Genomic DNA, 55660 nt, shown 5'->3' with positions numbered 1-55660 from the left:
TACGTTCTTCCTTGCCGTGTTATTGTTTGTGGGAAGGCTCGCGCTGTGCGATGTAAGATGAGAAGGTGCTAAAGGTAACATGAGAGACAACAAGCATCTTCATTTTTCAACCACGGGCAATTATGAATATAATGCTCATAGTTTGAGTTACATGTTTTGAATCTTCGTCCAAGCCCGAAGCCTGACCCTTACCTCGCCTTGCCCTGTCATATCAAGTTAGGCCTTATACTGGAGCTGGGACGTGACAGCTGGAAATGGTTTGAGGCTCTCCGGATAGTTTGTTTTCAGAGCAGACTGCGGGACTGGATGAGAGACACGTGTAGGTTAGCCTTTCCTTGTAGTTCTTTTGTATCTCAGAGATAGTGTTGCTGCAAAAAACCCGCATTGTAGCATATTTGGTTGCTAGGGGGCATATGATAAACTGATTTGCGCTGTCCCAGCATCCCAGTAACATGTCACTATAGTTAAATGACCTCTTCTGTGTTTTTTGAGCTCTTTGACCTGTTGGGGATTCATTTCCTGGTCTGTTGTTCTTCTCAGTCTGCAACTGGGGTTCTGGCATAATTTGCGTTCTCACCTCCCAATCCTTCTCAGATGGTGGGGTGCTTTTCCTTTCTTTATGACCAAATAAATCAGACTGGTGCCAAAGAAAAAAAAAAGGGATTAAAATTCCCCTTTTGCTGTCTTGAGAAGCCCAGCTGCACTGCACTGTTTGTTTTCCACAGCTCACAGTGCAGCTGCAGAGTTAAGCATTACAGAGAGGTGGGCCAAAGCAAAACAGAAATTACTTATTTTTATTGCCACGTACCTTTCCATTCACTGAGTGATAATTGTATGGTGGAATTAGAACGAAACAAGAGCAGCAGTCTGGTTGAGATAATTTTAATATGGTTAAAGTTGCTCTCTGTTTACAGGTAATAACTTCAAGGTGGTTTTGTTCACTCTGAGGACTTTTTTTTTTTACAGTAGGCTTTCGCTGTGCTGCTAAACCCTCTTTTCTGACCACAGTCTATTTCAGAAGACACACTGCACCAGCCACACTTAACTGTATTATGTAAAAAGCGCAAGAAGCAAAGAACACAAATAGTCACTGTCGCCAGACACAAAGAATGACAATAACCTTGACTTTATGTAAATATGATATTAACTCTTACAGTGGTCTATTCTGGAAGGACTCAGCGAACGTACAGCAGCTATTTTAACAGCTGCAGATGAGCGCCTCACCGTTCATAATGCAGAAAGATAGCGGCGCAGATGCATCAGGAGATAACTCAGGAAGAAATGTGGTGTAGCAGGTAAGACGTGTCTGTGATTCTTTGTAAATGCTGCCTGAATCTGCCAAGCATGACTGTCCAGCAGGTTTTATAGAAGCTTGCTCTCTCAGGTGTACGTGATCGCTCAATACCCACCTTGACGTCAGAGCAAGTTTTGCCCAAAAAGATATGGGGTGGTGCTCTTTACTTACCCAGCCCACTTTGTGCAATTTCTCCCTCTCAAGCTTTTTTTTTTTTTAAATAGTCCTATTTCAGAGTTCGGATGCATCTAATAAACATGACTCATTTCCCCTTAAACAGTACACTGCTAGAGCATCTGCTGCATTTACTAATAGCAAAACATAGCACCTATTTACCCTCTGTGTTCATAACAGCATTAAAGTACCTGAAAATTATATCCGTACTTTCCACAGATAGCATCTATCCTCCCGCAGCTCACAAACAAGAACATTTTATCCCAAATAACACAATTTAACTCTTTTTATGTCGAATTTGTGACATAACTTGTTGTTGGACACAGCATTTCTCTGGCTTGTGAATGCGACTTTATTAATTAATGTAAAATGCAAAAATTCACATCTACAAGATCCAGCAGAGGGTTGTGCAGGAATACTGTGGAAGAGAGATTCAGATGATGGTTTCCAGATCCTGTGCATTATTCTGACTGATCTTGTCCTGGATATGGTCATCCTATAAGTAGTTGAAAAAAAGGAGCCATAGAGAATACACTAATAATGAGCAATCCATGTGAAAAACAGAACTTCACGAGGACTGGGAATAACTTATCTTCTCCTCTGGATACTTGCAGACAAAAACCAGCAAGGACGCTAAAAATATGCAAAAGACTTGTGGTGCAGTTTCCCAAGGCCAGAGAAAGGAAATAGACTGACAGTTTCTCCCTGACCCCTTTACTACCCCCGTGTAACCTCCTAACAACCCCCACGGGGGATCCTGTCTCTATGTGTAAAACAGACAGTCAAAAAAGCATCCTGGAAATTCTAGAGCCACAAAAACAAGGGGACATGAGGAAGTCCAATAAGCTTGTATGTTGAGGGCTCAGTCGGGAGATAATCTCGAGGCCACACAGAGCAGGCGCCAAGTCTATAGAGCCTAAAAGCTCCACTGCGCAGCACAGCAGCGTGGTCATTGTTGTCTTTGGAAAGTAAGCAGCTCTAGTAAAGGCCGGTGGTGTGAAAGCCACCTCTCTTCTTGAGTGTCTCCTTCAGACCCTGTTGTTGACATACAGGGCAGGTGCAGCTACTCTCTACAACTGCATCGACTAGAAGCCCCCACCACACACACACACACACACACAGCGCACACAAACACTCATGCACTCACATACACATAGGGGACTTGGTATCACAAGACAGGGTTATACGGACAAAGACAAATCTACCATTTTCTTTAATATCTCTGCAACAATCAGCAAGGGGCTGCTGAGTTAACACAGGGCCCACAGAGATGAAAACAATGGCTGGATTCTTCTGGCTTGAAGATGGCTATGGGAAATGGCAGGGATGCCAAGGCTGATAAGTGACCGAGGGGCTCAAGTTACTTCCAGCTGTCTGCTGCCATGCATGCCTCTGTGGAACGTATGGTTCACACATAATGCAGACCATTTCATTTGCGTAATGCTCATAAAAATCTGGCGGATGTATTAAATAAAGTCAACAGGCTTTTACTCAGGCAGGGCTTACATCACGGGAACTATTCCCCATTCCCCCCCGAGGAGCCGTGCAGTGTGTCCCAAGCTAAGAAAACAGCGGCCTTGCATGCAGCAATGTTAACTGAATCAATAAAAGGAGGGAATATCAAGCAACCTGAATGCAGCATCTGGAAAGAATCTGACTCAGATTATAGTAGCTAGATTGTAGGACTGTACACGTAAACAGTGTATCTGTAGGCATTGTTGGATATGCGTTTGTGTAGACTAAGCAAAAAATACATAAATGTGTATCTGTCTTCAAGCTGTTAAAATTTATATATAATCAGTCGTGTAAAACAATATTATTATTTTAAATATGGGGCTATATTTTTGTGTTACACTTAAAAAAAAAGCAAAGAAGAAAAAAAAAACTAGAGCCACACTGCATTAGCATCACCTCAATACCAGTGAGGGTCTCTTCCTGTCCATTTGGAAAATATAAGTACATTTTCAAGCTGCTGCACACTCCAAAAGGAGAGTGCTTTTGGCAGGCTTTGAAGTTCTCAGAAATAATGCTCCTTAAAAGCATCCTCCACAATACAGAAAAACATGAACATGGATTTTCAGACAAGAGGTGCGAGCCAGCACTTCTTAGCGACCATGTAAATCTCAGCTGGAGGACTTGGACATGTTTGATGTTTTTTAAAGTCTGATCATCTTTTATACTTCTTGAGAATATCTCATTATAAAGTTAATTTAGTCGCACGTTTATTATCTTTGCTAGAAAAATATGTTAATTTGGCCTGCGCCTCATTGCCGTCATCTTTTATAGCTCGATCATATAGAAATGAACAGAGTCAGCAGTTGTTTCATTAGGGTAGGATTGATTGCTTTTTCTTTTTTCTTTTTTTTTGGCAGGAAACTCTGTCTCATCTTGAAAACAGGACTCTGCTTGAAAAGGATACTAAAAATGCAACAAAGCGCCAGAGAGAAGGAGAAGGGCAGGAATAAAACTTTGCAACACAGTCTTTTATTTTCCCCTCTCTGCACAGTTTAGTGTTTCAGTTACACCCTTTAGGCAGTAAAAACTGTCATCTAATCATATCCTCACACAGTCTTAAATGCCATATACGCCCATACCAGCCTGGAAAGGGGACCTTTCTCTGGATTAAAACGGATATGAGGTTATTTTTGTGAGATCCATGATTGCACGAGGCACTCCCATCTAGACTTAGCGTGATGACTGAGGAGGTGAGCTAATATAGCATAGTGGTGATGCAAAAGAGTTGTGCAAGTTCATCTGCTTTTGGATCCTGCCCTTTGAAAAAAAGGAGAAAAAAATCCTGAAGTGCTTAGTGTTTTTTTTTTTTTTTTTAAGTCTGTTGATCCTTCTGCAATGTGCAACTGTTGGTGCATGCTTAATTTTTGCACACTGCGGTTCGAGTGAGTGACACTCGCTGAGTGATTTGTAAGCTTTCTCTTCGTGGGTGAAAATGCTCGGCAGCAGATGGGCAGCGGCATGTTTTTACGCAGCGTAAACAAAGCATCTTCTTTGGATTTCGGAATCACAAATATTAAGATACAACATCACATCTATTATAACTGTTCCAGATTCCTGTTGGACAGTTTTCTGTGCTCCAGTTTCAATCTGTAAGAGACACACACACAGACATGGATGGAGACATTGGGGAGGGTTGAACTGATTAATGGAAGAACATGACTTGGGTACGCTTCAGAGACAATCAAATGAGCCCTAAATCTCCTGAAGTGAGATAGATAGAAGCACTGGTAGCACATTGTGTGATCTGACATGTCCTCCACACACTTTAACTGGTATTATTAAAGAACTTGACAGCGCGGGTTTGGCCTGGCAGGGCATGTTGGACACATTGCAGCAGATCAGATAGAAGACAGGGGAAATGCTTTAGCACCTCTGAAACAGTGAGGGGGGTGCGGTGGTGGTGGTGAAACAAAAACGTAATAAGGAGATGGGAATTACTGCTGAATTAAGCACCACTTTGATTGGGAACTGATTGACCGATGGTTGGCAAAACATGAAAGAATGACCTTGAATTCTCCAGCGCGAGTATGGATTGGCACACAGCATCTCTCCATCTCTCTCCCGCCTCCCCTGCTTTCCTCTCTCCACTCTCATGTCTGTCAAATACACACACACACGCACACGAACTACCACAAGTATAAGCCTACTCTGACAGAAGCGCATACATGTGTACACTACTGCTCCCTCTCGGCTTTTTCACACTCTCTTTAGTGAGAGTGGGGAGGGGGGGTTAAAAAAAATGAACACGCAGTCACGTACGACATGCCAGAGTCGAGAGAGCAACTTCAAAGTAAGGCAGATGCAGGGACAGCACCCTCTGAATAAATTTTCTGGCCACCAGTTGATCTGCCCCCGGGCTAAGATTGTGGCTGTTCGCATCTCTCCTGACCCCTCATCAGCTCTCAGTTAAAACCGATCCCGCTCCAACGAGGCAGTCGTACGGAGAAACGGGGATCCGTAGGTTAAAGTCAGAGAGATTAAATCTGCTTTCAGGTGCTGAGGGTGTGAAGAAATTAATTTTTATCAAAGCTGGATTGTTAGAATTTCGCAAAAAGGAAAAGAACAAAAAGAGAGATAGTGGTGAACAAATCAGCATGAAGGCCTTGGCACTATCACAAAACATATTAAAGATAGCTGACGTTTATCATCTTGCAAATATACTCGATGCTGTCCACAGTTTGACCGAGTGTGCTTTATTATCATGCTTGCTTCAACTATTGTGTGTGTGTGTGTGTGTGTGTGTGTGTGTGTGTGTGTGTGTGTGTGTGTGTGTGTGTGTGTGTGTGTGTGTGTGTGTAAGGTTGTCATTATTTAAGAGATACTCCTGTTGGGCAACTGCTTATGCATGTCATTATTATTTTTCTGTGTTGACTTGTTTTAATATTTGATTTCTTTATTAATCATTCATAAGGCTATGGGGCACAAGTGTTGAATTATTGTAATTACACCTGCTGGGACATGCATAGTCTATTGCATCTTTGACACGTAATATCTTTAAGGGGGAGAAATCTGTATTTTTCCTCCACTTTAGGTTTTTTTTTTTGAGAAGGGGTATAGAAATATGCACACCAGAAACAAAGGGTGTGACTAAAAGGCTGCGAAACAGACTTCGGATAAACAAAATCATCAACTAACCGAAGCACAATTTGGAAAATTCACTCATACTTTTTTTCTGCATACTGTAGCCTCCTACATTTTCCACCCCTTTAAAAAAAAGCAAGGATCTGTAGCCCTGAGGGCAAATACTCACCTGTGTGTGTGTGTGTGTGTGTGTGTGTGTGTGTGTGTGTGTGTGTGTGTGCAAGTGCACTAGGTGCAGTATGCAACTACAGTATATGTTGCTTTTAACCGAATACAAATACACACACACACTGACAAGCACATACACAAACACTCAGTAGGAATCTGGGGATCTAATGAGGCCCGTGGAGACAACACTGCTGAATTGTCAGTCAGCCTTCAGCTTGCTGACACACAGTCAACAACATCAGTGACTGCTTTTCACAAGCAAGCGAAGAATGTCGAATTGCATCAGAAGTCAGGAAAAGTCTGAGGTCCGCTGGACTTGGAATAAGAAATGCCAAGATAACGTGAGGCATAAAGAAAGAAAAAGCTCCTGAAGAATGAAACCACTTTCCTAAGTGTGTTGCACCTCTGGATAACTTTAGCAACTCTCCATACTTTGCGAGAAAAACAAAACAAACTCAGCTCATTTCATTTGTCGTGGATTTAAAATTCATCCCCGTGTTTAAGATTTGTGAGGAGGTTACTTCATATCTTTTAAAAAAATGTAACCACTTCCCTTGTTCTTCCAAAGCTTGCAAAACCAGGCTCCAGTCCTGTTCCTCAAATCAACAATGGGGCAATGTGCTTGTGAGAGAGAGAGAGAGAGAGAGAGAGAGAGAGAGAGAGAGAGAGAGAGAAGTGAGCCAGGCATGTCACAGGAGGCCTGGATGTTCAGAGCCTTGTTGCCTCACTGTCATGCCTGGTAGCTGTGCCGTAATAGGCCGTGCTTTATCCCGGGTGTTATTGCGCTTTATTGTTTCAGGGCAGCGCAGACGTGCAATTTAAATAGAAGCGTGTAATTACGAGTTTGTCACTAAAAGCTGGCCTGTTATTTCCTCCTTCCCTGATGGAGGCGGCGTGGTCTCTGCTGCTTACCTGAACAATACTGGGAATATCATCTGGTCGCGTCAAACGATAGACTGCTGCTGGTGTTTACTTAAACTATTAAAAGGCGATTAGGGTGACGCGCTGTTTGTGCTTTATTCGCATGTTTAAAACAAAGCGAGTCCACCTCGTAATTTGTCTATAATAATAATAATAATAATAATAATAATAATAATATATTGGGGTGGTGATTTATTTGTGGTCACGCAGCCCTCCAGTTAAAATGCCCCCCCTCATCACTTCATGGTCTGTATGGAGACTGCGCATTGGTGGCTTTAGGGTTAAGAATAGCTGATGTAGCCTACACGGCGGTGAATGAAGTGTCGGTTTTCAGCGCAAACTCCTCCTCTACGGACGGGCTTGCGCTTTTCTTCCACTTGAACAACCAAGTAGTTTTCAGAGCGCATTCCCCGGCAGCAATGTGGAGGGAAAGGGCGAGCACGTCCAGCTGAACCTTTTGTTTTTTTATACTTTTGCACGTCTTTTGTTATTTCTCTTTTTCTAGTTATGAACTTTGTTTACGTTGGGGGCCCACATAACAAATTGTCGGTTCTCGGGGAAAGCAAGCGAGTCCGAAGTGGAGAAAACTGCAGCCCGTGTCGTTGTTGTTTTTTTCCCCTTTTCTTTCCTCATTTTTTTCTTCTTTTTAAAAAAAAACTTGAGCAGTTCTCTTACGCATGGATATTAGGAGATGAAATCGGACGTGTTGCTCGTTCTTGAATAACCTCGCTGTCGCGCGTGCTGTAGTTTATGTGGTCTCCGGACTCTTGTAGGAGGAAAGAAAGTCCCATTCCTCAGCGGCACAAAAAGTAGAGACACACAGGGACCGTAAGTTGTCCACAACCTGCGAAGGAGACGAAACTTTGCCAAGTTTGCGGCGCATCCGGCCACCGACGCCAAGCTTTCATCGATTTTTTCTGTCGCTGTTGCAAACTTTTAATTGTGGATTATTAACTCAAGGCTCGACATGGCGCACGGGATCAAGTTCAGAGGATGAAAAAGGAGTTTTAAAATATGAACATTTTCTTGTAGTTTACTGCTCCAGTGGTTCGCTTGGACTACGCTGATCAGATAAAGAAAGAAAAAAAAGAAGAAAAGGTCAATTGTTGCGTTTGTTTTTCGTCCTCCTTGATACTCTCCACTCGTCTGCGAAAATGCCACAGTTAAACGGAGGTGGTGGGGACGATTTGGGGGCCAACGATGAAATGATATCGTTTAAAGACGAAGGGGAGCAGGAGGAAAAGATCTCCGAAAATGTGTCAGCGGAAAGGGATTTGGATGATGTGAAATCCTCCTTAGTGAACGAGTCGGAAAACAATAGCAGCTCATCAGACTCGGAGGTAAGTGCAGAGCACATTTTAAGTGCTCTCCGCGGGGCTCAGCATTAAAAGAAATGGGATTTAATAGCGCTGAAAGTTTCACTAGTTTCCCCCCTCCTCCTCCGTCTGTGTCTAATGTCCGTTGTAGCAAGCAGAGAGGCGCCCCCAAACCAGACCCGACTCAGAAAGTTATGAGAAAACAAGAGACTACTTCAGCGAAGGTAATGATAACAGTAATAATAATAATGATGATAATAATAAAAAGGAACTCTGGGTCTTTTGCATAGTGCAACTGGTAATTGTTGTGTCTTGCTTAACCATTTTCTTTATCCCTGCAGCACTGAGAAGACAGCAAGATGGTGGCTTTTTTAAGAGTCCACACTATCCTGGCTACCCGTTTCTCATGATCCCAGACCTCACCAATCCATACCTTTCTAATGGTTCGCTGTCTCCCAGTGCAAGAACAGTAAGTGTCTCTGCGGATGTGTTTCCCTCCCCTTGCTCTCTTTTCTTTGTTCCCTCTTACTCTGCAAAAAACTTTGGCCGTGCGTAAAAGTTCCTTGTGCACAACTCAGACCGCCATATTCCCTCCGAGTGGCCTCTCAAGGAGTACTAACTACTTCTTTGTTCTTTTTGGGGATATAAAATTCTCCCTACCACCCACCCCTCGCAAAGGCTCGCATATGAGAACTTCTTATTCAGATGGAAACCTCAGACACGTTGCTCAGTCTTTTTGAAAATAAGGAGCAACTTTGACAGTCCCTTACAAAAACTGTGCTGCAGCTTCACACTGGGTCTTCATTATATAGTTAATAGTGGCCTCGCCTTACTAAAGCTGATGTTATCTAAAGTGCTGTTATTCCAGGGACTTGTATTTTGCAGTGCAGAGGCTAAAATGCCATTTTAGAATCGCAAGATATTCTCGTGTTGTTTTTACTTGCACCACATTTCTTTCTAATGTTTTTAGCTTCAGTGGCATTTCTTTTGATAGGCAGGCTAACTTCTTCTGTTGGCCTGCATATTAAAAGCTACTCTGCAAAAGGGGGGAAAAGGCTGTTGGTCAGGTCATATCCTACAGTAACAACAATGTAATACCTCACTCTGACACACACGGGAGGCATTTCACTGCACTGTGTCCCCCGACAGACGCTGTCCAGAGACTTTAAATGTCCAGATAAGGTTGACAGTCTTAAGCAAGTGTTGCTGATGCAGAGTTTGGAGTGTGTCATTTAACCTGTTGCATTGAGGCATTCCCAGCTTGTGAAGTTGTAAACATTTTATAGTGTTTAATACTGATTATTGGTTTGGTTGCTGCTTTTTTGTTGTTGTTGCAATTTTTCTTTTTTTGCAGTGCTTGGCTTCAAACATGACATTTTCACACAGCAGTGGGTAGCCAGTTAGTAATGCTGTGGACACTTAAGGTCAAACAGACACACATTTTAGGTAGTTTAATATTTGGAATCGGGAGACTGTTAAATGCAATGTAATTGGTGCTGCACAAACTTCCTTGAAATAATCTCTGCTTGTGAGCTCTGTTTTTCTTGAGATTGTCCATCCCCCAAGCCATGTCACCCCCCACCCCAAAAAAAGAAGAAAAAAAACAAAACAAGTACTTTCGTTAAGGCCTGGCAGGCATCTGACTGAAAAGACCCAGCCCCCCTTCCCTCCCCCTTTATCCTTTTCACTGTTCCTTGCCCACTCCCCTTGCCTCCCTGTACCTTCCATTCAATTAGAAAGGCGTTAGTTGACCATTGTTATTCTGAGCAGTCTTGATGGCTTCATTGGAGGTCTCCATTGGGGCTCATTAACTAAATGGCTACTCTCCTCACTCCATGTGATGCACGCTATCTTGTAGTTTGTCTATGTTGTTGGTTTTGGCCACCAGACTTTCCGAGGAGTGACGTCACAACCCAAGAGATAAACGTGCTCGAATAGAAGTGCATTAGAATACGTTTATTCCCCCCAAAGGAAACTGTGGTAGATGTATTTGGTGTAATTAAGAAACAAACCTAACGGCTTCAACTCTGTTATCTCGTCCCTTGCTTTGTTTTGTCATGCGTGTCTGGTATGAATGCCTCTCTCTTCCTGGTATTTTCTCTAGGAAAACAAGAGCGGAAAATTAATACAGCTTATTGCTTGTGGCAAAGTAACAAATAATTACAGGGGATTTTAAATTCTGAGGTATAATCCTCTATATTTGAAGAAAAAAAAAGAATGGGGTCAATAGGACAAAGTGGGCTGACTGTGTCAATCATCACTGTGGCAGAAAACAAGCAGGCAGACAATAGCTGGCATACTTAGCGGTCGTCTTAAGGTCTCCATATTGTACTGGGCTTTGGACTGGCTTCGTGGCTTAAATGTCGTGAATGTGATTGGGGAAAGGCTCAACATTTTTCTTTTTTTTTCACCTCTCATCGCGAGAGTCTGATTTATTTACACCTGTGGATCAAGTTTAGTGCAGATAGGTTTACAGAATAATATTTATCACACATTTTACACACATGATGAGCTCTGCAGTAAAGCTTATCACGAATAATCATTCTGTGGAATATGCAGATAGGCTAGTGAGATTAAATTTCTTCCTACAGGGCAAATGAATTTGTTTTGTCACCTCTCCCGTCTTGACATAAAAACCATCCTGGTGCCCGCAAATACTTTTATGATCTTGTGCAGCTTGGAACGCCCTGCTGCTGGAACTGCCACATTTGTTTTACAAGCGCCCAGCAGTACGCGGTTGTACTTGTGCTGCATGAGACGCATTAAAGTTGCGTCTCTCACACAGATCGTGTGATTAGTGCCAGGCAACAAAATCCACCGTTTCCATTTCCTGGTGCAGACTAGGCAGCTTGATACCTTTGAGCGTAATGTAAATGTTTTTTTTTTTTAGTTTTGTATGTATGCAAGACATTCATTTTCACATTTGCATGAAACTATTTATAACTCCTACTTGTGCTCTCCCAACCAGCTGCTTTTGTGTAGTAATGCTGCATGTGCATTCAGTGCATATAATAGACGTGAGGTGTTGCTCAAGAGTTGTCATGCAGTAATTTTACTCTGCAGTCTTGAAGGTTTTGAGCCCCTAACTTAAAAAAAAAATAAAAAATTGGGATGTGGCAACCCTATCATGAGCAATGAGAGACAGGCCTACATGGGATCAGCACAGAGTTCCCCTGAGGGCCAAGCATAACTGATTTAAAGCCTGCTCTGAGCTGACATTCCGCTGTAATCCACTGAGAGCTGAGGAGGAGGTTTTATGTTTGCAGAGATGTTCCACCAGACCTTTGCCTGCTGTGGGGCGCAGGACCGGAGCATTTGTTTTTTTAAATTTTTGTTTTGTTTTTTTACCCCTCTTTATCAAAGTTATCAGCACAAATCCAGCTAAATGTTTGCCAATTCACTGATTTGCATTGTGATCGAAGACTGTCAGATTTAACTTGGCGAAACACGCACTCCGCTCCACGCCACCGCCCCTTGTTGCCTTCATCAGCACTTTTAGATAACTCGGCCACTACATCACCATCATCCTCGCCGACGAGCGAAATGCCTCTTGTGTGTGAGAGGTGGCGAGAGAGTGTGAGCGAGGTTAGCCGCTCAAACATATCTTCATCAAATACACGGTGGGACACTCGAACTCCCGAGCATGATTGTTGAATAGAAAATGGTTTGAGATCGAGATATGAATGGAGAGCTTGTATAAGTCTGGACATGTCAGTGGCTACGATTGCATGCCGCATTGGCTCTCACCACCACCGCCACCCCCCCTCAATTCTTTCTGGTGCTTTTGGTGCTTAAAATGTGCAGACAAAGAAAAGTCAACACAGACATTGTCCCGCTGAATAAAAGGGCCTCTCCCTGCATAAGCAAAGCCTGTTTGTGTGGAGATGTCTTTTCATCAGGTGGCTCACTTGGCATTTCACTCACCTTGCTGCATGTGTGTGTGTGTGAATGAGCAAACATGCAACCATGCGTGCTGCACGTTTGTCTGTGCAGAGCCTGTGAGCGTCAGGAGGGTTGGGGGAGTGGGGGCGTTCAGGTGATGCTGTGTGGATATTTTGCAACAGAGGGAACAGTGTACGGGGCGCTCACATTCTCACAACGCTCAGTGTTGTATTCCTGAATGTTGGCGTGCAAATATTTTTACACCCAAGCGCTGTGTCAACACAGCTAACATTTTTGACTAGGTTTATAGTTTTTAAAGGATTTTTTTCCCTTCAAAGGCAAACACATCTACATCAATTTGGTGGCACTATCCAATTAGAAGGAGATCTCGATCGCCCGCAGAAATGCCATCACTGGCTGGGAGCTCTCGCCTGGAGTCATTTTGATAATGAACCCTCTGCTCGGACTTAAAGGAATTGAAAAACAATCATGATTTAGTTGCAGAAGAAGGGGAGAGATGTTTACATTCTCAGTTTCCACATAATGTGTGAATTGGTACATATTTCACGGCTGTATTTCTCAGCAATTAGCTTTTATATTGCACAGGGGTAATCAAGGTCAGTTCTAATTAGTGCAACACAAACCAGTGCAGCTAATAATATGTTGCAAATGTTCCAATTTACACAGAAACTAACCAACAAATCAGTAGATGTTATAACTTTATACCATCTCCAGCAGTGTCACATGCAAATCTTTTTTTTTTTGGGGGGGGGATGCATGCATCTGGCATTTGATTTTCAGCCCACGGATGCTTTCTTCCTACCATCCCTCACACACAACTGTGTGAAATGGTGTCAGTCCTGGTCTCTATCCTTCTCTCTCTAATCTCTGTGGAAAGCATGAGCTGGCGTCAATTCCTCCCGCTACCCCATAGCCTGCTGGTTCACTACCTAACCCACCCACTCGCCCGCCTGACATTAGAAATTCTGTTTATAGCGTTCTCTGGCTTCTCGAGCGCGGGGCCCATCAGGAGCATCTCAGCACCCTTTGAGGAAAGGATAACCAACATCTCCCCTCTCCAGCCGCAGACTCCCCATGTTCAGTGACATCAATGAATCCCTTTGATGTGCCAAGATGAATATGTGTGCGAGTGTTTTTTTTTTTTAAAAAAAATCAATTTATGTGTTTTTCTCGTTTGCTGCGTTTGGCCAGAACTGCTGCTCAGTTTGGTACACTGCTTTTTCTCCTTTAAAAAGACCAAACAAAAAATGGGAGAACTTGTGTTTAAGTCGAGATACATTTGGCCAAACAGGTGAACACGTCTAGCGCTTCGGAGCGCACGCCGATGTCTCCGCTGTTCTAGTCTCGGAACACAAAACTCTTGTTGAAGAGTTAAATATAGGCGATAGGCGTTCCGGTGAACAAATAGAGAGTCATGTCTACACATGTCCTTACTTTGCGCTCAAACAATTGCAATGCTTAGCGGATAATCTCTGCATCATGAATCTATTGTGAGACTCAAATATAGTTTAGTTAGAAGCAATGGAAAACCAAAGCTTGCGTTCTTTGTCACTCATTTTTTTGGTTAAACTGTTACATATTAAAAAAAGCTGTTCTTAGTGCAAATTAAAGCTCGCATGAATCGTGTGCGTGTCTCTGTCCTCATAGAAACGGAGAAGGAGTTTTATTCTTAATACAGTTTGTCAGAGTTGGAGTCGGAGCAACTCTGTCGGATACCATTTTTAAATGACTAAATTACCTGTGCTAGACAAATGTCGGATGATATATCGGTCGGGCCTTAATTATGCCTGCATCTAACCATAATTATGTTTATGATCCAGCCAGTTGAATGAAGGTGGATTAACTGTGTAATCGCTTGTGTAATACGACAAAGAAAGGAGATGAACTTGTGATTTTTTTGTCTGGATTGGTTAAATTAGTCTTATCGGTTAACACCTCCAGTACACTGCTTCTCAGTGAAAACTGCAGATAAAATCATAATGATCCCTACCACAGCAGTCTAACTGGTAGATTAGGGTAGAGTGACTGTTTCTTTATATAAGTGTTTGTATGCCCATGCATACCCATAACCACTACTGTTTAGGTCGCATAAAGAAATGTTTTCCCTCTATAATTGTACCTTAAACTCCTCGCTAGTAAAATGTGATTGTACAGCAGGAAGACAAAAAAAAAAAGCTCTAAACAGGGTTTCATCAGTCTGGTATTCCAAGCAGCTGTTTTCAGTTTAAGCACTGCAGGCAGCAGCAGAGGGAGAGGGAGAAGGCATGAGGAGAGATTGTTGATGAGATGTGGTGGTAGAAGCATAAACTGGGGCAGATACGGGTGCTGCTATTCCTTTGCCTGTTATCCTGTGGTGGGCTGCCTTCCAGACCTTGAGGCACTCACTTATCTGAGGGATTCTGTCTCCCACAGAGCACAGCTTCTTCTTCGTAGACCACAATGCCTTACCATTACCTTACAGTCACAACCCAGTCAACAACAGCAGGAGGATATCAGATCATGTGCATGTAGCATCAGTACTACTGAGATTTACACCAGGCCTCGCTTCGGTTCATATGCTGGGCACGGAAGTGCTCTGTGCGGCCCAATAAAGGCATGCGTATGCGTTGTACCAGTGAGGCTGTAGTGTCATACTAAATTAAGAAGTGGATGGACATCCTTCCAGAATGAGGTTAGTTGACTGCAAGCAGAGCAGCTGTTCTTCTGGTTGAGGTTATAAATCAGCAATGCCGCTTCCCACCGAGTTAAATGGTGGAGCAGGTTTAGGAGTGCTGTTGGAGCTCGTAGCCCACTGACAGATACATGTCACACATCCGCACGTTGCACCCGTACACAACCCGTGACCTGTTCCGCACTGACATTTTAAGAGTTGCTTTAACCCGTGCAGATTTTCACTTTACCCATAAAGCAAATGCATCTCTCACTTTGTCACGCATTTTAAGTTGCCGCATGATGATTTCTTGCACGTTGTTGTATTGAAATAGACCAAAACTTGCACGCGCTTGACTATAGAGCCATCGCTGTAACCGATAAGACTGACGCGCCATCTGCAAACTGAATTTAGCTCTGGTAGCTCGTAAGTAATGGATCGTATATGTAACTGTATAAATAAAGACGGAGAGCTAGTGTCACGTGTTTAATACATTTATTTAGACACACGCATATTAGCCTGGGGTAAATGTATGTCACAGAAGCATTATTTCACTCTGTTGTTTAAGCCATTATTGGAACGTGTCCGTGTAAGCGTTAGTGGTTTACATTTTACCATTAAAAACTGTCTGCAACAGTACTTGTAAAAGAATTTATGCATTGCCACTTTATTGCAACAGTGTTTTTTAAGTGAAGTTTATAAAATGTTCATGAGAGCACGCCGATCTTAGATATCTAAAAAACAACAACCAGGAAACCCCATAAAGTTTGAATTTGAATTTGAATTTGTTTGTTAAATATCACACATTGACACTTTTCCCATGAGATCAGGCTGCCTGTCCTGATATTGGTATTAACTTAACCTTTGGGTGCCCCTCTCTTTCCCCGTTAGCCTCATAAACCAATTGTACTTGTTAAGAAGTCACAATGTTCTGCGGAGCAGCAAATTAGATTAAAGCCGAGCAAAGGCACAAGTCATCGAAAATGTGTAGCCTCCTTATCTCGGTCCAGACTTGTGGATCCTGTTAGAATAAACAGCAGGAGCAGCGTCTGATGGCCTGAGCTGTTTGCATCGCTCTCAGCCACAGGATATCCCTCTTCCCTGACCTTATCTGCTCAATTTAAAATTATGAGGTAATGTTCTTGATTAGTTATGAGTAAGGGATGTGATTGAGGGCCTTGTGCTCAGCAGACATAAGACACTCTTTACAGATAGCGGGATTCCCCTAACGCCTGCCCTCAGATAATCAGCATGATTAGGTTGCTTTGTGTTGAGAGTTTATCATTTGATATACTCAGCTTGGGTGCTTCTTTAAAGAAGTAAGTGTTGGCATGAGGTTGATCTTGTATCAGATGATAATCATGGATGTGGGGTAGGGTCAGGATCTCCATCGGAACAATTCCCTACATATTTGACTGACTTATTTGCTTCAAATGTAGAGTAGCTACATTAGAAAAAAAAAAGATCCAATCAAGCCTATATGACATGCAATAGGCCAAGGAGCCCTTTTGTTTGATTTGTACATGGGTTAGAGGAGCTGGCTATTGGAAATCCCTGAAGCAGGCTTTAGGGGCAGGTCTGATTCTCGTGTGAAATGGGAAGGCTCTATAGCTCTCGGCTGACTTGACTGGGGCTGTATGGGTGTGTTGGCAGGGGGAGCGCCGGTCATGAATAGGGTCTTTGACTACCTCAGACTTGCCCTGAAAGGCAGGACAAAGACCCTAGGGCAACGGCTTAGAGCCTCACAGCTGAGCTACAGAATGCTTGGCCCAGTCTTCCTCCCTCCTTGCCTGATTTAAATACTACAGTGGCTTTCAGCATTCTGGCGACGGAGCGATCGCATTCACCGCAGCACATTTACCATCAACTTTTCCCTCTGTTTTTGTTTACAGTAAACCAATGCCAGAGTTGTTTACGTAATCCATTGTACAGAAATCCATCAGAGGTGCGGGTGACTCTCTTTAAAACTGCCTGAAGACGGACTCATGCTGTTCATATTAAGCAGAATTTATTTTGCTGCAGACTAACTGTTGGCATATGTGTGTACCACTGCTAATCACAGCTCCACTCAGAGTTGTTAATTATGGCACATTTTTGCCTATCCTCATGCAAGATGGAGATATTGGCAAGTAAACGGGATAAAACTCGCTGCGCACCTCTTAATCGCTCGATTATTTTTGACAGATCTGTGTGACTCTTCAGCTTTCGAAATTTGCAGATGGAGAATAAATAGCCATAAATCTTTTCTGCAGAGTTAATGGGGTTATTTGAGTCCTGTCCAGACACTCTCTCCCCACAGAGTGTCTAGTTTCAGATGTCACTCAGAGCTTTGTTTGCCCCCCTGGGTGAAGGGTTAGAGGTCAAGGTTCAGGGCCAGTTGGCTGAGTGGCCGCGAAAGCTCAGGCTTCCCCTCGGCATATCCGATCCCCTCCTCTACATCAGCCCAGCAGCCACAATGAAGGGATCAGTTTGCAGCATTTGTCTTTCCTTTTCATTACCCGAATGATTTTCGACTCATGTCAGAAGTGTAATTAAAAGAGTGCCTTTCACGGTTTTTGCAGTGAGTGGAAAACCATTCACTGCAATGTTACTGCGCTTGTTGTGAAGTTTCACTGCTTTTCCTGTTTTGTCCATTATTACCCCCCAAACCTCCCACCAATCTTTAACTGGGATTATTTGCATAATTTGAACATTTCTGTTAAGACCTTCTTAGCCTTTCTCAATTAAGAATCACACCTCAGCACAATCTCACCCGGCCTCAAATAATATTAATAATAATAATAATAAAAAAAACCTTCTCAGTTTCTTTGTTCAAAACACCTCAAAACTTTCAGCCTCCACCCACAATCTCAACTTTTCTCCCTGCCCCACCACCGCCACCACCCAAACATGTCCTCCAGCCAGGTTTATTATGCCGTTTCACGCAGACCAAAATTGCAGCTGCATGGAGAACAATCTGGAGCACATTAGCTCAGGCGCTGTGATTTATAAATTGTTTCTCAGGCCATAAATCCCTGCTGTAATTGTGCACAAGCACCCCCCCCCCCCCTCTCTCTCTCTCCAGTCACCCCCTCCTATTCTCTCCCTCTCTCTCTCTCTCTGAGCAGCTTACAGTCCTTGGGTTAACATTTAATTGTTTGCAGAAGTGTGCAGCTTGGATTGAGTGGAAGCTTGTTGCATTGTGGCACAGTATCGCAGAAACAGTTCTCCATGAAAGATAAACTTTCCTACTTTTTTAAAGGCTGTTTGTAAAACCCCCTTTTTTTCCCTGTCGCATGGTGTGAGCTAAACGTTCAGAATGGGATGTGAGCGTTTTTGTCTTCAGCTCCCTGTTACCGTGGTTCATGCTCTGCATTCCTGAATACTATGTAATTGTAAGGGGGCCTCTCCTCAACCCTGTCCCAGGGAATCTGATATTTACAGCAGCCCCTGATCATAATCACCTTGCCCCTCTCATTAGATTGCATTGAAAGTGAAAGATAGCAGCAGCTGTATTGTTTTAAGTAGCATGTCCAGCCTCGAGGTCTCAGTGGTCTGGTTAATGCCATGAAGATTTTTTTTCTACAAAAAGTTGTGACAGCCTGTATGAATTAATATTAGTTGCTCAAAACTGGACATGTTTTCCCAAAATATGTAAAAAGTGATTTAGTCAATATTAAAATAAACTGATATTGGTTCTCTGCTCATGTTCCTGCTTCATTGTTTTGCTTTCAAGAGACCTGGTGAACCTTGAAGAGGTAAAGGACCTAATGACCCATCCTGCCTTGTGGTTCCTCTATAGGCTTTTCTTTACACCGTGAACGTGTAGGTTTTGTCTGACGGGTTTCAAGCTTTTCAGAGTTTCAGAGATGTAAGAAGAGCCCTGCATGGGGACAAAGTTATAGACAAGCCTATTGCTAAATCGTGATTTAGCACTCAATATCAGCACGATGAAAATGAAGCTTGCAGACTGTAAGGAAATGACTTCTACAAATGTTTCAGGTATTAAAAAAAACAAAAAAAAACCCCGCTGGCAGTCTTCCAGACCTCCCTGCAGTCTGCTGACAGTACGCATAACTAATCCCGGGGAATGTCATGGCAATTTTGTGCTGTGTCACACATTGTGGAGGTTTGAGATTGCTTTTACTGTTCGATTCAAAAGCTACATTGTAGCACATGTAGCAAATTTCTTTCTTTTGTGCCAAATGATTTTTGAATATAGTTTGCATGACTGTTAGAGCTTAAAAACAGCGACATATAGATGGAAATGAATTGATTCCACGTCAAAGCGACTGATTCCACAGCTTTGCCACCTTAAATTATATGGCCTCAGTCCCTCTCTGAGTCCCCTGTGTTTGAGGACTGACTGTGGCTGAAACATACCTGTGGCATTTGAACGTACGTGTGTGTGTGTGTGTGTGTGTGTGTGTGTGTGTGTGTGTGTGTGTGTGTGTGTGTGTGTGTGTGTGTGTGTGAGTAGGAGAGAGCCGGAGGAGAGTGGAGGGAGTGGAGTTTGCAGTGGGGTGATAGGGATGTCAGGTAGTAAAAACTGAGATGAGGCAGGGCCCAGAAGTCTGCGGGGCCTGGAGATTTGCGCTTTAGCACTCAAGAGAGCAAACACAGGAGGCATCTGCAGGCAGCTGTGTGTGTGTGTGTGTGTGTGTGTGTGTGTGTTTGGGGGGGTGGTTAGGGGCTGCTGCTGCTCAGGACAGGGGTTGGGGGAGTGGAGCTGGGTGGTGGTGAAGAGACAGAGGGGAGGGGGGTAGGACTTGCAGAGTGAACACAATCAGCCCTCTGTTTTCATAAGACTTGTGGTATGTGAGAGCAGAAACAAATGTGTTTAATTTAGGCTCCTTTTTTCCCTCCTTCTCTCTCTCGCTCTCTCTCGCTTGCCTTCTCCACTACACCCACTTATGCCCACCTCAGTTTTTCAAAACTGACTGCCCCCCTTCACGACGCTTTGCTGCCTCTCCTCTAGCCCTGTCAGCTACTCTTGGGAAGTTAAAAAAAGAGAGAGAGAAAAACAATTGTGCTCTGTCAGTGAGAAAAAAAAGGTGCACTTTTAGACGTACGTGTGTTTACTCTCTGAGGCTGGGGGTAAATATTTATTTGCAATTTCTGGAAAAAGAAGAGAGGGGTTATTTTTATGTCTTCCCTGTGTATTTGGGAGTGATTACCACGCTGTGGTATTTGCCCCGTTCAGCGCGAGTGGGTGGGGGTGCATGCAGAACTTATTATTGCCTCCTAAACGCCTTGGCAAGAAAACGCAGCATTATATTGGTAACCCACGCTGTCTCCGGTCAATTTGTGTTTGGTCATAAATGAAAAATTCAGGTCTCACTTGTGTGTCATTGGCGTAGTGTTGACACACACACACACCTAGATTTGATTTCTAAGTCGAGCTTTACTGTAAACAACCAGCCGACTGCTGGTAACCACGTTGTGTTCTGGAGTTAATTATACAGACGTTTACAGCTGTGAATTTCAATGAAACGAGGCTACTCCCCAAACAATAAAAACGTTGCGTTCCTGTGCGACTGGACAAACAATGCCGCGGGTCGTTGAGCAGAAAGCATATCTTGGACATTAGAGGGCTAGCCTGTCTTGACATCGGATCATTGTGACATTAGCAGGGAGCCGTTTGTGACAATCGAAAGCAGATCTCCAAAGGTGCAGAAAACCACATAACTGACTTCACATAATTAACTTTGAATAGCTTTGCACCCTACTCTCTGTCTTTATGAGATGGCCTTGCTCTTACCAGATGTATAATTATTTTCTCCTGCGTCTAATTACACAGTGAGTTTTTATGTGACCTGCTGTTGTGCTCTGTAACAAAATTACTCACTTATTCCTGACTGTACCCTCACTTTAGCTTTAAACGGCTGATTAAAATGAGCTGAAATCTAAGGAGGAGAACAATGGCGGCTTCATTCTAACACACACATTGCAGTTAACGTTGGTTACACTCTAGATGCAGGAAGTAATAACTCAGGACCATGTCATGCTCAAGGAAGACAAAAAAAAAAAAAGAGTAGCCTCATGAAACAAATAATTGCTTGAGTTGCAAAAATGCAAACGCCTGCTTAAGTTGCAGCTCACTCACTGAGACAGAATGTTAAAGAAGCTTTTTATGGGGGTTTGTCTTGGCCTTGTATTCTGTTAATGCTGTTTTATTACTGAAACAGCAGTAAATTCACTCCAAGGACTTTTCAAATAAACCCGGTTTGCTGGTGAGTTTGGCCTTGTGCAGAATACACATGAGGTAGTCATATGACGGCATCGCTCATTGAGTAATTTAAAGCTGAGACCTTTTGAGAAAAGCGCAAACCCACGTATCTTGCCTGTTTTCGGAAGAGCACGTCATCGCTGCGTACATCTGACATACAGTGCGTATCCTGCACGAACCGTCTTGGAAATGTCGGAAGAAGCTTGACGCTGCGCTGTCAGGACCTCCCCGGCGCTGCCTCCCTTCATCGCTTCTCGCTCCCCTTTTTTTGCACTAATAGTTCTTTTGTGTACAAGAGCATGTTAAGAGGCCAATGAGCCTGGCCTTAATAGGCCACGTCGTCATAGAAACCACAGCACTCTGGATGTCTGACCTTTGACCCAGTTTTTCTACTGGCTGTGAATAAGAGTGCAGGACGACCAACCGGGTCACAATAGAAGCCTGGCAAACTGAGGGAGTGCCCCTGTCATAGTCACTTAACTTCATTCCTCTGTGGGCTAATGGACACTTCAAATGTGGTAGCCATTAGCAGCATGCTATTTCCAGTGCAGCAACACGGGCTTCTCACGGTTAATGTAGTATAAACCAAGACGACAGGCTTCAACCCCAAAAGTTTTTTATGGGTGCCTAATGTAACTGTATTTATACTCCATGTATTCTGCAATAGAAATATCACCATAACTTACACTCTCACCAAACTAGGTTTTTTTAATCTTCCTCTAATTAACAACCTCCCTACCACCGCTGCTAATGCATACTTACCTCATAGTGGACCAGTTGAAAAGTCCACATTCAGTGCAGGCAGTAGCCTCATTCGCAGACGGTATTGCGGGTATTACCAGCTGAGCCGCTTGTCATTTCCCCATCAATTACACGCTAATTAGCACAATGACTTCCAAGGTTTGCTTAACAATTGTCTGCGTAATTGTCCTTAATGTCGACAAACAATGGCGCTTAATGCAAACTCTGAGACAAAGGCGGGTGCTACCTATCACACTTTCCTTTGTGCCTTAAAGTCTTTAATTGTGTTTCATGCATAGATCAGGTTTAGGTGTCAATAGCCCCGCGTGGAGCAGGTGATATCAGCAGAGAAAACCTGGGAGGGACTGTTCCTGCCGGGAGCCTGACAGGGTTATTGTCTGAAGTTGCTGTTCATATGGGCCGGGGGGACGGTAATTAACACCTCAGCCAAACAGCAAGCTGTGTGGCCCATTTGTTTTCTGTTGGGGAGGAGGGTTAAAAGAAAACAATGGGGAGGAGTTCTCCACACAGTAGGTGATTGACATTATCTGCCGGGGTGATCCATGGAGGCATTCCTGCTGCTCGGCTATTCACCGCAAGTTGGGCGAAGTCGCTTTTACAAGCACCAGGCCGCGTCTGAGCTGCCACTTTATGCATATTCGCTCCTTTATTTGTTGCCTGTCTGACTGTTTTTCTGTTGATTTGAGTGAGTTAATCCAATTGAGCATATCATGCTAAATGGTAAATGGAATTGTGCTCATATAATTCTTTCCTACTCCAGCTGACCACTCAAAGCGCTTTTTGCCACAAGCCACATTTGCCCATTCGCGCACATTCAAACAGCGCTTCATTTTATGCCCTTTATAACTAAGTAACATTTGGTGGGGGCGGGGGTCCATGTATTGAGCCACTTCCTGATCCACCGCCACCAATACATATGCAAAATCCTGCAATCCGTTTTAGATAATATAGCAAAATTAACATTACCTAGATTTACGCTTAACACGACTCCTCAGTGCGACCTTTAAGTTAACAGATAGTTGTTAGCAAAAGTTTGGATTTTTTTTTCTGTCCCTTTGGCAGACTCTCTGACTTAGTTTGACAGCAAATGTCCAGACATCTGTCTCTTCTCCATGCTCCGCTGTTGGCCTGGAGTATGGCAGCGCACACTTCAGAGATGACAAAGACTCTTGGCTGTGTTTTCCTCTGCTCTGTGAGAGCAATGTAACAATTAGAACCCAGCTCTGGCAGGCCACATGCCCCCGAGCATATGTTGTATTCTCTGTGTTCAAAAACCCAAACGCCTCCAGTGCATCTTTTTTGGAAAATTTCAGTGGCATCACTGCCACCTTTGTTGCATCTGGGTCCTGTAAAAGTAGCACATTCTACTGATGTCTATTCTGAGTGTTGGAGGCAGCAGGGAAGGCTGGAAGACAATTAGAGAGTTACGAAAATGGATCAGCTAAACTTCACTTTAGTTACACACTTCTTTCAGTACTCTGTCCGAGTGTGCTTACCAGAGCTTCCAGCCCCCATGCTGAAATAGGCATTGCTATGAGACCTCAACCATATGGCTGCGTTTGTTTCTAATAAAATAAGGGCGCGTGTAAAGCATTTCCAAATGTCTTGCAGTTTAATTTATATTAGGTTATCTCCTGTTTCACTCTTTTACAAACATCTAGTACCGCTTAAGCCACGGCATTTGAATCAGCCACTTAAAAAAATGCTGGCTCCTATTCTGCAGTGCAAACTTTCTTCTGACACTTTACCTGTTTTTTTTTTCTCTTTCCTTCTGCACTGCAACACAGAGAAAGTTTTTGCTAAGCAGCATGGCCCCCAATTCCTCACCTTTTGTTTCCAGAAGCAACTCACAGACTCGAGCACCCTCCCTCTCTCCCTCTCATGTATGAGTGAGCGGTGTGTAGCTCAAAGTGTGGACTGGAGCTAATGTGACAGTGTGCGGCTGGCATTACCTGGCTGGATGTTTCGGGGAGTGTGTGAACAGTTGCTACATAGGGCACACTGGCAATTAAAAGAAAAGTAGGTGCTCAGAAAAAAGTGCCCGGGGGCATGTTCCTCAGTCCTGGCAGAAGCTGTCAAATAAGGGATGGATTGGGTGGGAGAGCTGGAGTGGGCACGGCCGGGCCAGACCAAACGCTCACAATAGCGCTCGTTTCATTTGTGGAAGGACTCATGATTGACATAGATTAGACAGAGAAAACTGCATTGTTTTGGATTTTCTCTCCGGAGAGTAGCATTCATTAGGCACTATGCACACAGCAGAGTAAAGTTTCAATAGGGAGCTAGCAGCCTTTAAAAGCAACTGCCTCCTGACAGTTGTATGGACTTGGGCCCATTAGTTGGAACCTACGATTCAGCCTTGAGCAGTATAGTGAAAATGAAGAGGGCTGATGTCAACTCCAAGAATTTCCCCCCTTTTCGAAGGGGAAAAAAAAGGTCCCCTCCCCCTACCTTAGTGCTCTGTTGGACCCCAGCTGTCAGGAAACAATACCCTCTGCCTGCTCCGACAAACTAATTCCTGAAAATGTTTTTTTTTTCTTCCCTCCTCTCCCTTTTCCCTCTCCTGCCATAATGTCTTTTCCATTTTTAACCCACAGCCATCCAAGCTTCCTTCCTCCTTACAAACCCGGAGTGATGAATGGAGTTTTAAAAATCAAAACCTGAATGCATGACTCCTCTAGTTTGCCTCTTTGTCATCATTTATCCTGCACCGACTTTCAGAAAATGGACAAAGCTTTGCATATAGTCTTTAGCTGATTTTGTCCAGCTTTAAAAAATTTATTTTTTAAATGTTTTTAAGCGACGGGTACTATTAATGACCTTCTTTATTAGCAAGATGTTTCCAGTGGGCGGACTTTTTTTTGCACTGGAAGTCATACATGGAGTCTTATTTATAAAACAATGCTAGTTCACTGCAGACTGATAACAGTGGATGCATGGGGAAATTGCGCAACAACATGTGACAGAATTTATAACGCTACCGAAACAATGACTTGCGAAGGCTTTATGTGTCAACTCGACATGGGCATGAATGAAAAACAAACAACACTACCTATAAAATAAAACTCTTGATTATTTTTAAATTGTACCAGGGAGAAAATCCACATGCATGACAAGCTGCTGTATCCGGTATTTAAGCTGATTCATAAACCAGATGGTTGGAGCTCTCGGTCTTCATGCTATCTTCATTGCTGTGGGACAAAAACAAAATGCTCAGTTTGTTGCATCGAGCAGTAAAACCTCTTCTTGAGCGCATTTCTCACAAAGGGAGAGAAGAACAGTAATAATCTGACAAGCAGTTGCAGATTTCTGTCTAGCAAATGCCAGAAAAAAAGAGTATGATTACTTTCATATTTGAAAAAAGTGTGGAGAAGAAAGAAACGAGCAGGGGCTGCGATCAGGTCAAAGGGCCATACGGATTGAGGTGGGTAGTCAGGAGTCTTTTGCTGATCTTTAGATGGTTCTTCCTCTTCCTTCCAGCTGTCTCTTCCCACCCGCTCAGCGATGGGCGCCCACAGCTGGCCTCTTGTTTTTCCCTGACAAACGGCAATTTCACAGTCCTCCACCAGTCCGTTGTGTTCACATCGCTCTTCCTACTCTCCGCTGTGCCAGAACTCACTGTCAGACTCCAGCAGCACTGCGGGTCTCGTACAGGTGTCTGCTGGAGATCTCTGTGGGTTTGACACCATTTTATGCCACTTTTGCACTGTGCGGAAAAAAAGATTGGTCTGCCTACACTCACATTAGAGAGTGACTTTTGCACACGAGACTCTATTTTTGAATGCGTTTTGTTAAATCCATATATTTTATTTTCAGTTTTTTGGTTGTTTTTTGTAACCCCCTGCTGTGGTTCAACGCTGCTTCTTTTTTTTTTCTCACTTGCAGTACTTGCAGATGAAATGGCCACTTCTAGATGTCCCCGGATCTGCAGGACTAAAGGATTCTCGCTCTCCGACACCTGGCCATTTAGTAAGTAAATCTCAAAACAGAACAAAATTCAACCCAAACAACGATAAGATGTGCAAGCGGGGTTCGACTCTGAATTCTTGGCATTACCGATCACTGACAAACACTTTGGATTGCTGCACGTGCACGCTGCAAGTGTCGGATGTCTTCCGCAGGTTTGCTTCAGTGCGTGCGTCAGAAAGATTGTGGAATAAGTTAAGTGCTTATCAGACAAATCATATAAATGTATTGAGGGAATCAATTTACTGCAAGCCGTATAAATGCTTTAATCAGACCATGAGCGTAATGCGATTATTCACGATAATGAAGTTATCGTGTGCATGCAAATCTGCCGGTTCCCACCCATCCATGTGCAGCTTCCCACCACAGCCTGCAACACCCGCAGTCCAGCTGCTCAGCAGCCTGTCTGTCTTTACCACAATAACTCAGTCTGCAGCATAAATCTCTCAAGTTTGATCCTCCCTGCCATTCCTCAACTTTCCCACACAGGTGTGAGCTAATCATGATGGTGTCTCACTCGGGTTAGACAATGCGGGGTCTCAGCAGACCTGTTTGGTTTGTGGCTTCACTGAGGGATGTGTGTGTTTTTTCAGATGGAAAACACAAGATAACGTGGAGCCTGAAGTTTACTATCTAGCATCTCACCTGCATGATTGTATCAGGGCGTTTTCTGGTTCAGGAAGCCAATTTTTAAACAGTGCAGAGAGTAGGAAGCCATTGTCACTGCTCTGTAGTCGAAAACAGTCGCCGTGACTCAGTCCCCTTGACCTTAAATCCTGACTAGACATGCTTGCTGTGTTTGCGGTTGATCCTCTGAATCCTGTAATTGCACTGATGCATTTGACAAAGTCCTCATTGAGAGCAATTAATGGGAAATTGTGAAGAAAACAGAGTTTGCTCATGGGACTGCAGTCCTGACTTTATGTCTCAATTAAAGATATTCTATTAGGAAAAATGCTGACCTATCAGTGACCCTTTTTGGTTTTCTTTTAGACTCTAAGCAGCTGCTTGGTGAAGTTTTGCTGTTTAGCCAGTACTGAACACTATAAAATTGTCTGAATCCCCATTGTAGTGAGCAATAATTCACAGAAATGAATGCGATGATGGCAGTTGGATTAAAGGAAATTAAAGAACGTTGACTGAGGTTTAGTTCTGCGGTTGGATTGTTTCTGTTCTGTCCTTCAGTAGCTGTTGCTACTTTTTATGTGACTCTATTGTGTCTTGTGGCCTTCATGTCTTTGAATGTCATTAAACCAGAAAAGCTAGTACAGAAAGAAACAATGTAGAAGTCTGAGAATGCGAGGGATCGTTTTCTGGCAAAAACTGTCTGAATACAAAGTATCATTTGTTTTTGTGTATTTCTCTTTGGAAGTTTGGAACATGTGTTCTCTTTTCTTATGCATTTAAATGTTTAAAAAATGTTTTTGTATATGCACAGCAGAACTTGGAAATTGCCTTTAAATTCAACATCTGTACAAGCTCTGTACTGGTGTTGGCGTTGTTAATGCTAATACTGTTAAGACGGCTGTAATGCACGGGCGGTGCGCTGTCAAATGTCACGTATGAAACACTTGTGGAAAAAATAATTATGCTTTTTTTTGCGCTAAATCAGTGTCAGTGATGGGGAAGTTCACTGAAAGTGTAACTGCTTTCATTTTGTCATCTAGATGAGCAAGTCGCTACGCTCTATCTTGTGACCTGGGACCACAGGGTTATTTGATGTGGGGTGGGTAGATCGAACGCTGGGTACGGCGCACTGTGGGCACTGAGGATAAAAAGTGAAACACCCCGCTGTGCCCTTACCACCCCCCCCCCCCCCCCCCCTTCTGGGCCAGGTGCCCACATACTCCTCTGGTGTGCTGCTGCTGACAGGGAGCCAGGCTGATTATGTGCTCATTACTCCAGCCGAGGAGAGAGAAGGAGAGTGGGAGGGGAGCAGCAGGCTGGCTCCCCAGGCCTGCAGGCTCCCTAGGCCCCAACACTGCACTAATGAGAGCAGGGGGAGCGGATGGGCACACACGGGGGGCCAGGGATTACTGCCCAGGGCCAAGAGGAGCCAGAGAGAGAGACCCAAGGAGACGCTGAGGAGACCCCAGCAGGGACTCCTGAAGCGGACCTGTTCCCTGCGTGTGTTAGATTTGCTTCTTTTTTTATGTGAAGATGGACCGCCACAGTTTGGATTATCTGCTGGGGCCTGCTTATAGGGATATGCGTATTCATGCATTTTAAAAGCATGTCGACAACTGGGTTCACTGATAAGGTTTTTGCAGTCTGTTATGGAGAGGCCTGCTCAGTCAGGCTCTTCTGCACATTAATAACTTTTAGCCAGTTGCCACATGTTGATATGTGAAACTTTTTTTTTGGGGGGGGGGGGGGGGGGGGGGGGGGGGACAATGCACTTTCAAATTTCTACCAATCGGTGTTGCCAGAGCAAAATTGCTTTGACATTTCTGACGATTCTGTTGGCGTGAATGAAACAAGAAAAGATGTTGGTGAATAGAAATTGTGTTCGGTGGGTCCGGGGAAAGACCATCTTGCCACAGATTGGGTCCATAAGGCCTGTATGCTAATCGGAAGCCTGCTCTTGCCCGAGATCCTCAATTATTCAACAGACAGGTTTGTTTAGCATTCAGTTGGTATTGCTTTTGGTAGTAATGATGATGCTGGGGTTGGAGGACTGGGAAGAAGGGAACAAGCTTTTTTTTCATGAACATACCACAGCGTGTCTTTCGTGCACACACACACACATGCACACTCGAGTGAACCCCAAAAACCCCCATTTCAGCTCCTGTGTTCAGAGGCTTGCCTCATGAATAACGCATCAAAGGCGCTGCAGGGCCAGGTGATGCAGTATGGAGAACTTGTCAGCCCATCAGTAGTGACCCAGCTGGAGGAGAGGAGAGGAATCTTCTATAATATATCGATTCCCACTTTGCTAATAGTGATCACAAGCCTTGCCGTACTTACTTGCAGTAATTCATTCATTAGACCTGTTGTCTGTCTCATTACTGAATAGTTTTGTTAATCTGTTTTACAGAGAAGCTGTGACTCGTTAATCAGACAGAACTGGCTGTCTGTCCCTCAGATGCTTACTGGATTACAGCACACTCAGTCGTCAAATATGGGCCGATCTGCGCTTGACAGAATCGCCCTCTTTGTTTCAACATGGTATGGAGTAATCACGGCACCAAGGGGCCTGATCCTGTCAGCGTATCACAAGCTACTTAGTCACCGAATTGTTTAAATGAATCAAAGTGGCATGGTAGAGAGCAAGATTCCAGAGATGCCTTTTTGTCTTCCCACATGCGTCTGGTGTAATTTCTACATCTATGGGCTCTTAAAACATTTTAAGAAGAAATATTAAATAAAAACGATACATTTTTTTCCCTCCCCAAAGCGATACACATATTTGCCTTCGACCTATATTCCTTTAACAGACCTTTCACTGGGAGTCCGGTGAGATTTTCTCGTTTTGCATTAGGCAGCGAACAACCGAGATCCATGAAATCAAAGGCTTTGGGAGGACTGTACTGAATACTGATCTAAGGTCTGCAGTCCTGCTGGGCCACTGCAGAGACAGGATCCTCTTCAGAAATGTGATGAGGAACCAGTGCTTTGATTCCAGACGAACTCTTTAGAGGAGCGTACTCAGATCGAGTGCGGCAGACTGAGTGAAAAGATACTGTTTATTAGTGGCCGATTCACCAGAAAGTAATGTTACTGTCTGATAATTTACAAATATTTATCGCTGGTTAGGCTCCAGAGAGATCTGTCCGTGTTTACAGCCATATTTATGGTGCTGACTTTGCTAGCTCTCTTCATTTATTTAATGACTGCTGAGGATGTTCACTCCAGTAATCTGATGCCGTATTATTCTAACCTAGAATTATAATGCCGTTGACCTTGTCAGAGGCGATGACCAGTCGCAAAGGCGCGCACTGCCTGTGATGAATGGCATACTTTTTGGAGTGGCTGATTTTAAAGACACACAACCGTACGACACGGTCAGTCCCCTTTCACGTCCGCTTCCTGTTGGCGTTGACAAACAAGGCTCGGATTTCTCAGCATGCCAGGCATTCTTTTCACGCCGTCTTTCCTCGAGTTTTGAAAGGCCTCTGAGCCTCCCACCCAGAATCGCCGAGCATAAAGACACACAAAGCTGCGGGGTTATTCAGTTTGTTCTAAGCTCTCTTCCCCATCGGCTGTTTGCCTAGTAATTCAATTCAGATGTGCAGGATCCAAAAACATGTTTGCTTGAATGAAATCCACTCCTCCACCCACACTGACCAAGGACTGTGCTTTTCTTAGCACCGTTCCAAGTTGGACAGCCAGGCTAGGTGCTGCCACCTCGGCCTTTTTAGCTTTAAGCCCTCTTCAGAGACAGACATCTTTTCTCTGCACCGGCTTTTTTGTTTTTTGTTTTCCCCCCATCTCTCTCTCTCTTAAACCTTCCTGTTGCTATTTCAGATGAGCAGCTCCGAGTGTTTTTACTTGGATAGATGAGGGTTATGCACCATTGCAGGCATGTTTGGAACAAGCACATCGATGTAAAGATTTGTATCTTTCTGGCGTAGACAGCGTCTGTATGTGTTGTTTGTATTTAAAACGTGGCTCATGACTCCTGCGGTTTTCCTCTTACACTTGGCTTGTGGATAATAATACTACGCCTATGATGGTTTTCACGGGCTTGAGGAATATTACCCCGGACATAAAGCGAGCCAAAAAAGGCACTGATAAACAAGTTGTTTGGTTTTGAGTTATGATGTCTGAGTTCTGGGGAATTTAATTAATTTAAACTAGCTTACAATTATGCTGATTTCTATTCATTTAATTAAAAATATATGTCGAAATAAAAAAGGAATTTGCTAGCTCAAGTATCCATTTTCATCTCTAACAGAGAAGCTCTAACAGGTAGCATGTAGGTCAGAATAGTTTTGCGTCCATGGAAGCTGCACACGGCATTTCTCTCTGCATTTTGTCAGGCTGGAAGCAGCCTGGATTTGAAACTAGTGCCTTCAAACTTAGAAATATGTTTGGAGCGCCCGATTCATGTATTCCAAGATATGAATTATTAATGTGTATCATTTCAAATTCTCACTGAACTGCTTCCCAAAATGTGTTGGCACCCAGGTCTAGAGGTCTCAAACAGCTCTCACAATATAGGGAAATTCATAAGTCGGCATATTGTACATGAAGTGGAACAACAAAGCACAACTCAAATATACATGACATGTGGGACCGAGGATTTTAACCTACTAAGTCAACACCATCTCTACCACGATCCAAAGCCCTCGCGTCCTCCAAGTCTGGAGACATTTTAAAAAAAGAGAACTCTTGTGGAAAGTGATCTTAATATAGCCATGTTTAACACCAGTAAATATTTTCCCCACTCCATCTGGCATTACCTGAATCAAAGCCTGCTTTAAACAGGAGAAACCACTTTGCTAAAGACTTTTTTTTTTTAAAGAGGAAAAGGTTGGACCTTCCTTTTTCTTAAAAAAAAAAGATGCAGAGAAAAAGCTAACATTTGGAACAATTCTTAGCAGCGTGAAGCAAGAGAGCATACAGGACTCTCAATGCAAACCTTGTTCCCTGGCAGACCACGTTAGAGAGAGAGACAGAGGTTGGGAAGGGGGTGGGGAGGGATATTGAAGAAAGGTTAGCCTGGAGGAACAAGACTTCTTTCTCCCCTCCCACCCCTTGACCCTCCCTTGTGACAAGTTGAGCCAACAAGTGCTCTATTCAGCCCTGCAGCCAGGGGAAATGACTGCTAGGCTGAGTGCTGCCTAATGAAAGTAGAGACGCTGGTTATTATTATTGTCTTCATCATCCCTTTCTTAATGCTGGTCAGATCTCACAGAGGATGTGTGCTTTCTTGTTTTTTCACAGTGTGTGAAGCATTGTGGAAATAAGGGAAAGACATACTCTGCGTGTTGCTGGCCTTTCTGCTCGTCACCACTTATCTGAAGTTATACAGAATTTTAAGTGGTTTTCCAACATTAGCAGCATTTGTAATCCGCCCGTGGTGGTTGCTGTCAGACGGAGTGGGAGATGATGGCTCCACATGTTTATGGTCGTTTCGTTTACCTTAGCCCCATTGTGTTTATTTGCGGCTTGCTGGTGCGACTTTTGGACTCGGTGGCACCGTTGTTTTTTCTTCTTGGACTGAACAAACAGTTCTCTCCTCAGCTAAATGGCCGTAATGATCTTGGCATGTGTCCGCGAGGCCTTTTTACTGCTTCTTGGTGCCGGTCCAGATTGCATCACAGGGCCAGTCACACGCATAAACTGTGATGTTTACCATGGAGGGCATTCACAAATTATGGCCTATTTATGGCGTGCATTTCTGTTGTACAATAGCCAGCGTGAATCATGCACTTATGGGAGACAAAATGTTTGCTTCAGATACAAATATAAATAATTCTTTGATGTGTAAATAAAACACTAGTACAGAAAAACACATTAGTGTCACTCTCTTCAATCATGATGTCAGGCACTTGTTGCTCACCTTCAGCTCTCTGTGTCTCCTTCAGTCCAATAAAGTCCCAGTGGTACAGCATGCTCACCATGTCCACCCGCTGACGCCCCTCATCACCTACAGCAATGAACACTTCTCCCCTGGCACGCCGCCATCGCACCTCTCCCCAGAGATCCTTGACCCAAAGACAGGTAAAGCATCTGATGGATGGACTAACCTTCACATGGAATCTTTTTGCAAGGAAAAGTGGCGATAAAACTACAGTTGTTGTGTTATAATAATATGAAATTAAGCACTGAAATGTGCACGGATAAGTGCACATCTTATTGGCTTGAAAGTTTCGCGCCTTAAAAACAATTTGGCATATATTGTGGAAGTTTGATAGACTTTTTTTTTTTCTATTAAACTGATCTTTCTGTGGCCTCCGTAGGTATTCCTCGGACACCTCACCCATCAGAACTGTCTCCATACTACCCCCTGTCTCCTGGTGCAGTCGGTTCCATTGCACACCCTCTCAGCTGGCTCATGCCACAGTACGTTCCTTTCATTGTGATCTGTTTGCATAGCCAGATGTATTACTTAGTTATTTATACATATCATATCTCTTTTAACTGGCTGCAGTTACATGTGCTCGCCTAAAAAATAGATTTTTTTTTTGACGACCATCTTGCGTCACGTTCTTGGAATGAGTTCGCTTTGTGGGCGCGTCCACCTGCTGTGATGATGCATATTAACAGACCACCAGAGATGTTAGCTAATTAGCTGCGCTGGCTTAGTGGCCAACTTTCGACCGCTTCTCCCTGATCTAAAATTTAAAAAAGCGCAATAAATGATTTATAAAATTCAAGTCAAGCAAGGAAAAAAATTGTATTTCTTGTCCAGAAAGTTTTTGATTGCTACACCCAGGTTTTAATGCAGCATAGAACTATATCATGACAGTATCATGACAAGACAATTTATGAGCATTTATTGGTTTTGCCATGGGTCCTGTAATCAATTGCAGCGGTGCTGTTCCACAAGCAGGGGATTTGAGTTGATGAGGGGAGGATTAGTGCTGATGGGTTAGCTGTCAGCTGTGTTTGATCCACCTCACTTTGCAGCCTTCGCTCACTCCGTGTACCTCTGTCTCCCAGGCAGGGCCAGCACATGTACTCCATCCCTCCAGGGGGATTCCGTCACCCCTATCCAGCGCTAGCAATGAATCCATCCATGTCCAGGTGAGTGGATCACGTTCAGTAACACCCCAGCCCTCCCGAAGGGAGACATCTAATATCTGTTGCCTCTGTGGCATGCTCTGTTCACATTTTTCCTGCAGTATTAACTTCAGTGGTTAATACTGTAAATGTTATTTGGAGTGGATGTTGCTTTATTTATAGGAATGTAAAGAAAAAATGCAGTATATCCGCTTGGAGAAAACACTGTGAGACGGTGGACAGGCAGTGGTGTCAGGACTACAAAGGGATGTAAGGTCTAAGTCTATTGGAGACAGGTTCAGCTTCTTAAATAGAGCAAATGCATTATTGGCATTCAGGGCTTCTCTCCTGTCTTTTCTTTGAGAGCTAAACTTCTGTGGTCAGGCCAGTGTTCTGAGCCACTCCACATGTGTGCGCACACACACACACACACACACACACACACACACTGAAGAGATGAAAGGGCTGAGAATCGATTAGGACAAATCAAAGCTCATCTGAGCCAACACGTCCCTTCAGACTAAACTCTCTGACCCTCTGTCAAAATTGGAAAGATTTGTAGGGAGCCTTCCGGTGTTAGTATGAGATGAAATATTCAGAGGGTTCTCTGTGATCAATAGCATGTGTAACTCCATCCTGAAATGAACTCGCAACAATCAAAGCACGCCTCACACAAGGTTATTTAATGCACCAGACGCACTGTGTGCCAAATATTGTGCCAAAATTTCTGCTATCATGGAGATTTGAAATAAACTCGCGGTGAGGCTCTCTGACCCAGGAAGAAACCCGCTGAAACGAAGACGTTACACGAAACACTTTCGACAGTATCAGTAAGATATAAGTTTAAAGCGTAAGTGTAAAGCGTGAATAAAAATTTATGGCAACAATGATGAACACTAATGGAAGCAATATCTTCAAAATACGGAGCTTGACTGCATGCCATCACTCGGAGCAGCTTGAGTTATTCACTGGGGAATAAGTAGGATGTTTACAAGGATAGCTGGTAAAGGTTTATTACCAGGGGAGTCATAAGGGTCCTGTTTGTTTATGCAGTATAAATTATTAAGAATATCAAAGACGAGGGGGAAAAAAAGGAAAATAACACATGAACTGAGAATTAGCTCCTGTTTACTGAGTTGTTTTTAGACTTTTTATAAGACAAGAAGTTTGGTTTGAACACATGTCGCTGAGTGTGACGGTTAGAAATCATCACATATGTAGGTTAATAAGGCACATATATAATACATATGTGTGGTGTCACTAATGACAGCCTGTGTAACATGCTAAAACACTTAAAAGAGGTGAATGTTCCAGTCTTAACATTAACTAGAGTGACTGATCCTGGCCTGTGGAGCTTAATTCCCCCTCTTGTCTGTTACAATGCTCCTTTGTATTAACTACTGGAAATTGAGAGAAACACTTTGTAAAGGTGTTCTGTGTGGACGGCTGTCAGAGCGCTCTCCGCGGTCTGGGACGTGGTAAGGAAAGAGGTTTCAGGTGTCACAGCCCTGCCGTTGCCATGGTAACAACACACTCCACTTTTCTTCAGCCTTTGGTGAATAAAAGGCCTTTTGAAAACGTCTTTATTTGAACAAAAAAGAAAGCATGTTACTCATTGTGTGTATGAATTTAGTCTAGACGGAGGCAGTAGGCACAGTGAATTTCACCCCGAGGGTGAGGCAGGGCGGTTATGTGCCAGGTTAGCTGAACCTTTTTTTTTATGCCATGTCAAGCTGACAGAGGTACGCTGTTACATCCCGCTGTTAAAACGTTGCCCCCTTTTTGCCCTCCCAGCTTGGTGTCCAGCCGTTTCTCCCCTCACATGGTCACCCCACCTCCGCACAGCCTCCACCAGACCGGCATTCCTCATCCGGCCATAGTTTCCCCGGCCATCAAGCAGGAGCCCAGCGGTGACATCAGCCCCTCGATGCACGCGTAAGACGATTCAGCAAAACCTGCCTTCATTGCTGCTCCTCGTTATGCTAAAATCTACTCGTGCTTACTCGGTCATTCACACGGCTACTTTCATTCTTGTTTTGGATTAGCAGAAAGTCCCCCGTTCCTGCCAAGAAAGAAGAGGACAAGAAGCCTCATATCAAGAAGCCTCTGAATGCTTTTATGCTGTATATGAAGGAGATGAGAGCCAAAGTGGTGGCAGAGTGCACTCTGAAAGAGAGCGCGGCCATCAACCAGATCCTTGGAAGACGGGTAAGCAGTGCAGACAAAGGCGTTGGAGTTTACACATACATATATGTGTGTGTGTGTGAGAGTGTTTAAATGTCCTTTGATATACTCTGTCCACAGTGGCATTCCCTGTCAAGAGAGGAGCAAGCCAAATACTATGAGCTGGCCAGGAAAGAGAGGCAACTTCACTCCCAGCTCTATCCGGGATGGTCAGCACGAGATAACTATGTGAGTGGCACATTTCTGTTCTCAGGTTTCATATCGTGACTGGATGATGTTTAAATTCATTTCCCTTTAAAGTTCAGTCCAGCTATGACTATAGAAACTGCCCTTTTAATCTTTGAAGTGAAGTCGGTGAATTTTGTTTGCTTTCACTATGAAAAAAACTGTTTTTAACAGCATTGTTTCATGTGTGCAGGGAAAGCGGAAAAAGAGGAAGAGAGAGAATAAACCAGACTCAAAACCAGAGGGTAAGGGGCCATTTTCTTCCTGACTGGCTTTATTTGGTTTTTTTTCCCCTCTCACATTAGAGAAGAAAGAAAAATTGTAGGAACTAACAGCGAGGGCTTTATTTTTCTTGCAGAGCTCAAGCCCAACCTGACACTGCACATTTCTTCTGTTATTTTCTTTCCCCCTTTTTTTTATTTCTGCGTGAATTTTGTCCTTCGCTGGCTCTAACTAACTCCTTTCCCTGCTTTTATACTTTGACAAGCAGCTTATGAAGTTCATTGCTAATAGTGGTAGGTATGTCTGCTATTGTGCAATCAAGTTACCACGGCAAATTGGCCAAAAAAGGGAGCTTTTCACTCTTTAGTGCACATTTTGTGTACATTTTGTGTTGTTCCTCTTTTGATCCATGCACACATACCATTCGTATTATGCTGTGAACATCCTGTTTCAGTCTTCTTGTTGTCAGTTTAAAAAAAGGTCTTGTTTCTAACTTTAACATCGTGCTTCATTGCTTACATAATCACTCATTCACTTCTGTCGGACGTGGCATAAAGGGACTTGCACCAGATTTGAAGTCAGCGGCGGATCCATAATTCAGTTTGCTCACTTTTCCTCGTTTCCCCGCAGACTTCTCGATAAGAAGCAAGAAGCAGTGCGTGCAGTACCTGACCTCGGAGAAGATGTGCGACAGCCCCGCGTCGTCACACGGAAGCATGCTGGACTCACCGGCCACTCCCTCCGCAGCCTTGGCCTCCCCCGCCGCCCCCGCTGCCACTCACTCTGAACAGGCCCAGCCGCTATCGCTCACCACCAAACCGGAGGGGCGCATGCAACACCACTTCTCGATACCCGGGAAAGCTTCCGGGTCCACATCCTCCTCTTCCTCATCCTCCTCTTCCTCCACCCCTTCCTCTTCCTCCTCCCAACCCACCATGTCCATCCCCGTTGGTACTTCAGGTAGCCAGTCAAACACACCCATCCTCACCCGGCCAATCCCCTTCACCTCTCTGCACCCCTCCATGCTGTCTCCCCCTTCGCCCTTCCACCAGGCCCTTCATTCCCATCATGCCCTGTTCCAGTCGCAGCCCCTCTCCTTGGTTACCAAACCAACTGAATGAATTCACAAAGGCAATTTTTCTTTCCTCCCCATTTATTGTGCTGTATATTGATTGCTTTTCTTTTAAAAAAAAATAGTTATTAGAACAACTTTTTTTTCTAAATAATGAAAAGGATGAAATATTATTGGTCAATATTTGACCGTCTCCTTTTCTACATCTCTCAATGAAAACAAAAATGTATTTTTTGTAAAGTTTACTGCAGAACTGGTTTCTTTTTTTTTGTTTTGGTTTGTTTTGGTTTGTTTTGGTTTTTGATGCATTTATCCAATGAACCTCTTGTATAAATGAACCTATGTACATAGTTTCTTTTATAAAAGCAAAAAAGAAACAAAAAACACACTTTTACTTTAGCCAAAACCTGATTAATGTTAGTATGAAGTTTAAGTCTTAGTACTGGCCAATAATTGCAACCCCCTTCTCCCCCCCAACCCCTCTTTTTTTTTTTTTAATTCACGAGTGTGTGCCCCTTCTCTGACATGTTAAATAAACATTTGAAATTGTTTCTTAAAAGAAATATCTCAAGTCTGTCTTTTCAATGCTGTTTCTGGTCGTTTAACAAGGAGAAATTGCTTTAACGAGGTGATGTGGTTTGGATTAGCGTTCCTATAAAAAGTGACCACAGGGCATGACACTGTAGGTGTAGAAAATCACATTTAAAGACAAGTATGATTTTATCAGGGCTGCATTTAAACTGGAGGGGGCAGCCAAACAAAAAACAAACACAGCTGTCATTTTTTTATGCCTGCATTATCCTTCAGCGCTAACGTGAGAACGTCTTCAGCAAAACCCTCCTGACGGTGGCAAAGACTTTAATGTTTAATAAAGCAGAATTAGGCTAACCACACTGGAAAATGAGTGCCTGAGCCAGGGTAATGGAAATTTCAAGCCCGGTATAGACGCAAATAAAAAAATAATAGCCATCTGCTCATTCTTGGAATGTGGCATCCCTCAACAATGACTAAAAAAAAAAAAAGCAGGTCAACCCTCCATCCCAGTGCACCGTACCCTACTCGGGCTCCCCTTTTTTCCTTTTGCACTTTTGCTGCATCTTTATTCACCGTTTGGCACACTGCTTAGGCTTTAATTAACTCAGAGGTAATGGGATGGAGCCCTTGGGACCTCATTAGGCATTTCAATTAGTGAAAAAATACACAAGGTAGGTTACAGTTTTTGGTGGCTTTGGAGATGAGTAGTAGTGCCAGGGATGGACCAATTATGTGGGAGCAGAGGGGGGGAGGCCGGCCAGGACGAGATAACTTGCAACCCCTCTATCTACCAATTTAACTTAAGCAAGATGTTACCTGCTGCAGGGAGCTGGGAAATGTTACTTTTTCACATGCATTTACATATAAAGAAGACTTAACGATAACACAGAGAACGATCTGTCTGTCTTAGCTGATTTTCTACATTCAGATGAAACATAAATAATCAATGACATTGTCACAGAAGCATCATCCATTTGCCGCCAGCAAAAAAAAAGGTGACCTGTGTCATATATATTTTTAAAATTCACTTTAAACATTGTTGTAAAACTGCAGAGCGGCGGGACTGAGGATGCGTTTCTGTTTGGGGCCTTATATAGTAGAGGCACCAAACTGTCAAGTGTGCCCTGCTGTTTTAAGCAATCATTAGGCACAATAAGCATTTGCTTGTTTGCCATTCTATCTTACATCATTCCAGACACAAACTGCTCGTGCTCTGATGCCACGGCTGCCTGCTCTGAGCCACCTCACCAATCCATCAGTGAAATTACAGGTAATGAGTTGTCAAAACAGTCAGCAAATCTGTCTCCTCGAGGCCATGCATGCAGCCCGGCGTTCAATTCTCCAAAGACAGTACCCCTATTATGAAGCCCAGTCTCTAAGTGAATAAGTTCATATGTGCAGGTAAATACATTTCCATACCCGTGCCTGCTTATTATTGTTATTTTTTAAATGTTAAATTGGTCTTGCTATATTGAAAGAAATATTTTTATTTAATCACACCATCCACTTGAAACCAAACAGAGGCTATCTTGCAGTCAGCATGTAACACACGGCTGTTTATCTCGAGTAACGTGTCTGGATGCTGCTCTGCTCAACATCTGCCATGTAAAGCACGAGGTCAGATTTAATACATGTTAATTTTTGCTCATTAAATTCCTCCAATCTCTTGCCAAGGTTCCTTTTTTGGGCCTTCCTTTGATCTTAAATTTATTCCAGGTTAACCGTTTGATACTTTACTTGCGTAATGCTGCCTCTAGATCTCTTATCTGAGAAGTCACTTAAACTGTGAGCTGCAGCACATTTAAGGCAAGGCCAGTGTTTATGCATGAGCATAATCAGGAAAAAAAAGCTGAACCTATATCTGCCATTGACTCTGTGACCTTATATTCCTACTAATTACAGGATGCTTCACATGCGGTTTCCCAAAGTGATATTAATTGATTGTTTCTGTAGCATTCACTGAGCTGAGCAAGCCTCAGCTGGCTCGTTTGTGAAGACAGGTATGGCTGGCTGTGAGCTTAAGAACCTCCGTAATGTATTATTCATACCCATTTGACCTTAAAGATGGAAATGCAAATGGATGTCAAGAATGAGAGGGATCATCGGACTTTTCAAATGTCAAATAGCCTGCCACAATTAAGACAAATTCATTACAAGAGCCTGAAGGTCTCCTGCACCCAACTGAGATGTAAAACACCTCTAATTAACATTTATATCATTATCTCAGAAACTGCTGAACATGTTCAGCTCCAAGGCCAGCGATATTGGTATTGTCATGGCTTTGTTTTGTGGTGTTTTATTTTGGCCATTGCTTACTAGAAGAAATGCTTTTCAATACCCTTTAAGCAAAGTTAACCTACATAGATAATGGCACAAGTAAAGTGTTTGTTTTTTTAAATTGCACTACATGCCAATACTGCCATCTGCTGAAAAGGTGAAATGACACGCATGAAGGAAAAATATCAACAATGCCTACACTTAACCCGTGTGTGGCAGTATAACACAAACGAGACCCCCATCTCTTCTTCTATGGTGGATAAAAGACATTGAGAATAATAAACACAACTTTTTTTTCATGAGGTCAAATAGGCGTGCCCTAAATTTGTGTAATGTGTGTAATTTTAGTGGTTTCCACATAGCTTTTAAATTAAACCAAGTCGAGTAAAGACAGAGCTGCCTCGAACATCCCTGTCTTTATACATATATGGAATTAAATACAGTAATACCTGCAGGCATATTTGGAGGAAACGGGGGGATTTTCCTTTTCTCTGTTACAACAATGGTGAGACACTATGACTGGGAGCAGGACATGAAAAACTGTCCCTTAACCTATAGTGACACGTCTTTATCATAATTTAAGCACCAAAGATATTATAATTGATTATAAGTAAGCTGGAAAAAAAAGCTATAAGTAAATAAAAATAATAAATATAAAATAACTGTATCTTGTATGGTCACCACTGTTAGCCACAGGTCCTGTGAAGCCTTTCTTTACAGAGTTTGCACGTTATCTACATCCCGGTACTCTGGCTTCCCCTAACAGTCTAAAGACATGCATGTGATTAGGTTAATTGGTCATTTAAAATTGCCCATAGGTGTGAATGTGAATGCTTTTCTGTGCCTGTGTTAGCCATACAAAAGATTGGCCCCGCCCACCCTGCGACCCTGAACTCGATAAGTGGAAGAAAATAGACGGATTGACTTAAAAAAGAGAGAGAAATACAGATTAGTGTTAGTGTCTGTTAATATGGCTTTCCAACAAAAGAAGCAAGGCGAGGTGCACATGTTTGATGACACTGAAAGGTTTTTCTATTGTAACACCTCATTTGAACGTGTCAAATCTCGCCCCACAACTACCCCACCCCCGCAAAAACAAACAAACAAAAAACAAAACAAAAGAAAACCCAACTTAAACAAGCAGATCCACTTTGGTAGTGAGCTGAGACGAAATAAAATCATAATATTGAATCAAAAAATACAAAAGTATAATGATTTCGTGCCGTATACTACCATAGATGGGCTCTAGAGATTCAGCGGTGTCACAGGCTGAGCTGGGCAGCTGAAATGATAAAACTGCACAATAAGAAGGACGTGAAAGTAATGAAACCACAATCGCCACGCTTTCTCCGTCAGCACGTTCTTGTTATAAAAGCATGTAGCCTCTAGGTGGCACTAAACTTCACTCACGTGTTTACAATCGCAGAAGAAGAGAAATGCCAGCTCGTACACGGAAGCAGGCCGGATCTGTCAAACCTCTTGAACCTGTCGGCCTGCGTTTGTCAGCTCGGATTGCGTCGTGAGCTCAAAGAAGACGCAGCTGAAATTAGACGGATTCGGGTCGCGTTTCTTTGGCGTGTGGACACAGCCGACACGATGAGGACGGCTTTGCTGCTGCTCACTATATCTGCAATATTCCTGTGTTTCAGCTCCATCGGAGGTGAGTCGAGTTTTGTTTTTGCGTTTTTATTTGGCTTTAGGCCTGCGTTGGTTGAGCATTTATGGAATTCCCCACAATCCCTGATAAAGATGATAGGCGATATATGTCAAAACAGTCCTTTTTTTTAAATGGAGAAAGGAGAATAGACTGATTTACACCACTGTAGAAATAAATAAATAAAAAGAATAATAAAACAATAAAATGAGTAATAAAAACTCGTATATATTGCCACGTTAATGTGTTGACATTTTTTAAAACTGTAAATTTTAATGTTTTTTATTTTTAATTGCATAATAGGTGCTATTTATTCTGTTTAGTTTTTTATTTGAGCTTTTTCTGTTATTTTAATAATCTTGACTTTTTCCTCATCCTCCTTGAGCAGTCGGTCCGGTTTAACAGGTTGGCTCACAGGTGTTACGTGAATAGGATATCCTTCTGCTTCTTAAGAGCTTGGGAGGGATTGCGCTCATCCAGTCTCCTTTTCCTTCACCGCTTCACTTTTGCGATATAATTAACTTATTGTGATCTCTTGCAGGGGAATGTGTACTTGTGCTGTACTCTACTATACACATCTGTGCATAATATTCCCTGTCTTTACAGTGAATATAGCAAAATATGGATTCACATACAAGGTTTTCACCGTAATCTGGCGTAATTCCTCCCAACTGGAGGCCAACTGACACAGGCGATATATCCATACCAATATTTGGTTATGATTTAAAAACCCCGACAATATTCGGATATATTGGCCAATATATATAGTTTATTTTTCAGACACATGAAACTTAAAGAGATTTCCCTGACATTTGTTATGCACTTATTTGGTATTAGTATTTATTTATTTATTGTCATTGTCAAGAACAATGAAATTGCGTTTGGGGCTTCCATACAACCCAAAAAAAAGAAGAAAATAATAAATACCCCTTTGTTTACTCGCCTAAGCTCTGCCTGACGTTGCTTGTTGATTTTGTGGTACCTGTTGCCAACAGGGAAGTTGTAGACTGCCCTTTAGTTGGCAAACAATGCAACATTAAGACTCCTAACACGATTAAAGGGTGTTTCTACCTTTTTCTTCTTTACTTTCTTTAATCAACCTTTATAACAGGATAGGTGGAGTGCCAGTATCGGCTGATAATATTGACCCACCAATAAATCAGTTGGTCTCTACTACATATATTTCCAAACCTGCTGGATAAAACTGTGGACACTGTTGGATCATTTTGTCCGTAGCATAATGTTAAGAAAATTACTCATGAATTATAACTTATTGTACAGATCTACATTCTTTTAGTAAAAAAAATCTCAGCATTATTTATCTGTTAATCATGGTCTGCACCACTGATCCACACAAGTCATGTGACCAAATACTAATGGCATATAGTGTTCACTCTGCTGATTATTGGCCCAGTTGAAAATCAGGATGATAAAAAATACTGGATTCCTAGTGCGTGTTGCTTATATCTTTGTGTTTTTGTATGATTTTGTAGTCAACCTAACAAATTAATGAGGTCAGCTGACATATTGTAGCCCACTGACCTTTTGCTTTGCATAGTGGGTAATCCAGCCTTGATAACTGGTGTATTAGTCCTATAGTAGTAGGTCTACGCAGTATGTCACATATGTAAGCAAATGTACTCAAAGTGTCAGTGGTCACTGTCACAGTCTAGTATTATCCACGTCTGCTATATTGTCCTTTGATTTCTGGAATGTTTTGCTGCCAATCTTTTTCATGGCAGACATGATTCAATTATGTAATTGAGTAATCCCATTTAATGTAATCACTTGGAGGAAGCTGACAAGAAAAATGTTACGAAGATATCGGGAGAGAAGAGAAAAATAGATTAAATAATATTTCAGAGGTTTGCACTGGAAGAAATAAGTAGTGAGGATAAACAAGCAGATGTGCATGTAATGTAATAAATAGTTAATTCAAAATCCCAGTTAACACATTTAACATTCCATTAATACTGAGGCTCTTGTTTTTGTATTCAGCACAGGGTGAAGTCTCCCCAGATGCAAAAAGCCCACCAGTAAAAGATACAAATGGAACAGATCAATCTCAGTCAAGCGTGTCTGGTAACCACACCGAAAAGGCGGCTAACGTATCAAAACCTGAAGAGTCACTAAGCTCACCTACGAAGGGTGTGAGTACATCAGCTGAACAGCCCAAGGCGGTCGAGAAAAATCCGGAAAGCGCAGGAATTGAAACAGATACACAGAATCAAACTGAAAAACAACAGGAGGATGGAAATGATGAGCACGATGGAAAACAGGATTCTGGTCCGCAAACCCAAGGGAAAAACAAGCTGCCCAATAAGACAGATGGGCAAACCAACCAAGCGGAGCCTGAAACCAAAGACAAAGAAGAAGTAAGTCCACAAGCCCAAGCTCCTACAGAAAACGATTCTAAAAAAAAGCCAATTGAAAGCACATCCACAGAGAAACTTAAAGATGAATTGAGCACCATGGAGGAATTCCAAGGAGGTGATGTAGACGAGGACGATGGGATAGATGACAATGAGGAAACACCAAACCATGCTAATGGCGAAGAGCAAGGAAAGGATGGTGTGGAGCAGACTAAAAGAAAAGAGGTGAAAGTTCCATACGACCCATCCAAAATGATGGAAAACGGGGAAAGCAGCCATTTCTTTGCCTACCTCGTTTCTGCAGCTGTGCTGGTGGCAGTGCTCTACATCACTTACCACAACAAGCGCAAGGTACTTTTGCTGTTAGACCGGCTTGATGTCCCAAGTCTTGTACCCAAATACACACATAGAAAAAGATTTTTTTTTTAAATTTAACTTTAAAGTTTGACTCTGGTGTTTAAACTAACATAAACTGCACCTTGAACCTTGAACTTTGAGCCTAAAATATATTTGGCACCTGTGGTTGCCTTTTGAGGCGCAGGTCATTTCCTGTGTAGAACACACACAACAATTACGTTGAGAGTTGTGTAAATTTCTCCACTGAGCTTAAGGAAAGAAACACATTTCCCAGCTGTTCTGGTTTAATGCTGAAAACCACTTTTACATTAGCTAAAGCTTTTTTTTTTTTAAACTTAGTTGTCCATTAATGTGTAGCACACTCAGTTCTAACATTGGCTAGCTTAACTATCCTTATTTTGAAAATCAGACATCTTACAGCAGTCCAAACCAGACTTGCCTGATCTTTTTTTTTCGCCACCAGATAATCGCCTTTGTTTTGGAAGGAAAGCAATCCAGAGCCGCACGTCGACCTAAGTCCACAGAATACCAAAAATTGCAACAGCAGGTGAGTGACTTTTATAAAGAAATACATTTCTCTGCGGCTCTTTTCAAGAAATGTTGTAACTTTTCGATTCTTTCTTTTCTTTCAGATTTGATCTCAAGCCAGCTGTTGGCTGTTTGAAAGGAAGGAGTGCAGATACCGGTGTTCGATATATTACTGAAGTACTCTGGGTTACACCTCGGGTTAAATGAACATTCTTCTATTTTGGACCTTTTTAGATGTTTATTGCATGACTATGCAGGTGACACGATTTGCCTTATTGAGGGAATGGGGGAAGTGCAATGAAGGTAAAATAGGCATGCCGTTTTTGCACTTGTGTCATTATTTCACTTGTAGTTTGGCCTGACAAAGGTCCTTGCTCAGGATGTTGAAGTAGCAAATTCCAGCCTTACTCCTAAATAAGCCATCTGAATCGTTGTAAAATACTGTAATGTGCTTTTTATTTGCGGTTGTTAAAAATGTCTTTTAGAGTTTAAAAAATACATCAAGATTTCATTAAGATGTAAAAGTGTCATATTGGAGGTCAGACTCTGCAGTGTAGGCCATGTGAATGTTGTAACAACCGTAATCCAGAAGGAGGTAATGGCTTAAATATAACCATGGAAGAAGGAAAAGTCACTGCTCTCATATCTGCATGCTAAATACAGCCACAGCCTGGCACAAATATCGGAAAGCACATCTTTGCTTTTAAGGTGGAATGTAGAATCAATGAGGACTACAAAGTTAGTGTGTGGTGATTGTGTAAACAGTGTTTTATAGCAGTTTCCCAAATATAACTTCATTACCAGACTTGTTATTAGAGGTTGCTCCTTATTAAACTGTTCTACCTACGTTTTTTTTTCGTTTTTGTTTGTAAGACTTTCTAAGCGGGCGTTCGCGTGAACTTTTTTCCATTTGTTCAAGACTACTTAAGTGCACGATTAGCGATGTGCTGCTTAAGGCTGGAATCTATATTTATTAACACTAAGCTGGCTGTAGGTTTGTGTTGGATGCAGAGATGAACGTACTGTCAATGCTGTGATGCAAACTCGTGGCATAAAGGGAGCAACCGTATGATGGCCGACTACTCCTTTTTAAAAATTGAGACTTGTCTTAGGTTTACTGGGTGCGCATGCTAATCTCTTATTTCAGACAGTATGTCGAGACGACCAGTCTTTTTCAAAGTGGTGTTTAAAGATCTGAAATCTATCCATCATGTCTGTGGTTTAGAAGAATATTTTTACGTTGTACCACTACATGTGTGTCTCGGGGATGACCACTTAAATATAAAGATTTCACATTTACTCTGTAACAGATGTGTTTATGTTTAAAAGAAATGACAGACTTGTGCCAAGTTGTGAATGAGTTTTACTGTGATCCGTGGCGTCGCTCAGATATTGTACCCGTTTTCCTCAGTTTCCTCGCTGTTCGTTGCAGGTGGCGGGCACGTAAAGCTAATTGTGTAAGAAATAGAGCTGTTTTCTTTTGACTTAAGGAATCCCATATTATGGTATGAAAATGTATATTTTTATTAAAGAATTAAGTGAAATTATCTTTTTTTGTTTTGTTTAATGAAGCACTGTAATTAGCTAGAAAACATCATGGCCATGTAGACTTTATTTCTCTGTTGTAAGGAGTGACTGTCCATTTAAAAAATAAAAACACAAAGAACAATAAAAAGAAGCTTTCTTGCTCATTAGGGTGAGAGGTGAGCCAGCTCAGTTGTATGCTTATTGGAAAAGAAATGCTTTTTCTACTGTCTTGTCTCAGTTGAGTCGGACTTGTTAACAGCCTTCAGTGTCACAGCTCTTATTTTGACGTTGAGAGTAAAAAGTATCAAAGCATTAATGTTAAATAGTTCAGTTAGCAACGCTGTGAATGCAGGACTTTAACTTTTATCTAAATGTACAATTGATCCACATAAAAAGTATACAAAGAGTTTATTGGAGTTTCTGAACATTTTTAAAAGCAAAGTGAGTGTTGAATCAGAGCTTCCACCTGAGCCCTCAGAGTCAGCTGACTTTGTTTTTCATGCATAAACTTTCTAGATTATTATTATTATTGTTATTATGAACATTCTGAGTTACAGGGTCTCAAAGTACATAATCTGATATCTGACATGAGTCTCCCAGCACTTTTGATCCCTCCCCTTTACATACATGAGATGGCCACATTAAACTTTCAGAGTTGAAAAACGTATTTAAGCTCAGATCCAAGACCACAAACAAACTATTTTCAAATCAGTGATGCAGAATAACAGAAACAAGAACCGATAACCTGGATGTTTTTCTGATGACTCATCTCCCCCCCCCAAAAGTACAATGTGTAAACTTTACATTTTAATAATAATAATAATGCATTTATATAGCGCTTTTCGGGGCCCTCAAAGCGCTTTACAATACCACTATTCATTCACTCACTGGTGGAGGCAAGCTACAGTTGTAGCCACAGCTGCCCTGGGGCAGACTGACAAGCGAGGCTGCCATATCGCGCCATCGGCCCCTCTGGCCAACACCAGTAGGCGGTAGGTGAAGTGTCTTGCCCAAGGACACAACGACCGAGACAGTCTGAGCTGGGACTCGAACCGGCAACCTTCCGGTTACAAGACAAACTGCCGACTCTTTGAGCCACGATTTTGATACTAGGATCATCTTCCAGCAATGATTCCTTATGACTCAAGAGAATTTCATGGCTGCCATTTTTCTTCGATCAGTATCATCTGAACTTAATAGTTCAGATGATACTATTTGCCTTATTGAGGGATTTGGTTAATTTTATGTGGAATAACTCAATGAGAATAGCAATCACTCATTTATTCTGTTGTATTTTATAAGCTTTGAATCCTTTAATATGACATCCTGTAATTTTTCAGATAAATGTTGTGGTAAAACAACATACCACAACATTTATCATTAACAGACAGTGGAGCAGCATTTAGTCACATTGAGTAGAAGCCTACTACAAGCCTATCTTTAGAGCTCCCATTCATGACAAACGTGTTGTGGTAAATCTCACTCTCACTGGATGTTTGAGCATTTTGCAGAATGATGGAGGGTTTATATCTGCAAGCGGTTCCTGAGCTCACCAAAAATCTCACATAATCAAGCAAGAGGTGGCCAAATGCACCATGGGAAAACCATGGCAGGCATAAATTATACAGTAGCTCACTGTTACTCTGCACAACTGCCCATTATTATGAGGGCCTGGAGGGAACGCATTCACTGTTTATGCTTCCTTTCAAGGCTGCACAGGATTTTACAGTTAAGGCCAGCACACTGCAGATCATTGTGAAATTATGTCCCACTTTCCCACCACACACAAAGAAGCGTGCTTCCCTCACAGTGGCATCATATTCCTGGCCTCCTCTTCATAAATGTCAGGTATCTCTCCCATGGATGAGGACACCATGCGGACAGAGTTGCAACCACGAAGCCCGCCCTCATACTGGATGAGCTGTTTCCAGAACCCGTTATTGGGTCTCACGACAGGGCGACAGGTCCTGACCCAGCCGTGGGCCTCTAGGAGGCTCACGCCGCGGTGCTTCATTAGGTAAGCCATGCACAGGGCTGCGGAGCGGCTCACCCCGGCGTTGCAGTGCACCAGCGTACGGCCGCTGCTCTCCGCTGTAACCTGGATTTTATCCGCCACCTCGTCAAAGTGATCGCTGAGTCGAGAGACCGGGGTATCAGAGACCGGGATGTGGAAGTACTCCACCCCTGGAGGGGGCGAGACGCTGCCCTTTTTCTCAGTGACGTTGATGATGCAGGTTATCCCGCAGCCAGTCACCTGGCGGGGATCACCGGCCGCTCGGGCATTACTCAGGTAAAGACAGTCGGTGACTCGGCACAGACCCGAGAGAGCCGACGGAGCTGGCTGATGCATGGATAACGTCACATTCAGCGATGCTTCACAGTTTGTTCCTTTCCATGATACTAATCGCGCCAGCGCGCGCACGGCTGGGGCAGCGAGGTACATGCAGTGGTACGGCGACTCAGGAAGGCCAAACATCTGTGAGCGCGCAAGCTGGCGCCTCCAGCTGGATGGGGGTTTTATCAAGTGGATACCAAGGTCGAATTAATGAAATGTAAATACCCTTTCTTAGTGACGTACTAGGCAGCTTTATACTGACAGCTATGCAGTGGGTTTAAAGTGTGATCACAATTCAAATAACCTACACTGTGAAAACAAACAAACAAACAAACGTTAAACATCCCAGTTTTAATGAATCATCAACGTTATGATTATCATGTAAATGACTTTTTAAAAAAATCAAGATTTGCTGTGTGGCCTCAGTAATTGAACCCAAAGTGCAGGACTGGGAACAAAAGGCATAAAACTGAAAAAACAGCTTTATTGCTACACTCCAACAAAAGCACAAAGATAAGCAGGCACCCAGGACACAGCTCAGAGAGGACTGAGACAACATATGCTCACAAAGGATAACAAGGGTACAAGCAACAGGTAAGAGGACAGCTCAAACTAATAACAGATAATAAGTGTGTGGGAGTAGAATCAAAGCGAAAGCACACGACGAGAGACTATCAAAATAAGACAGGAAATAACCAGCACTGAGACCAGGACTGAGACATGAATTTGACAAAGAGATAGAAGATAAACGAGAATGGGAATGCAAAATGGAGATTAATAAACCTTTCACCAACTAAAGCAATCAGGGAACTAAAGGCACAGAAAACAACTGGACTTTAAGTTTCATGAAGATGTTTCCTTCATGAAACTTAAAGTCCAAGAAGCTCTTGGATGAGAGATGAAACATTTTCACGAAACGTAAAGAAGTCCAGTGAGTTTTTCCCCCCCAAGCTCCTTAGCCTACCATGACCTGGAAAACTGAGACATACAGAGCAGAAAACAGGATCATCACCCCCCCCCCCCCCCCCCCACACACACACACACAAAGCAAACATGAAAACTCTAAATTTAAAGATAATGTAATTTTAAGTTTATTTAAATGCTTAAGTGACTGCTGTGGTTTTGAAAGCAACTCATTCTTGCTTCTTGTCAGGTCTCTCAGACTAATCTTCCTCCTCAGTAAGTGGAATGCAGCCCAGTTGAACTGAGATCAGCTGATTAACTCAGCCAGTCAAGAATGTTCCAGGTCCTGATCCAGAAAAGCAGCATTTTATTTAGTTGGCAGGAAAATCAAGAGTAAAAGCCAGTGTCCCGCTTCCACCGGCAGCCCAGGAGATCCAACCCCTGGCAGAACCACATTCTTTGGGTCAGGATCTTTGTCCCCGTCTACATATGTTCCTCTTTCTAAAGCTTTTCTCTTTGACAGACACTATTTGTTTCATCCGTTTACCACTTCACCGGTTTTGTTCTTCTTGTTTTATGGAAACTTTTCATTTCTTTTTCTGAGAATTATCGGAGGTTAACAGCTTGTATCGGATTCTCTTTTATGCTCATGATTGATAACACACAGCCTAATGTTGTTCCAGTTTGAGATTTTTACAACTTGTTTCCATTTTTCCCATTGATTTGCTCTGAAATAATTAAGCCCTTTAATTAATAATACCTGAAAATTAAGGCTAAATTAAACTACGTTTGTGGCAATTTCTCGCTTAAATCTGATTAATGTGAGCTCTTTTGCTCATGAACTAAAATCAAGATAATAGCTAGGTGTCTGAAAAAGTATTTAGTTGGCAATTGTCCAGTTTTTTTTTTAAGAGCTTTTATTATTTGCTGAGATTTACTGGTAAACTTGGCATTTTTAGTCGAGTACCCGCTATTTGAAATTGAATGTGTTGAATCACAGCACCGAGAAGATAAGAAATATTGTTCAAACACCAGTTTGGATGAGTGAATGAAAAGCAGGCGAAAGAAGAGGTGTGAGATTATGCGTGTGTACGTGTAGAAAGCACCTAACAATGAAGAAACATCAACCACTGGTTATGTTACAGTAAGCAGAATCACAGCACTGTAGTGTGCCTTGATTTGAGGTGGTTGCATGCAGGCCTTGCTGGTGGTGCCTGCAGGCAGTCCTCTCGTTGCCCGGGAAACACAGATGGTGGATGAAGGGGGCGCATACAAAAGACCATAAACCTGTGGCAGCAGCTGGAGACCGAGACCAGCGATTAATTCAGGTCTGCGCGCTGAGTGAAAGAAGTTACTGTTCTCATTAATACCCTCCGCTCATGTTCTTTGTCCCGAGGCTTCCGACTCCACTTTATCCTATTTTCCGTGGACTGGACTCCCGTCAGTGCGCAGCTGTTGTTGGCACTCCCACATCTGCTTCTCTCCGCTCGGCAGCCATATAGAGAGGACGCACAGCCGCGGTTCGTGTTAGTAGCGTGCTGCCACTCGATCCAACCAGCCTTTCAGTGCGGGCGTAATCACTGCGCACACACACGACGCCTGTTTTCCCGTCTGATCGGCTTGCGGTCAGCCTGGTAGAGGAAGACGAAGAAAGCAGAAAAAAAGGCGAAGAAGGAGCGATCTTTTCTTATCGTTTGGTGACAGGTGGACGTGGATCCCGGAGATCACTGGTAGGAAAAAAAAATAGATAATTTATTTCCAATTATTCTGCTCTTCCGTTGCATTCAACTTTTACCCCCCTCTATCCCTCCCAATCCTTTAATAAGATCTATGTTTTTAGGCAAACACTAACTCCTTTAATCCCTCCAGTTGAGGGCCTAGATTATAGAGAATATGTCTTGTAGGTTGTAGGGTGTATACTCGTTTACCATAGAATATGAAAAATAATCTTGTAGTTATTTTTAATCTCAATACATCTCTCAATACAGCAGGATGCAACCTACCCTATATGTCTTTAATCTGCAGAGAACAAGCTGTAGTCATTATTTTTGCACTGATTTGCCAAGAGCAATGTCAAATAGTCCCAGCCTTAACTTAGATCTTCTAATATTAGAGTCACATCTAATATGAAGTATATATGAAGTATATACATAGTATATAGTATATAGACAAGTCCATTTGACTCAGTATTTTGCCTTTTAGGTACTCCCTGTGGATTCATCCACAGCGCTGCAGACAGAGACACACAGGATGCTGGGAGGATCCAGAAGGGAACCAACAGCAGGACAGGTTATGTGTACAGACTGGATTGTCGTCATTATCATCTCTAGGGAGGTCACACGGAAATTTAATAGCATTACTCAGTCATTTAGATAACTGATATTACTGACTCCTATCCTAAGTGACTCATATGTTTTTACAGTGGGTGTTTTTCAGTCCACCGTGTCTGATACTAAATATAAAGCAGTAAAAAGAAACAAAAAAAAAAAAGATGAAAGAACAACCAGTACCTGGGGGATCTTGTGAGGACAGTTGGGTTGTGTCCCACTTTTTTCTGCTGCTTTGTGTTGTGTGCTCTTCTCCAGTTACATCGATGGAAAAAGCAGATTGTTGGGGGGGCTCGACAGGACTTCATTGTACTCCCGGTGGCTTCGCTCCATTGCCCTCTACTGTGCTGCGTATGGACTGGTACAGGATCTAGCCACAGATTTATACCACTGACTTTTATTCCTCCACATTCACTTTTATGTTGTACACAGTGACTTCTTATATAAGTGCCGATGAATATAAAATACAGAGCCAGTTTTTTATGGACTCAGTCATGCTTTTGTGTGAGTGTGTGTCTCTGTGTGTTTGTGTTAAGCCTCTATGCTGGCACAGAGGACAGATAAATGAAGACCAGATAGAACGTGGGAGATCAGTTATGTGCTTAATCACTGACATTTATTATTATTATTATTATGCTTGCTATATGGTACTTTTCTCATGATTATGGTTAAGAGGTGAGATAAACCACAAATTGGATCATGTGACCAAATCATATTAGCATAATCTGCCCCTCGGGTGATTTTATTCAAGATTTTTGTAGAAAAGGAAATATTTGTCAATATTTTTCAAACCAGTACAAAACTATATCTTTGTAATCATGCCATCATTCGCTATATCTATATTATTTTATACTACACTATACCATCCTAATTCCCTTTATTGTGACTTGTCTTGCAGCGATGACCACATGGTGCCATTTTCCCTGCCCTGCACCTTCAGAAGAGCGAGTCCGTGTTCCAGTGTTTCCCTACTGAGAGATGACTTCTGCTTTTGCAAATCAGTGAAAACAGTAGTTCACTTGTTGCTTCGTGGTCAACATCAGTGTGCTCAGATTTAGCAGGGAGATATTTCATGGGTGTTGTACAGAATAATTTGATACAGTTTTTTTTTTCTTTTGTAAGTAATAAGCGCGTCCTGGCCCGTTCTCTGACTTTATTTTGCTGTTCAAAAACAGTGACGCGTGCGGTGACCTCTACTCTTTCTAACCCTCTGATGGTTTCTTCCTATATAAGATACTTCAGTCAAAGCGAGCAGTGTTTCACCAAGACTCTATTTTGTGTCTTTTCATAGCTGGAGTTTACTCTGACAGATTTGTGCAAAGCTCTGATATTTGAAAAAAAAAAAAAAAAAGCTGCTAAATTGTGTGAAAATGACAAGTTCCCAATGTGCCATTCACACAGTATGTTTTTGTTTGTGTGGAAACCTCTAAAGTTGATCACACTTGTGTGTGTGTGTGTGTGTTACGGGAGTGTCTACGTGAGTGCACGTGTTTCTTTGCATGTACCCTGTACGTATGTCTGCATGTGTCTCTTATCAGTCAGATGAAATGTATTTGTAACGGGCCTGAAGCTAAAAGCTGCTTTACTGTGGTTTTTGTTTTCACAGCTGCACACTCAATAACAGGCCTATATTCTTTTAGCCACTGGATGTACCAGATAAGGGATAAAACAACATTTACAAATGGTTCTTAGCATTTGTTACAACCTCACTGAAGTAGCAGTTATTATGCTGATTTAGATCACAAGGATGCCATTGGAAATTAATGGTCTGTAGTTTTCTAAACGATGCCCGCTGGCATTAATTAAGTTGTCCCGATGCCTGCAGTCCTATCATTTCACACTGAAGCCAATTTCAGCAAATGCTAATAATTATGCGTAAATAGATTTTTACCCACATCTGGGTTGTACTAACAGTATCTCACTAATCTCTAACAGTACTAATATATGTGCTAACAGTTGGAGGATTACTAACCTGTATTGAGAATGCTGTTGGCTGGCATTTCTAACCCTAACTTGACTAACCCTCTGCTTTCTGCCCGCGGTCTGCAGCGCATATACTTCCTTTGCATGATTTTGCATCCCTTCTTTTAGAAGTTTAAATAAATCGTTAAAGTCGGGAAAAATGTTGCACTGAGCATGTCAAGAAGGGTTTCGGGACTTGGAAAGGGAAAGAAAGCGATTAAGCTCAAGGTGAAAAGACAAGCGGGAACAGCTGCTGACATCAAACTGGGTTGACCACACACTTACGAGCAATCATCGCAAAAACGATTGTGATCAGATTCAGAGAGGTCAGCCTTTACATTTGTACGTGCTCAGTGCGGTCAACCTGCAGGTGAGTGCCTGGCTTGTTGTCAGCTCGGGCGGTGATGTCAGTAAATCAAAGCATGCCCAGCAATACCACTGGACAGACCTACTATGAACAACAGTCATCAAAACAATTCACTAACCCAAAAGAAGAGTGTTGAACAGCTCTCCACAAACTAACAAACTAACCTACTAATGAACACATAACCTAACAAAAATTAACTAGAATCAATAACTCTCTGCTCAGAATTGTTGAAGCGCCCCAGCATCGAGGGGATGCGTCACTTACTAACAGAATGAAATTCAACAACGTGCTTGAATGTGTGTGAGAGGGAGAGAGAAGAGCGAGTGTGTACAAGAGGTGTATTTGTGTGGAAATGCAAACAAGTTGCAAACTGGCAGTGAGCACTGCGAAAACCTCCAAATACTCTTGCAGCCTAAATCTAATCCTTGAACCTCTCAGTTTATGTATTATGTGGAAGCAGCATGTTAATTAATGTTTACACTGACATAAATCATGTTTTGAAAAGAACAAAAAAGCAATACAAGCAAAATGTCCATAAGAACAGCAGGAGGTCTAAGAAAATGTGTTAATAAAGTTTAAAAACAATAATTTGATAGTGATTGTATCGTTTACTGTTTCATGAACAATTTCTGAATATTTTTGTAATGTTGTAACTTTTGTTTCTAAAACTTTGTATCCAGTTAATAAATTTTTTTGCAACATAGCGTTTCGTCATAAGTCTGTGGGCCCGTGTTTCCTGTCCTGTTTCGGTCACAGACGGCGTGGAGTTAGTTTTAAGCAACAAGCGCAGATTAGCAATGACACTCAAGGTTACACATTGCTTTAAAATGTGAAGACAATGGCCATCAGAACACAATTGGTATTGCATCTTATAAGCTCCAATTCAATATAAAATACTATGTATAAACCATAAAGTAGACAATATTGCATCAAAAATAATGAAAATAATATTGCTAGTGATTTGTAACATTATTTATTATTAATTCACAATCAGCAATAAATATATATGCATAATATATGTATATGTGCATGTATATTCTGTAAATACGTACATAAATAATATTAGCAATGAGTATAGAAAAAAATGACCAGATTGCTTCATATTTTGCATAAAGTAAATAGCTACTAGTTCATTTTGTTGGGAGCTGAAGGAGTGTTAGTGTAACGATATGTGTTTACGACCCA

General features: G+C 42.5%; 3 protein-coding genes and 1 long non-coding RNA gene across 5 annotated transcripts; 3 read left to right on the top strand and 1 right to left on the bottom strand.

Annotated features, from left to right (window-relative positions):
• Nucleotides 1-7502: 7502 nt before the first annotated feature.
• Nucleotides 7503-37901, top strand: tcf7l1b (transcription factor 7 like 1b). 2 transcript variants are annotated; one of them, XM_085474990.1, is made up of 12 exons: nt 7503-8493; nt 8621-8693; nt 8811-8938; nt 25878-25961; nt 32492-32627; nt 32867-32969; nt 33570-33653; nt 35424-35564; nt 35675-35837; nt 35934-36041; nt 36232-36283; nt 36891-37901. In XM_085474990.1, the coding sequence occupies exons 1-12, from the start codon at nt 8308-8310 to the stop codon at nt 37379-37381; spliced, it is 1749 nt and encodes a 582-aa protein (XP_085331116.1). In that variant the 5' UTR covers nt 7503-8307; the 3' UTR covers nt 37382-37901. The 2 variants fall into 2 exon arrangements, with proteins under 2 accessions (XP_085331116.1, XP_085331117.1); XM_085474991.1 differs by having other exon boundaries at nt 7504-8493; nt 35678-35837; nt 36891-37900.
• Nucleotides 37902-41577: 3676 nt separating this feature from the next.
• tgoln2 (trans-golgi network protein 2) lies at nt 41578-45841 on the top strand. The gene is made up of 4 exons (XM_085474988.1): nt 41578-41803; nt 43796-44520; nt 44990-45073; nt 45159-45841. Exons 1-4 carry the CDS (start codon nt 41740-41742, stop codon nt 45162-45164), a joined length of 879 nt encoding a protein of 292 aa, XP_085331114.1. The 5' UTR covers nt 41578-41739; the 3' UTR covers nt 45165-45841.
• Nucleotides 45842-46155: 314 nt separating this feature from the next.
• Nucleotides 46156-49080, bottom strand: LOC146696732 (dual specificity protein phosphatase 18-like). The gene has a single exon (XM_085474989.1). It carries the CDS (start codon nt 49055-49057, stop codon nt 48386-48388), a length of 672 nt encoding a protein of 223 aa, XP_085331115.1. The 5' UTR covers nt 49058-49080; the 3' UTR covers nt 46156-48385.
• Nucleotides 49081-50990: 1910 nt separating this feature from the next.
• Nucleotides 50991-53517, top strand: LOC146696731 (uncharacterized). The gene is made up of 3 exons (XR_014923328.1): nt 50991-51549; nt 52022-52507; nt 53045-53517. It is a non-coding gene; the product is annotated as an uncharacterized LOC146696731 (long non-coding RNA).
• Nucleotides 53518-55660: the final 2143 nt, after the last annotated feature.

Source organism: Copadichromis virginalis, linkage group LG12 (genome assembly GCF_057382275.1).
Source record: "Copadichromis virginalis isolate Kocher_CV1m ecotype Utaka linkage group LG12, C_Virginalis_male_GT1.1, whole genome shotgun sequence".
Lineage (NCBI taxonomy): Eukaryota > Metazoa > Chordata > Actinopteri > Cichliformes > Cichlidae > Copadichromis > Copadichromis virginalis.
Note: the sequence above shows the minus strand (reverse complement) of the source record. Positions and strands in the feature narration are given on the sequence as shown.

Coding starts and splice junctions, on each gene's coding strand:
- LOC146696732 (XM_085474989.1), bottom strand. CDS start 49,057: ATGTTTGGCCTTCCTGAGTCGCCGTACCACTGCATGTACCTCGCTGCC.
- tcf7l1b (XM_085474990.1), top strand. CDS start 8,308: ATGCCACAGTTAAACGGAGGTGGTGGGGACGATTTGGGGGCCAACGAT. Junction 32,628..32,866: donor GATCCTTGACCCAAAGACAG/GTAAAGCATCTG, acceptor TGGCCTCCGTAG/GTATTCCTCGGACACCTCAC. Junction 35,838..35,933: donor ACCAGATCCTTGGAAGACGG/GTAAGCAGTGCA, acceptor CTCTGTCCACAG/TGGCATTCCCTGTCAAGAGA.
- tgoln2 (XM_085474988.1), top strand. CDS start 41,740: ATGAGGACGGCTTTGCTGCTGCTCACTATATCTGCAATATTCCTGTGT. Junction 41,804..43,795: donor GTGTTTCAGCTCCATCGGAG/GTGAGTCGAGTT, acceptor TTTTGTATTCAG/CACAGGGTGAAGTCTCCCCA. Junction 44,521..44,989: donor CTTACCACAACAAGCGCAAG/GTACTTTTGCTG, acceptor TTTCGCCACCAG/ATAATCGCCTTTGTTTTGGA.